Source organism: Scylla paramamosain, chromosome 16 (assembly GCF_035594125.1).
Source record: "Scylla paramamosain isolate STU-SP2022 chromosome 16, ASM3559412v1, whole genome shotgun sequence".
NCBI lineage: Eukaryota > Metazoa > Arthropoda > Malacostraca > Decapoda > Portunidae > Scylla > Scylla paramamosain.
The window spans coordinates 17,835,043-17,907,131 of NC_087166.1; the positions used below are offsets into that span (position 1 = coordinate 17,835,043).

Below are 72,089 nucleotides of genomic sequence, written 5' to 3' on the forward strand. Positions count from 1 at the left end.
TTCTTAAAATAGGACAGTTTTTATTTATTTCTTTCGTTCTCTCTTTCCTTCTTCCTACTTTTATTTCCTCACCACAGAAGGTAAACAAGAAATAGTAAGAGAAATGGAGATGTTGATGATTCTTTTCTTTGTTATAGATATCAACATGAAACACTAGAATATAAGAAAATAAGGAAAGTTGCATAAAGCTATCAGGCTACATGTGGCGATCCCTGTAACTTTACAAATAAAACTAAGCGCATCACATAATAATAATTAAACATGACTAATTAATATGACAGTGGATTAAAAGTAGTGCGAACAAAGAGGCACTTCACTCCTAACTGCACAGAAGAACCGAATGTTTTTTTTTTTTTTTTATGTAGGAAGTGCAATGATCTAGGGCAACAAAAATGAACGAAAGAAAAGGCTAAACGAGGTGCCAATCCATAAAGAAAGGTAAAAAAAAAAGGACCATCCAAAATTGGAGGATAAGTGTGATGAAACTTCCCTCTTTAAAGAGGTCAAGTTACAGGGAGGAAATACGGAGGCAGGCTTGAACCAAACTGTCTTTACTAAAATTAAATAAAATTATTTCCCAGACGTCTAGTTCAATAAATTCTTTCTCTTTCTGAAGAGAGAGAGAGAGAGAGAGAGAGAGAGAGAGAGAGAGAGAGAGAGAGAGAGAGAGAGAGAGAGAGAGAGAGAGAGATTCCTGCTTAATCCTTTATTTTCTCATCACAATCCACACACTTGTCTATCCAGTACAAAAGGAATTAAGCATTTCACACAGGGATGTCACAGAGTTCACAACTTCTCATCTTTCTTTAATCTATGAATGGGAAAGATCAACCTTGTGTCGTTCAGTACCTCAAAAAAAAAAAAATAAAATGAAATAAAATAAAATAATTCCTCCACTTTAGTGAAACTACAATAGTAGTAGCCATATTTATCAGAGGCAGAATTCAAATAGGAACTTACACATTTCATTTTAGGGAAGAAAGGAAACTGAAGCGGCTACTGAGTGCACGAAGCTCAAAGTGTTTCTACATCCGTGCAAGATAAGTACAGTATATACTTACCTAGTACGCTGCTTTGACTGGAAAGAGGTGTGATATTGCACATGGTAGTGACAGATTTAGGCTTCCTTCACACAAAGCTACAGTGGTAGCGCCACCAAGTGTTTTTTTTTTTTTTTTTTTTTTGGTGGCGCTAGCTATGCCTGATAATATTTCCTGGCAGCGCACAAAAGTTCCTTGCTTCGTCACCACAAATTTGGCCTCGCTGACAGAAGTGGTGGCGCGGCCTCATCTGTAGGCTATATTTGAGTCGGTGCAAACATAGATGAATAGATGAATAACTAAATAAACTGTAAAGGCAATCTCATGAATAGGGTGGCGACTTTAATGATAAGATCATGGAAGTGTGGATAAAAAATACCAATTAGTAACAAATAAACAATTGAGAAGCAAAAACAGCAAGAGTTATCATCATCAGTTATGTACTCATAATCAGAAAACTAAACTCTGATGGTTTGTTTATAAATGTAGAAAAAATATTAATTGCTATAACAAGTGTCGTGCAGAAAAAAAAAAAAAGTGTTATTTAGTTGACCATGCCATGAATGATTTAAAATCATGAAGGATGCCCCGCCGTGGGGAGTTAGTTACCTCGTCGCGGTGGCGGATTTGAAGCGTGGTTGGCTGTCATAATGTTGCAACATAATGACCACGATGATGCGGCGCCTCTCTCCCCCACCCGCTTTTCTTCTTCTATTATTATTATTATCAACCAGTCGATCAAACCTGAGGGATGTTGCAACAAGCATAAGAAATAACCCATAACATATTTTTATTATTTATTATTATTAAACATAACGGAGAAGGCAGAGTGGGACGAGCGCAAGCGCTATAAGTTGCCAGATGACAACCCCCACCCACCTTGACCGTAGAAAGAAGAAAGGAAAAGCAATTAGCACAATAGTAGGATGAAATCAGATCAGGAGGAGAAAATAGGTTAAACAATTATAAAGAACGCCTCAGCGAACTGAGAATTATTAAAACTCACAAAAAAAATCAACAAAAAAAATCAACAATTCTGACTTATTTAATATATGTCAGACAACACGAGTAAATGTAGTATAACTACTTAAAACTTGATGGTATAAAATCACAGGTATAGTTACATAATTTATCACCGGTATAGCTGCAAAAGCAACCAGAGTTTAATTGACTAGACTCTTCAAGATTTTGTTCGAAGCAGACTTGAATTTTTGCACATCACTCGCAGTGCATGTGCCCTCGTCAAGCATGTTCCAAAGTCTTACAGCACAAGGAACAAAGCTTCGCTGAAACTGACTGGTGTGCCACCTAACCTGCTGTAAGCAGGTCGAGTGTTTCTGGTGGGCACAAATACATTTGGGATGGAGGCATTCAGCGGGTGAAGCTGGTTGGCATGGATCTTATATAGCATGCAGACACTGCTGACATTGCGTCGGTGACCAAGATCCCAAGCTGCTTCGCCACCACAGAGGAACCTAGCAGAGGAGACAACTCTGTCAATGAGACGGAGGTGGGACACAGCTGCGGAAGACCACACAGGAGCACAATACTCCAGCAGTGGAAGAATAAAACACCGGAAGCAGCTGGCAGAGATAGACTGGTCACCAAAAATCCGGTAAGCCTTCCTCACAACGCCAAGCTTTTGCGAGGCAGAACTGACAAGACGCCTGATGTGCCGTTCAAAAGACAGTTTTGAGTCGAATCTGACACCCAAAATATCAAGCTCATCACATACTGTCAGAGGCGCGCCATCAACAAGCAGAGGGCCGTGAAGGGGATTTAGCGTGCGAGAGCGTGAAATACACAAGCATTTTGATTTTGATGCATTCAGTTTCATGTTCCAGGTGCGATACCAGTCAGATATACGTCTGAGATCCTCATTCAGGGATGTACTAACATCAAGACGTGAATTCGGTGACTCAACAGTAGCAACAAGTGTCACATCATCTGCATATCCGTAAATAGGATTGCTAGTGATTTGTAGTAGATCGGAAGTGTAGACATTGAACAGCAGAGGTCCCAGTACGCTACCCTGGGGAACACCTGAGTGGACGCTGTACCAGTCACTGTAGCAACTATCAACGCACACACGGTGGGTGCGGTGGGTCAAAAATTGAGTCAAGATGGACAGTACCGGGCCACCGACACCAAAAGATTGCAGCTTCCTGAGAAGACCGGCATGGTTGACTCGGTCAAAAGCTGCAGAGAAATCAAGTTGGACTACCCTGGCTTCATGCCCACAGTCAAGAGCTTGCTGAATCTTATGAGAGATAGTGAGTAGCGCATCCGTAGTCCCTAGTCTTCCGTAGTCTTCCGATAAGCAAACTGATTAGCTGGTATCAAATGAGAGTGTTCAAGGTAACGAGAGAGACGACCAGAAATAACATGTTCAAAGATCTTAGAAAGTAACGGCGTGATAGAGATTGGTCTATAGTTGCTGGCATCAGATGATGGAGAGCCTTTAGGGATCGCTGTGATGTTCGCATTTCTCCAGCACATGGGGAAACTACCGGTCAGGATTAGGCGTCTGAAGACTGCACTCAGTTGCACTCAGTTTGGGAGCAAGAACTGCAGCTGTTTCCTTCAGAAACATAGGAAACATCCCAAGCGGATCCGTGCCGCCATGGGAGTCGAGTGCTAAAAGTAGTCTCATGACTTCCTTAGACCTAAAAGCCAGTTTTGTCAAGACTGGCATGGCGGGAGGCAACTCGCTGGTGGGGTCTGGAGCTCGATAGAGCTTGGAGTCAAAGTGTTTCATCAGCAGATCAGCTTTGCCTTTTGGACTTGTGATCAGCTGTCCAGTATCAGAAAGCAGAGCAGGGAGAGATGGTCGCAAACCAAAGACAACTGACTTCAGCGTGGACCACCACTTGTGCGGGTCAGATGCAGTGGATAGTTTTTCTTTCGCAGAGGTAAAATATTCGCTCTCAGCAGTCCTGTAGACTGCCGCACAGGAAGCTCTGGCAACAGTGTACGCATCCCAAGTTTCACGTGTCCTTAAGTGTGACCACCTGCGATAAGCCACTTGCTTAGTGTCTCTAGCAGTACGACAATCAATGTTGAACCAGGCCTTGTCGTTGGAGCGCAAACAAACTTTCTTTACAGGAACCCTCCGAGAGATAATACGCTTCAGTTCCTCATTCAATGCTGAGACAGGATCAGGGTAGCTCAAGACCGGTCCTAGACGAATACGAGAAACGTCTTCTCTGCCAGAGCTCCAATTAACGCGCCCCTTCAAGAAGACCTCTTTGGTGACTGTGTATGCAGGAATATTTTGTCTCAAGTTAAGTTGAATACTAATCGCAGAGTGATCTGATGTGCCAAGAGGTGCCATAGTGGTTACCTTGACTGTCTCTGGTACGTCGGTAAAGACAAGATCAAGCCGATTGCCAGCCAGATGTGTTGGACCCACAACTAACTGAGAACATCCAGAGACATTCGCAAAATCAAGAGCAGCACGACCATGGGAGTCAGTTGGAGAAACTGATTCAAGCCATTCACGGTGATGGGCATTATAATCACCAGCAAAAACAAAGGCTGCCTTTCGGTCCTCATCTTGAATCATTGCCATTGCCATTAACAAGCAGTCAAAGATAGTATCGTCACTGTCAGGGTTTCGGTAAGAGCCAAGGATGTAAAAATTCTGGAGCTGCGCACATACACGAATGACGACAGTTTCATGACACGTATACTCGTATTTCGCTTTCCGATGAGCTGAGAAGCCTTCGCGAATGTGAACCGACATGCCACGTCTCCTTTTAGCTACACTGCGACGAATGAAAAGCGGCTTGCTGAACCCGGGAATCATGAGTTCGGAGTCATATCGGTAGTCAGAAACGAGAGTCTCTGCGCAGATGATCACGTCATGACATTGGCTGACAACAGAAACGTCCTTAAGGTTGGCAAAGAGACCTCTGATGTTGGAGTACAAGACCCTACATGTATGACGACGTGATCTAACAGGGCCTGGATTTAATTCAACATCTCCACAGCGGAGCAGCAAAAGATGTGAATAGGGGTCAAGAGATAAGAAAACTAACATAGTCAATGAGAACGCCAGGGTCAATAAAATCAGTAAGGCAGTCAGAGGATGAATAAAATAAAAACCCATAAAACTGAAAGTTAAAATAGCGGAACTACGAGGTCGAGCCTGGAGGTGCCGCCACACCAGGTAAGGCAATTATGTTCTGGAACCGCAAGTTCGCCATAATCAAGCGGACCCCGACAGTAGGGATGGCAAATAAAACTGCTGGCACCATACATCCCCTCATCCTGCCTGCACGACTTGAGATTGCAGAGAGGGGAAAACAGAGAAAGAGGATAGGAGTAAAACAGAAGATCAAAAGGTCACAAGCAAGAGAAAGAGAAAGACCTGATGTGTCACCCATCAGGGAAGGGAGGGTGGGAACTCCCTGGAAGACCGGGTGCACAGCTATGGCTGGGAGTCTGAATCCACCCTCAAAGATGGAAGGTAATAAGCAGGAGGAAAAGCAAGAAGCAGCTAGGGGAGAGTGAGGTTGCTGCATTCCTCATCCAGATAGAACTGTCCCCTACCCGGCGTGAAAATAGCTTGCAGATATACTACAAGCTATTTTAGGTAGTTACCTCTTGTCTGTCCTTTAAAGAAAACAACAGACATTTGGCAATGGATGATGGGTGCCACCCACCAACCCCATAACAATGCAGAATAGCAACCTATCATCAGCCAAACAATTTCGATTGAAATAGTGAATGATACATATGGAAAATATTTTTGGAAACCAATGTACCAGTGTTTTTTTTTTTTTTCTTTTTTCTTAAAGATACTAAACTTATTGGCTGTCAGAGGTGACGGTTAATTAGTGCCACGAACCACACATATTAAACTTATAATCATTACTTATGACAGTAGCCATGGTGTTTTAACATAGCGTTTGAAGAAAAAAAAGCTAGTAATTCAGCATGAATCTAGAAAAAAATATCACGTACAAGATTCTGAATCTTTTGGAGCGACGTGAGAAAAAAAAAAAAAATGTATGAAGAAACACGAATTAAAACAATGACTGATGTCGACATCGTGGATGCCTTGAGAGCACGTATGTTATCATTTTCACACACACACACACACACACACACACACACACACACACACACACACACACACACACACACACACACACACACACACACACACACACACACACACACACACACACACACACACACACGCACACAAATGCATCATGCAATTTCTTTTCCTCAGTGAGACTCTAAGCTTAGGTTACGCACCTTGAGACGCGACTAGCAATATGTGGTCGATGAATGCAATGTTACTGCTGTTCGTTCTGGTAGGGGTAGCAAGTGAGACTTTTATTGAACCTTTGGAAGTCAGAGCATTGAGGTGGATTCGCTGGGCTGCTGCAGTTGATAAATCTATGAGGTAAGAGCAATACGTTACTTCTTAGAATATGATACTAGGTTATCAACTGATAGGTATCAAAATATTTTTTAGAGTTGAGCTTTGGATGAATATAAACATGAAAAAAAAAAATAAATAAATAAAAAAAAATTATATATATATATATATATATATATATATATATATATATATATATATATATATATATATATATATATATATATATATATATATATATATATATATATATATATATATATATATATATATATATATATATATATATATATATATATATATATATATATATATATATATATATATATATATATATATATATATATATATACGAGTATATATATATATATATATATATATATACAATTTAGGTTCCAAATAAATAAGTGTTCTCTTTTCTGACCCAAAATGTAGCACAAACACTCTCAAAACACACACACACACACACACACACACACACACACACACACACACACACACACACACACACACACACACACACACATACCGATTGAGCCCCATATTAAGGGTAGCTAAATAGAAATACTTTGTAGATAAATTAGAATCAAACCAGTGAGATCCAAAATCTCAGTGGAAAACATGAAATTCCGTATTAAGAAGGATTTTAGTACAATGAAACAACAACAAATACATTTAAACTACAATGAACAGACCTATCTAATAAATTTAATGAATTTTTTTTTTTTTAAGAATGAGAGACATTGAATTTTAATTTTAATTTGAAAGAATATTTCCCTAACCTCCCTCCTACTACTTATTATTATTATTATTATTATTATTTTTTTTTTTTTCTACTGAATTGCACACAAATGCAATATTTCGTAAAAGCAGTAAATCCACAGGGCCAGGTCCTGAGGACAAGTTCTTGAAACATACTTCTTCACACCTACTACGTTGTCCTTATTGTGTCCTTAAAAGCAGATGTTATTTCCATCTAGAAATCGCGAGTTATTCTACTAGACAACTCTGGAAACAAAACGGACATCGACAATTAGCAACCTATTTAAAATTTACCTGTATTTAGCAATATATATATATATATATATATATATATATATATATATATATATATATATATATATATATATATATATATATATATATATATATATATATATATATATATATATATATATATATATATATATATATATATATATATATATATATATATATATATATATATATATATATATATATATATATATATATATATATATATATATATATATATATATATATATATATATATATATATATATATATATATATATATATATATATATATATATATATATATATATAATGATTGGCGACCTATTTCAAATTTACCAGCATTTAGCAATATATCTATATATATCTATATATATATATATATATATATATATATATATATATATATATATATATATATATATATATATATATATATATATATATATATATATATATATATATATATATATATACTCGTATATATATATATATATATATATATATATATATATATATATATATATATATATATATATATATATATATATATATATATATATATATATATATATATATATATATATATATATATATATATATATATATATATATATATATATATATTGTTAAATGCTGGTAAATTTTAAATAGGTCGCTAATTGTCGATGTCCGTGTGTGTGTGTAAATTGGTTTCAAGGAGTGTACAGTAATTCGAAATATTATGTAAAGAGGATTATAATGGTGTGTACCATAATGATCAGTATTAGGTACAATTTTATTTCATATTTACATTAATGACATTTTGTTCAAACCCTAAATTCAGATTCACCATGTGTGCTGATGATACAAGTCTATTGCTTATTGACATAAAAAAAAAAATACTAAATTCACATTCAAAGTTCCTCAGAAATACAGTCCTTATACCGGTGAATTATATCTAACAAGTTAAAGATTGATGCTACCTTATCCTACAGACGTTGCTGACCATGGAATGCCACACCTCTCTCACTCTCTTCTTATTTGTAGCAGTTGTTTCGCCATGGTTCCATTTCCCACAGCTCTTATTATTAAAAAAAAAAAAAAAAAAAAATATATATATATATATATATATATATATATATATATATATATATATATATATATATATATATATATATATATATATATATATATATATATATATATATATATATATATATATATATATATATATATATATATATATATATATATATATATATATATATATATATATATATATATACAGTAAAATCCCTCTCATCCGGCATCAACGGGACCGCCGACGTGCCGGATACTTGAATATTGCCGGATACTGGAATAGAACTGAAATTATGTCCACAATCACCACCCTACACTCACGCATCTTACCATAACAAAGATCAGCTGATCTTAATCAGCAGCTGATCTGATCAGCTGCTTAAGTGTAAGCACAACACGCTTCCTCTTTTCTACAACTTTAGGCATGATGAAGGCGTCAGGCGATAAACAGTGCACACGCAGGACTGAGTCACTGAGTAAACACAGTGCAGTGGGCCGCGGGTGGCGTGAAGCAGTGCGCTCTGGTGGCGAGGGGACAAAGTATGCCTCGCGCGGGAATTTTAATCGATTTTTTCAGTACACATTGATTTTTTATTGATTTTAAGGTTTGGGGAAAAATGTGCCGGATGCTTGAAGCTGCCGGATATTCGAATGCCGAATGAGATTGATTTTACTCTCTCTCTCTCTCTCTCTCTCTCTCTCTCTCTCTCTCTCTCTCTCTCTCTCTCTCTCTCTCTCTCTCTCTCTCTCTCTCTCTCTCTCTCTCTCTCTCTCTCTCTCTATATATATATATATATATATATATATATATATATAGATAGATAGATAGATAGATAGATAGATAGATAGATAGATAGATAGATAGATAGATACATAGATAGATAGATAGATAGATAAAACGCACCCATCTTAAATCTAGTCTTATTTCTGTCCAGTTATTCTGATCTGCTCCCACTCTTACTGTCAGTTTTTGGTTCCAGTACAGTTTGTATATAATTATTAATTGTTTTCCATATACTTATGTTTCGTTTAATATATTGAGTAAGTTTTTATGGCACTAAGACCAATTACATATTCTTCCAAAATATATCTTCTTTTTTATGCAGTTATTGGAGTAATGGCCAAGAACAACGGAATGTTATATATATATATATATATATATATATATATATATATATATATATATATATATATATATATATATATATATATATATATATATATATATATATATATATATATATATATATATATATATATATATATATATATATATAAACAAACAAAAAAAATTCAGTGTAGAAGAAGGTGATAATGAAGTGCCATTGAGGAAGAGGAGATAGTTATCTGGAAGATTTTGTAGAGTGGATAAATGAGGGAATTTAGTTTTGAGGCAATAAACAACACTATGTTGCTCTGTCATGGTCAGGAATCGTGGGAAGATAAGAAGTCAAGAGTTCTGTGGCTTTCTTGTGTGAGTTGGTTAATTTCTGAAGGGCTGAACGTCAAAGAAAAGACGTGGGAAGTGCACAATGGTATCATTAGCATAATGATACCATAATGATCATTGAAGAATAATGGGAATAGAGTAGGGGACAGGACAGAACCCTAAGGAACACTATTTATAGACTTTTGAAAAGATCGATGACGATATGCCACTGCAGCAATAGAACGGTCAAAAAGGAAATTTCACGTGAAGTTGCTGAGAGAAGTATGAAAGGCCATAGGAGGGCAATTTGGAAATCAGAGATTTGTGGTAGATTCTGTTAAATTCTTTTCATATATCTAAAGCGAAAAGTTTCACCAACATCACTAAAAGATGATGACCAAGACTCGGTAAGGAAAATCAGAAGATTAGCAATAAAGTGGCCTCGATAGAGCAGATGCTAGTGATCAGATTCAAGATTATGAAGTGACAGATATTTAAGAACCTTTCTGTTAAGGAATAAATAAAAAAAAAAAAAGGCAATAGGACGATAATTTGTTGGATTAGAGCAGTCACCATTTTTTATTTATTTATTTATTTTTCAAGCAGGTTAAAAGTAGGCAAACTGCCAGCAAAAAGGAAAGGTATATATGTTGACATAGTTGACAGAGGCATGGTGTAAACACACGCAAGGTCAAAGAACAATTGGAGGAACAGGGCAAAATACTGATCGGAGGAACTCATTGGAAAAGACAGAGCTATAGCATAAGCAGAGGGATTGAAGGTTAGGAAAAATCAAGAATGTTGGGCGTATCTCCAGTACATTAAAAAATATAATGTCAGGAATTATATCCTAACGAGTGCCATTGTGGCTGGTGGTTGTAGGGAAAGAGAGTTGAAATGACAATTGAGGCAGTGCACCTGATTTGTGCACACGGCTCCTTGCTAGATTCGACAGGACTTTTTTTTTTTATATAGGCGAGATACTGGCCAAGAACAACAAAAATCTAAAAAAATCAAAAAAAGAAAACAAGCCCACTGAGATGCCGGTCCCGAATAGGGTTCGAAGAGGTGGTAAAAAAAAACTGAAGGATGAGTGTCTTGAAACCTCCCTCTTGGAGTTCAAGTCATAGGAAGGTGGAAATACAGAAGCAGGAAGGGAGTTCCAGAGTTTACTTTGGCTGTATGAGATGGAGTGTTCTAGGATTGATTGTCACCTCTGTTCTAAGTTGATGATGCTTGGAGTGTTGGTAGTGTGGAGGGCTGGCAGTGAGAAACGATGATTTTGGTAGCTTGTAGTTCGTGGATAGTTGGTTGATATAGTTGATATGTGCGAATAAAAGACATGATGATGAGATTTCTTCTTGATTTAATAGATGATTGATTGTACACACTGGATTCGAGACGAAATTGTAACGTGATGATTGATTGTACTCCCTCTCTCTCTCTCTCTCTCTCTCTCTCTCTCTCTCTCTCTCTCTCTCTCTCTCTCTCTCTCTCTCTCTCTCTCTCTCTCTCTCTCTCTCTGTCTCAACGTGATGATTGATTGTACTCCCTCTCTCTCTCTCTCTCTCTCTCTCTCTCTCTCTCTCTCTCTGAAGTGATATGATTGATGACTGAGCAGCATCTCAAAACTGATTGTGACTCAGCAGAACTGAGTGAGAAACCAAGACTGATTGCTCATGACTGGGTGACTGACTGGGACTGAGAGCTCGCCTCTGACTGTCTGCGACTCTGACTCTCGAATGAACTGTGACTGAACTGAACTGAGAGGTTGCTACCATGTGGGCTGTATTTATTCAAGCTAAGTGGATCGCAGATAGTTATCCCTAAGGGCTGAAAGTGGGTGTCAAATTCCCTTGAGATAGAGAAGGAAGACGAACGCAGATGTTATCCCTAAGGATTGGAAGTGGGTGTGAAATTACCTTGAGAGGTAGAGAAAAGTGGCCAAACGTAGGTGTTATCCCTAAAGACTGGAGGTGGGTGTGAAATTCCCTTGAGACAGAGAAGGAACACATATACGCAGGTGTTATCCTTAAGGACTGGAAGTGGATGTGAATTTCCCTTGAGATAGGCAAGAAGGAGAAATGAACAGGAAGGAAGACGAACACATGTACGTAACTGGCCAAGGTACACATGGGATGAATATATGACTTATATATCATAATAGTAATTGTTGAGACTGATATAACAATAGAGCAATAAAATGTGAGCAATTAACATATAATACATGGCATAAGAGGGAGAGTACAGAACGATAACATTAATAATAATGTTCAGACATGATCAGATAATATAACACATGTACGACACATATAAGTAAAGAGAAATATACACATATATACATGGTATTAAAATAGGATGATTAAAAGCTTGGAATGGGAACAAAGTTTAAGTGTGTAAATAAAAAGGTGTGTGTGTGTGGTCAAGCTTGAGCTGCTTGAAGGATCAGTTAATTCAGAACTTAATGATAGCAGATGTACACACTCATCATCGAATCCCTTGTTCACACGCTTCAAATGATCGACATGGACGATCTGTTCCCCTAAGGTTTTGAGTTCTATAAGTTTTACTTTGTGGCCATGGAGAGATTCGATTACACGGTGTGACCCAAAGAACAATGGATCTAATTTAGAGTTACTATCGCGAATTCTGGCGAAGACTATATCGCCAATTTCAATGGAAGAATATGTCGGTCTACGATGTTGTTTCTGCAGCGTCACAGCTTGTGATACAGTAAGGCGATCGTGAATGAGCTTATGAGTGAACTGAAAATCGCGGAGACATTTGACGTAGTCATTCATGTACTAGACATGATGCGGCGCGCCGTGGATAAATTCATATGGAAGACGCTTGTCGGTACCAAATAGCACAAAATGGGGAGGCTCGTTGATGGTGGAGTGGATTGCTGACATGATAGAGCAGGCTGTCTGAGGGAGCCATTCGTCCCATGAGTGCTTTGCATCTGTTATGTAACGCAGAACATCAAGGATACGTTTATTGCAACGCTTTACTTTGCCGTTTGAACTTGGTGAGTGAGGAACAATGTTACATTTCTTGATGTGAATTTGTTTATAAATCTTCTGTAAGACAGAGTTATTGAATTCAGCGCCATTGTCAGATAAGGTGACATGAGGAGAGTTATAAGGACAAATCATGTCGATAATCGCGCTACCAACAGAAGTTGTAGTTTTGTCCTTGAGAACAACAAGAATGGTAAAATGAGTGAAACTATCCACACAAACAAGAAGATACTGATAACCGTTCTCTGTAAGTGGAAGTTTGAGCAGATCAACAGAGACCGAATCCCAAGGAGCGGAAGCGATGGGGTGTGGAAACAGGGAACTCTCGTGAGCCAGTGAGGTACGATGTGAAGCACACTGAGGATAGATCGCACAATATTGAAAGGTATCTTTCCTCATAGTCGGCCAGAAATATGATCGTTTTGCTTGCACGAGGCATCTGTCCCGACCTGGATGTCCTGATTGGGGTGAGCCATGAATGTGGTGAAGTATGATACTCAGTAGCGACTGAGGTATCACGAGCTGAGATAAACGTCTGCCAGAATCGTTAGTAGAGACATCACTCGACTTTTATAAGAGATCGTCTTACATGAAAAACGTATCAGCACTCACTTGCAACTTGGGAAGATTTGTTTCATCACTATATTCAAAGTAATACACTAGCAATACTACTACTACAATACGAAGTAACACTAGAACAGAAGGCGTCTGAACGTTGATGTTTCCTTATTTCATCCGTGGTTGGCATGGCAGGAATTTCTATCATGACGAAGATGGTAGCAACATTGCGTGATAGTGTATCTGCCACTGAGTTTGCCTTACCAGGAATATATATATATATATATATATATATATATATATATATATATATATATATATATATATATATATATATATATATATATATATATATATATATATATATATATATATATAAATATATATATATATATATATATATATATATATATATATATATATATATATATATATATATATATATATATATATATATATATATATATATATTTTTTTTTTTTTTTTTTTTTTTTTTTTTATGTAGGAAGGATACTGGCCAAGGGCAACAAAAATCTAATAAAAAAAATGTACACTGAAATGCCAGTCCCATAAAAGGGTCGAAGCAGTGGTCAAAAATTGGTGGATAAGTGTCTTGAAACCTCCCTCTTGAAGGAATTCAAGTCATAGGAAGGTGGAAATACAGAAGCAGGCAGGGAGTTCCAGAGTTTACCAGAGAAAGGGATGAATGATTGAGAATACTGGTTAACTCTTGCGTTAGAGAGGTGGACAGAATATGGGTGAGAGAAAGAGGAAAGTCTTGTGCAGCGAGGCCGCAGAAGGAGGGGAGGCATGCAGTTAGCAAGATCAGAAGAGCAGTTGGCATGAAAATAGCGGTAGAAGACAGCTAGATATGCAACATTGCGGCGGTGAGAGAGGGGCTGAAGACAGTCAGTTAGAGGAGAGGAGTTGATGAGACGAAAAGCTTTTGATTCCACCCTGTCTAGAAGAGCAGTATGAGTGGAACCCCCCCAGACATGTGAAGCATACTCCATACATGGAAGGATAAGGCCCTTGTACAGAGTTAGCAGCTGGGGGGGGGTGAGAAAAACTGGCGGAGACGTCTCAGAACACCTAACTTTATAGAGGCCGTTTTAGCTAGAGATGAGATGTGAAGTTTCCAGTTCAGATTCTAAGTAAAGGACAGACCGAGGATGTTCAGTGTAGAAGAGGGGGACAGATGAGTGTCATTGAATAAGAGGGGATAGTTGTCTGGAAGGTTGTGTCGAGTTGATAGATGGAGGAATTGAGTTTTTGAGGCATTGAACAATATCAAGTTTGCTCTGCCCCAATCAGAAAGTTTAGAAAGATCAGAAGTCGGGCGTTCTGTGGCTTCCCTGCGTGATATGTTTACCTCCTGAAGGGTTGGACGTCTATGAAAAGACGTGGAAAACTGCAGGGTGGTATCATCAGCATAGGAGTGGATAGGACAAGAAGTTTGGTTCAGAAGATCATTAATGAATAATAAGAAGAGAGTGGGTGACAGGAAAGAACCCTGAGGAACACCACTGGTAATAGATTTAGGAGAAGAAGAGTGACCGTCTACCACAGCAGCAATAGAACGGTCAGAAAGGAAACTTGAGATGAAGTTACAGAGAGAAGGATAGAACCCGTAGGAGGGTAGTTTGGAAATCAAAGCTTTGTGCCAGACTCTATCGAAGGCTTTTGATATGTCCAAGGCAACAGCAAAAGTTTCACCAAAGTCTCTAAAAGAGGATGACCAAGACTCAGTAAGGAAAGCCAGAAGATCACCAGTAGAGCGGCCCTGACGGAACCCATATTGGCGATCAGATAAAAGGTTGTGAAGTGATAGATGTTTAAGAATCTTCCTGTTGAGGATAGATTCAAAAACTTTAGATGAGCAGGAAATTAAAGCAATAGGACGGTAGTTTGAGGGATTAGAGCGGTCACCCTTTTTAGGAACAGGTTGAATGTAGGCAAACTTCCAGCAAGAAGGAAAGGTAGATGTTGACAGACAGAGATGAGAGTTTGACTAGGCAAGGTGCAAGCACGGAGGCACAGTTTCGGAGAACAATAGGAGGGACCCCATTAGGTCCATAAGCCTTCCGAGGGTTTAGGCCAGCGAGGGCATGGAAAACATCATTGCGAAGAATTTTAATAGGTGGCATGAAGTAGTCAGAGGGTGGAGGAGAGGAAGGTACAAGCCCAGAATCGTCCAAGGTAGAGTTTTTAGCAAAGGTCTGAGCAAAGAGTTAAGCTTTAGAAATAAATGTGATAGCAGTGGTGCCATCTGGTTGAAGTAGAGGAGGGAAAGAAGAAGCAAAATGATTGGAGATATTTTTGGCTAGATGCCAGAAATCACGAGGGGAGTTAGATCTTGAAAGGTTTTGACATTTTCTGTTAATGAAGGAGTTTTTGGCTAGTTGGAGAACAGACTTGGCATGGTTCCGGGCAGAAATATAAAGTGCCTAAGATTCTGGTGATGGAAGGCTTAAGTACCTTTTGTGGGCTACCTCTCTATCATGTATAGCACGAGAACAAGCTGTGTTAAACCAAGGTTTAGAAGGTTTAGGACGAGAAAAAGAGTGAGGAATGTACGCCTCCATGCCAGACACTATCACCTCTGTTATGCGCTCAGCACACAAAGACGGGTCTCTGACACGGAAGCAGTAGTCATTCCAAGGAAAATCAGCAAAATACCTCCTCAGGTCCCCGCAACTAGCAGAAGCAAAACGCCAGAGGCACCTTCGTTTAGGGGGATCCTTAGGAGGGATTGGAGTGATAGGACAAGATAAAGATATGAGATTGTGATCGGAGGAGCCCAACGGAGAAGAAAGGGTGACAGCATAAGCAGAAGGATTAGAGGTCAGGAAAAGGTCAAGAATGTTGGGCGTATCTCCAAGACGGTCAGGAATACGAGTAGGGTGTTGCACCCTACTTTACTATCCTTTGCTATCCTTTGCTATCCTCCATGACCTACGTCATGGAGGATAGCAAAGTTGTAGGCTAGTTCACCAGGATGGTCAGTGTAGGGAGAGGAAAGCCAAAGCTGGTGGTGAACATTGAAGTCTCCAAGAATGGAGATCTCTGCAAAAGGGAAGAGGGTCAGAATGTGCTCCTCTTTGGAAGTTAAGTAGTCAAAGAATTTCTTATAGTCAGAGGAGTTAGGAGAAAGGTATACAGCACAGATAAATTTAGTATGAGAATGACTCTGTAGTCGTAGCCAGATGGTGGAAAACTTGGAAGATTCAAGAGCGTGGGCACGAGAGCAGGTTAAGTCATTGCGCACATAAACGCAGCATACAGCTTTGGATCGAAAATGAGGATAGAGAAAGTAGGAGGGAACAGAAAATGGGCTACTGTCAGTTGCCTCAGACACCTGAGTTTCAGTGAGGAAAAGAAGATGAGGTTTAGAAGAGGAGAGGTGGTGTTCTACAGATTGAAAATTAGATCTTAGACCACGAATGTTGCAGAAGTTAATGAAGAAAAAGTTGAGGAGGATGTCAAGACACTTAGGATCGTCGACAGAAAGGCAGTCCGACCTGGGGACATTTATGGTCCCCTCCCCAGATGGGGACTCCGAGGCTGGTGTAGGAGTCGCCATGATTTTAAAATATTTGAGTGAAGGGTGCTTGTAGTTTTGTGTGAAGGAAGAGAGTTGTCTTTAGAGGGCAGGCTGTGACTGCCCCCTTGTGTTGTGAGACACAAAGGGAAACGTTCAGTGAGGTCACAGCTGGGTTTAATGATAAGTTCACAGCACCCCTTGAACAGTGCTTTAGACCTGACTGGGAGTAATTATCGTTTCGGCAGGTGTCTACTGCCTCCTCCTCCTATGAAATTGTAGAATTAAATTCTTGAATCAGGAGATGCTAGCGAACAAATTGACCTGTGAAGTTATTGCCTTTGAAGGTCTCTATGACAGCATAATGACCAGTGTGGACATGAATCATATAGCCTAAGATGACTTCACGAAATTATGTAACGCCCAGATCACGGCGAGACTTTCACGCTTTGTGACGTCATAATTTTGCTCTGCCTTGTTGAGAAGTCTGCAAGCATACGCTAATACGCGATGTTTACCGAGTGAATTTTTCTGCATGAGAGCAGCACCGATTCCAAAGCCAGAAGCGTCAGTGTATAAGATGATATCTTTCTCGAAATTTTGAAAAGCAAGAACCGGTGCTTAACACAAGACAGTTTTGAGATCAAAGACATCTTGTTCCTTTTCAGACCAGATGAATGCAACATTTTTCTTAAGGAAATGAGTAAGAGGTTGACCGATAAGGCTGAATTGTTTTTTTATCAACTGGCAATAAAATCCAGCAATTGCCAGATCTGATCGATATTAGTAGGGAAGAGATAAGACCTGATAAGACCTGAGATAATAGAATTCATCAATCTTTGGAACGTTAGTGGCGAATTACGTAGACCCTGGGCGATGCGTTTGGACATAAATTGGCCAAAGGAGGTAGTGAAAGCAATACCTGGCCGTGAAGTTTCCTCTAATTCAACTTGAAAGAATCCTGAGTGTAAGACTAGGGTAAAATATCACCTAATCTCGGCATTGGATAACAGTTAGGAATGGTAGATACGTTGAGTTTTCTGAAGTCGAAAACAACGTACCAACCCCCTTGTTTCTTTGGAACGAGTAAGGGAGCGTTATGAGGTGAACAGGCAGGTCCCACTACATCCTGAAGTAACATAGCTCCCACAGCTTCATTAAGTAGAACTCGACGACTGTGTGGCACCCTATAGCTGGGGATGTAAGATGGTCTGCACCCAGGTGTCATGTGGATAGAGTGAGTGATGACGTTTGTGTGGCCCAGAGGTTCACCAGGGAACGAGACAACTTTCCTGAAAGTATTTGGGAGAGCGAGTAATTCATGTTGAGATTCTGGGAAATCAAGTACAGATATGTGATCATCCATGATTGGCGGGAGAGAAGACATGTCATGGCTGTCAGATGCATATACATTATTGACAGAAAAAAGGAAATCACCCAAGATTACAACTTTCTCAGAGTAAGGCAAGGCTTCTTCGAGCAGCACACGTGCTTTGAGCTTGACAGGCGTAGATGTGACATTTTCCAGCCCGATTTTACAGAATACATTTTCATCGATTGTGGTAAGAACGGATTCTAATTCAACACCTTTGCATGGAGATTGTTTTGCATTGGAGATTGTTTTGCATGGAGATTGTTTTGTTGTAAAAGCTAACTTAACGTTAGCGTTTACAACATATACAGCACATTCAAATACCATAACCGGATCTGCTAGCAAAATGCGTTTACAAGGAGTTACACTGTGGTCTGACTGGGAAGTTGACTGAGAATGAGGCTGTGAGACAGGCAAATTAGATGACATAACACATGAATCCCGTGTAGATAACATCTGATCGCTAGCAGAAGGAAAAGTTGCGACAGATGTCACTACACCAGCAAGAGAGGAAATATCAGAGGGGAGAACATCGATTTTATTGATGGCAGGGAAAAGACTGATGTCATATTTGCACATGGTGTTGAAGCCTATGAGAAGATCAGCATTGAAAAATTCATCAGATACAATATAAAAATAATGACATATGTCTAGTTCCAGGGATGATAAAGACCGTGAAAAGAGTACTTTCCCGTGAGGTAATTTTCCCAGATATACCGTTGAGGTTGACATCAGCAGGTAATTTAGTGATATCCTGAGAAGAGGAAGAGAGTTTCCGAAATACATCCATTTTGATAAGGTTAACTGCAGTACCCGTGTCAAAGAAGGCTTTGTGTGATAGAAAGTGACACATAATATCTGTGATAATACCATTTAATAATCGAACATATCGAATGTTGATTGAAGGAAGTGCTGAGTTAGGAGAATGTGCGAAGCATACCTTGTGTTTCGTACCATGTTTAGGTACAAAGTAACAAGAAAACTTAAGGATAAGCGATATTATGGTGATTGGTCAGAAAAGGTGCCCAGGAACACAGGAAGGTAATTCACCTCCCACTGTACAAGAAATCGGCCCGTACCCACACGCAGCTGAGGAGTCACTTACCTGGGTATGGAGTGTGCTGTATTCAGCTACTCTTCCTGGCAAGCTACCATGGAGACTCCTATGCCATTTAAGTAGGCCGGGGCGTACGGCAGGTAATGATTCACTTATGCCCTTAAAGCAACTAACCGGACAAGCTGTATTCCCGCCTCAGTCTCTGCCAGATATTACTGCCTGCCTCAATACGTCCTTTCTGTAAAATCACTGGGTTGTGACTAAGCGTGGTAAAGTATGCCAAACATTCTTCCGCCTTGTTGCTATGGAGAGGAGGGTACAAGAAGGGATGGGTGGGGTGACGACATACTCGTACATACATACACCCACTCGGTTGCTATTCTGCATCCCGCGCTGGTTTATATGAATAAAACACTTTATTCTGAAAATATTAATGATGAAACTAGCTAGATGACTACTTATTACTTTATTGTGAAGAGCAACTAAATAGTGGGTGAAACTCAAACTGAATGGACAAGGGGAAGCAAAGAAATTTACCTGGGGAATATGAGTGACTGCACTCATAAATATTATCTTAGGAACTTCAGGCTGGGTAGATTATGTGTCAGAGACTCATCGAAGTCTTGTCCCCAGCCTCTCTCTCTCTCTCTCTCTCTCTCTCTCTCTCTCTCTCTCTCTCTCTCTCTCTCTCTCTCTCTCTCTCTCTCTCTCTCTCTCTCTCTCTCTCTCTCTCCTTCCTTCATTCTTCCTCTCATTCGTTCTTACTTCTTTCTTCGTTTTATATTTCGTTATCTCTCTGCATACAACGTGCACCCTCATAAACAATACAATTCGGAAGATATACAAAGCTTATGAAAATTTTTGGAACACACAAGAAATTGAAAATCAACACATAACTAATTGCGCACATCAACAGATTAAACAAGGGGCGTATACAGATTACAAAGTACCAAACACTACTACAACACTGTTATAAACATCTACTGCACTACTGAATACAACCGAGGTTCCCACTAGGCCCTCCAAACTCAGACTGCCACTTCCTTCTCCTCCTCCCACTCCTCTTTCCAGACCCATCTCTGGTTCTATACCATGACCTACGGTCTCCTCTACTACACTGGTGTGTAAGCTTTCTTCTACAGAATATCTTAGTCATCTCTTTTCTCCAGCAGCTACGTCTCCCCTATAACTCTGGTCACTTACTTCTACGTCTCCGTCGTCTTCTCGGTCCTCTGCCTTCTCTCCTTCTCCGCTTCTTCTCACCTCTCCTCCTCTTTTCACTACACGCTCTACTCTATCTGTATCTTCTCCACAATGTAGAAACTTCAGAGTCACCATACAACAATATCCCTATATCATTGCAACACACAATGCACGGCATTGGGCAGGGCCAGGTAAAATGTTTCCTGGCTATACACTACTCTCACTCGGGCCTGCACTGCCCACAGCACTCGCTCTCGTCCGCTCATGGCTCCGTGGAGTCTGTACTATACCCATAAAACTGATTAAAAAAAAATGCCACTCTCTTGGCAAAACTCTCTTAACAAAACAAATACTTCTTCCCGAGTGTGACACCACCAAGCTTGCGTCTCACTGTCAGATGCACTTCTCCCATCGGCCTCTTGATGACACAGATATCGCCACAGCAAGCTGACGGTTGCTCCTTTTCAGGACGCAGCACACACATCATCGCACGGACCCAAAGAAACACACGTGGCCGTCACAAAACTACAAACATCGACTCCAACATTAGCCTGGCCAACGTGTCCCTGGGCCAGCCCAACTGGTCCCAGCCAATGCTCCCAAGTGTAAACCCTTCTCATAATACCCGATACCTTGTCGCTCCGAGGAAGCCGATATCCATCATCACATACTACACTGCTCGGACTCAGCATCTGACAATCAACAAGAACTTGGTCGAAGGCACCCCTCAGCAACATTGAGGGTGCTTCCTGAGCGGCAAACAGCACATCACAGGTAGCCTCATTCAGAAATGGAAAGCTCGCGTCAATAACATCATTATAATTCGCCTCGGAAGGAGGAATCGAGTGACAAACATCATAAATCACCCCCAACCTGGGAGAAACAACACCGGACATAACACAACTGTGAGAGGCCCAGACAAGAGGTCATCAGGCTTGCCAGCCTAACCCATACGGTTACGCTCAACAAACGGGTACCGCGACAAATGCTCCCGAATCATCTGGATTCCAAAACGACCAAACACTCAGCCACTACGTGCTTTTAGTACTCGTACCTCCTTATCTGCGGATGGCACATCAAAATGGAGCTCCAAACCTCTGCCCTTCTTTCTCCGCTGGCTATTCATAACATAGCTGCTCTCAACAAACTCTCCCTGACTTCCTTGCCATCACTCCTGCCTTGGCAAGCAGTTGGGCAACACATACTCGAGGGACAAAACGCTGACAGCTGTTGCTGCAGCTGTCACCAAGGGTGACTAACCACGTGAGCAAACACCGAGGCGGGGAGCAGTCTGCTCCCCGCCTCATGTGCATCCCGCAGGGGAGGAAACTCTCGCATCCCCAGTAGAGTCAGCAGTCTTCCTACCATCGCCAGCGACCCTGATACACCAGACACAACTAGCTGCGTCCCAGATTGACAACCGGCGCCAACAGCCTCAACAACAGGTGACAACTCAGCCTCAGTATCACCTCCGAAAGGCTCCGCAGGGTGAACCAATCCATCAAACAAACAACCCAACCTCATCACTCCAACCTCACCCTTAGCAACACTCTCTACAAAGTCAGGTGCTTCCTGTGGTGGCTCTGTGTTTCTGCAGTCAGCCCCTGCACCCTGACTTAAAGACGAGTCCGACCCTGAATTGTCAAAACCGTGGCCAGCAACGGGAGAGGCCTCTGGGCATTCTGCCCTCACTGCAGCCTCATTACAAACACCGCGCTTTTTTTTTGTGGTGGCCCAGGAATACAGGAACAACTGAGTCACAAATCTCAGCAACCTCCTCATCTAGGATCAGGTCCGCGGATGGGAGCTGCACCCAAACCTTTCCCCTGACAGGTTATTCCCTAAAAGGAAATCGATCCTCGACACTGGCAGGTCCCTCCGTTAATGTTACCTGCGCCTCCGCTGTCACTAGCGGGCATGAAAGCTTAATCTTCGCCGTAGCGAAGCTCTCAGCGGCACCAATTCTCCGGCACCACCCAGGCTGATCGGTGGCAACTCGCCTTCCAGTCACATTCCTGCACAGCGACTGATGTGCAGCTGTCTCTCAAAACTGTAACGGTGTATGTAACCCCATGAATCTCAACTGTGCTTTTACATAAAAATGGATAGCACCAGTCCAACTCAGACCTCAAAAGGGGGGTGGCGACGACGGCCTTTCCAGGCTTGCGACCAAAGACAGCCCGGATTTCGTCACAGTGCTGGTCCCTGCCCTGGGACACAATCAAAGCCACCAGCTACTGGGACGTCTTGGAAGGAGTGGCTGTTATTAATTTGGGACAATTAAATTTTAAGTGTCCAGTAATTTTACAATAAAAACGCGTGGGCATACCTGGGAGTGCTGTGTTGCATGCTCCCCATCTGTCTCTGTCGAGAGCTGGGTGGAGACTCATTTCCAATAGGGCTAACTCACCCAGACTTATTACCGGAGCCGCTACTACAAGGTGAACTTCTAGAGAAACTGGCGCCGGCCCCACCACCAAACACAACATTACCAGCTCCACCAGACGTACCACCAATCCACAGTGGTACAGGCCGGTGCGCCAACGCGTAGTCATCTGGCCACGTTCCTTTTTCTTTTACACTTTCAAACTTTTTCTCACGGAGCAGCGGTGCCAATTCCTCGGCTACGTTAATAAACTGCTCCATTACCATGAGTCCCTTTAACTCACGGTAAGAGATGGTCTACTCGCTAACAATCCACTTTTCAAATGTCTTCTCTAGATAGCGAACACATTCAAAGTAGGAATCACTGGACCTTTTCTTACCTCCACGGAACTGCAGCCCATACGCCTCTGGCAGCAGCTCATAAGCTTTCAGGTTGTTAGTCCTCCTTGTAATCCTCCAAATCCGCAACTGACATTCTATCATACACTTCCAAAAGCCATTTAACGTATTTGCCACGAGGCCAACCCATCTCTCTTGAGGCCATTGAAATTCGGCTGTCTTCTCATATCTCCTAAACCACTCTGTCACCTTTTCATCAAACTCAGGAATCAACTTCAAACTTACCATCTGACTTTCTACTGTATCCTCCTTCACTCCTCTCCTGAAGCCATGAGGCGAACTTACTTCAATTCTAGTCTTTTCCAACTCAAACATCGTATTCTTCTTAGCTTCTTCCTTTTCTCTTTCTGTCCCTAGTATTTTCATCTCATACATCCTTCTTCTTCTCCTTCTCTGCCTCAAGAAGCCTCACCTTTTTCTCTTGCTCAAGTAATCTGGCCTTCTCCTCAGCTGCAAGTAGCCTTGCCTTCTCCTCAGGCTTAAATTTCCTTTCTTCTCTAGTATTCTCACTCTTTAGTCTCCTCTGCTCAGATTCAGCTTCCAACTAGAGCCTTTTGAACTCTCGCTCCTCCTTCTCTCTTTTCTCCTCCATTTCCATTCTTCTCATTTCCAGCTTGAATCTCATTTCCTCAGACATGCTTTTGGTCTGGAAAAATCACCAAGGCTGCGGGCATGGTTAACGCGTCTATGAACGTTATGGGTAGGACTATGTGTCGTCACACCAAACTTGGCTTCCACTCCCAGTAGAGGCAAGGGAATCAGGTCACGAGTTATCCCGGCTACCAGCGTTGCCCTCCATGGCTTAAACTGAATTTGGGCACACAAAAGTTAACTAAACAAACAAACAACTGTCTCCCCCACATGGCGACGAAGCATCCGGCTATCCTAGTAAGATCGCCAATTTCTGTTACGACCACAGTTCCCAGCCCCTTCACAAACCTGCTGCACCTGGACTAGCTTTCTCCTAGTCACCTCCTGGATGCCTGGGTGCAGGGCTTAATTTGGGTTGAAAGGTTCACTTTTGGATCATGCACGCTTCTTAACAACGGCCGTAACGCCAGATCACATTAATGAGATCGCCAGTCTGTTTTACCCACCCACAGACAAGGGAAATACTCTACCAATACTTGAAAGGATCGACAACCACACCTAGGGATAAGCAATTATAATGAGCAATAACACTTATATGGTCGAGGTATAAAACTCTGTTGGACAACCGCCCTCAGTAACAAAAATCCTCCCACTGTCCAACATGTTGTATCTCTCGCCGAGCATTGTCGTCTACTACCTCCTGGACAGCAGGCCTTGTCAGGGCCTGAAGAGGGAGTGAAGTTCACTACACAGCTATTCACTTAAGTCTTCTGCAGCTGAGCAGAATCAGCCAATAGTAGCATTTAACACAACAACCTCACTAACAAGGGAAACAACTGTAGACAAGTGCCCAGGAATACAGGAAGGTAATTCATCTCTCACTGTACAAGAAATGGCCCGCACCCACACGCAGCCTAAGAGTCACTTCCTTGGTTATGGAGTGTATTATACGCAACTACAATCCCTGGCAATCTACCATGGAGAGTCCTATGCTATGTAAGTAGGCCGGGGCGTACGGCCAGTAATGACTCACTTATCCCCTTAAAGCAACTGACCTGATTAGCTGCATTCCCATCTCAGGCTCCGCCAGATATTACTGCCTGTCTCAGTGTGTCCGTTCCGTAGCGACATACATACATACACCCACTCGCTTGCTGGTCTGCACCCCTCGCTGGTTTATGTGAATAAAACATTCTACTTCTGAAAATTCTAATGAAGAAAATAGGGGGATAGTAGATGACCACTGATTACTTTATTGTCAAGAGCAAGTCTTCCACTAAATAGAAGGTGAGACTCAAACGGAATGGATAAAGGGAAGTAAAGAAATTCATGGGGGATTATGAGTGACTGCGCCAATAAAAAAAAAAAAAATATATATATATATATATATATATATATATATATATATATATATATATATATATATATATATATATATATATATATATATATATATATATATATATATATATATATATATATATATATATATATATATATATATATATATATATATAGGAAACCTAGTGTGGAGAGGACGCTAGAAGGAGTGGGTTATTTACATATATATATATATATATATATATATATATATATATATATATATATATATATATATATATATATATATATATATATATATATATATATATATATATATATATATATATATATATATATATATATATATATATATATATATATATATATATATATATATATATATATATATATATATATATATATATATATATATATATATATATATATATATATATATATATATATATATATATATATATATATAGCCCGCTCCTTCTAGCGTCCTCTCCGTACTAGGTTTCCTATTTTTTTTTTGTCTCCCCTCTTCTGTGTGCCTCCCTAAAGCAAGAAATAACAATCATTCTTAGTAATTAATTCTGCTCACTGGTAAACTCTGGAACTTTCTGCCTTTCTGCCTACTCTGAAGAAACAATATACGACTGTATACTAAATAATGATATTGTCCTCGATAACTGCTGGGGTTTAATGGAGGACTATAGATTCAACAAAATCAGGAATGTACTTATCATCGAAAAGAACAAAAAAAAAAAAAAAAAACCCAACCCAGTAAAAATCATAAGAACAGACAGCGTCACTCTTCTAAGTAGTCCATTCTTAAAGTTAAAATTATGCAACATAACGTAGCTCACTGGAAGCCACACAAACACTTTTTCATTAACGCGTACAGATCTATAGATCCCAACATAATTCTGATGAACAGTCGCGGCCTCAACAATTTTGACATTAAAATACACGGATGCAATACTTACGAAGTCAACTCTTCTAAATGAACTCCACGATGGATCAGCAGTCCTGATTAAAACTAACATAGGACATCGTATGAATGACGATTTCATATCTGACTTCATTGTAATTACCATGGAAACCTCCACCGGCCCCATCAACATAGCTACATCCTACTTCCCTCCTAGAAGACCTTACCTACCTTACCCTGACATTCATTCAATAGCAGCCATTAACATCCCCACCTACATTTTAACGCTAAGCATACATGCCTCGGTGACACTTACAACAACAATGTCGGTATTGGTCTAAATAATATGATAAATATTAACGTACAGCAGCATTTCGGCCCAAACTTTCATACCTTCATTACACGTAACTCAAGAACCGCCCGTGACATCATCTTGGGCAATAAACAAATTTATCATAACATCGACATCGAACCAGGTAATCTTAACGGTAACCAATATAGCCATTTCTATCCCAACGCCACCAAGACCCTTCTATAGAATCCTGGGAAGGATTCAATACTACCATCCAGCAAAATATAAGCCAAGGTACTCCACCTATTCATGCTACGCCCACACAGTTAGATAACTCAATAGTTACATGATACAGCATTGTCACAGACGCTAAAGAAGTAAACATACCAAAAAACAATAGTATAAGAATTATCAAGCCCATTACTATCGCCACCATCAAAAGTCTTCAAACCTGCATAAGTAACTTGAAGTTGTCAGCAGATAACTATGGATGAAGTACGACCATGTATACAGCGTATAACATACTTAAGAAAGCACTTGTTTCAGAATGCAAAAAAAAAAAAAAAAAAAAAAAAAAAACTCAAATCAGCACATTGGGAAAATACAATAGAACAAACAATAACTAAATATCATTCACCGCAAGATTTCTGGAAGGTCATTCGACACCTGAGGGAAAGCAAGGAATCGAACTCATCTTACATTATTCATAATGGCACCAAACTTTACTCTCACGAGGAAAAAAAAAAAAAAAAGAAAAAAAAAGTCTTCAGGAACATATTCAGAAATATATTCAGAATCAGTGATGAAGAAAACCAACAGTTCGACGCACACAATGAAATAAGAGTAGATCATTTTTTCATTATTAATCAGGATAAATCGGCCTATTTCCGTTCGCAGAACTTATTAGAATTCAAGAAAACAATCACACAAAATCATCGAAACTGAAGTCAAAAATATTATCAGTAACTTTAAAAATAATACACCAGGCAACAGTCACATCTCCAAACTTATCTTAAGCCAACTATCAGAGGAAGCAATTACTGCTCTAACTACAATTTACAACACCGCATTATCTCTAGGCTATTTCCCTATTAAATTAAAACTAGCTAAAATCTTATTAATTCAGAAACCAAATAAGAGAGGCACCGATCCACTAGATTACCGTTCAATATCACTTTTAGAAGTACCCGAAAAAGTTTAGAAAAAAATCATCAATCTCAGGCTAAGCAATTACCTCGAACAAAATAACATTCTACCTAACAATCAACACGGATTCCGTCAAGCAAGAGGCGCCGAAACAGCACTGGCCATTACAACAAAAAACTATAGCTAAAACTTAAGCAGATAGGAAACAGTGCTACATAGTGCTATGTGACGTATCTAAGGCCTTTGACAAAGTTTGGCTCAATGGACTCAAATCCAAATGAATTAAATTGCAACTTCCTACAGTTATAACCAAAATTCTCAGCACTTTCCTAAAAAGAAAAGAAGAAGAAGAAAAAAAAACAGATCTGTAAGCATATCGATCAACAACTTTCTCGGCCCACCCTTTCAGCTAGGTAACGGAATTCCACAGGGGAGTTCTCTCTCTCTCTCTCTCTCTCTCTCTCTCTCTCTCTCTCTCTCTCTCTCTCTCTCTCTCTCTCTCTCTCTCTCTCTCTCTCACACCTACATTATATGCACTCTTTACCTCAGACTTACCAGCACCCACTCCAGGCTCAGCTAATATACTATACACCGACGACATCACCCCAATTGTAACCCATCCGAGCAAATCCAAGAATATTATGGCCAGAAGTGTCCAGACTGATATAAAGAAGATTAAAAACTTTGAGAAAAGTGGAAAATAAAAACCAACACAGGGAAATTTAAAGTCATACTACTTGCTGCAAAAACAACAGAACCCATCATTATAAATCAAAATAATATCCCCTATTCAAAAGACGGAGTCATACTCGGACTAAAAGTCAACACATACGGAATCCAAGGACATATCACTAACTACACTAAGAAGATTCTCAACTATGCCCGAAAAATTAAAGTTACATTTAATAAAAGCATTTATCACTTCAGTTCTCACATACCTATCCTACCCACTTAACACCCTCTTCAAAAATGCCTTGCTAAAACTCCAAAGAATACAAAATAAAGCACTTATATTCATCTTCAATGTACGGTACGGGAGAACTGCACAGAAAAGCTAACATACAGCCGCTAAACATAATCTTACACCAGAGGTAGAAAAACACAATAAGGTAATGACAGCCATCAGAGACGAAGACTATAATAGAATAAAAGTCACCAATGACATCCGAGAACACACATAGTTTCAAAGACCGTATCTAAAACTAACTGGACCCGAACCACCGCCTCTATACACCGGCTAAAGACACTCATACGTGCACTGATGCACTTCCACTTATACGCCTGCACTCCACACGGGTGGGACCTGTTGCTGGCTGCTCTCCGCCTTCCTGCCGCGTCCTGAGCCGTTGGAAGGTTGGAGTGGATTCTGTCGGTGTTGGCCGTTCTAGTCCTGCTATGGTTTGCCTTAATTCGTTGGGCTACGTTCACTGGTAGGGGCTGTAGTCCCTCCAGTTGCGGAGGGGTTGTACGGTTGCACCTCGCCCTGAGTCGCTGGCACCGGGCTTGCCACAGGGTTGTTGCTGCCAGCGAGGGGAAGAAGGGAATGGATACTTGTGTTACTCATCCCACAGTGCAACAGGGAACCTACCATCTGCTATCCGTGCCTTTGCATGGATAACAATACATCACACTAAACTACACAACACTTACAGCAATTGTGGAGTGTGGATGGGATTCATATGATAATTACTCGCAACTTAATTTGCATTACTTACTCAACGATTTGTGTGCTCACCTTCCGCTGTTCTTCTCTTCGCTCTTCTTCTCATCGCGTCGCCTTTTCTACTCACTTTTACCTTGTTAGTTTCATGTTTTACATAATAGCAAGTTTGAGAGTGTATATGTGCATGATTGTGGGTGTGGAGGTAATTCGTATGAAAAAAAAAAAAAATTCATATACTTAGCTCGTATATGACTAAAGTTGATTTATATTTACCCTAATACTTAACTTATATTCATCCTCTCCAGTGTCATATCGTTTGATTTGAAGTGGATAATAAAACTAATGAATGGATAATACTTTATTTAAACGAAATCAATATTAACTTCATCGTTCAGCAGATCAATCAGACACTGACTATTGGGAATCGACCTGAAAATAAAACAAGGAAGAACATTAATAAACTAGATTGGTAAAATTTACCTGTTGTTGTCCTCTGGCATGCTCCTGAAAAGGGAACAAGAAACTGATAAATAAAAATACCTGCAGTCCAGGTAGACCCATTGCTAGTCATCGGAACTATGGGATGAACCACATTAATAACATTAATAATAAAATTCTACAATTATATCCTCCTAGCCAGCTCCAAATAGGTGAACATATTCAGATGGTAATCTAAAATCTAGCAAATAAAGCAAGGCGGTTTGCCCGCCATCTTTTGTTCTTCTACTTTCTTTCATCTTTCTTATCTTTACTTTCATCTTCATTCCTCCATTTCACTCCTCTTTTTATCCCCGTCCCCTCTCTGTCCAGCCAGACTAAGCCCAGACACCGTGCCGTTCGCACTGCTGTTCTGTCGCACTGCTGTTCCAACCACCTTGTGTGGATTTTTTTGGCAACCCTTCAAGCTTAGGTTTAGATAAATAAAGTTAAGTGTCCACTATCTTCGATTCTATGCTTAGCGGCAACAGTAAGTGTTTGTTGCCACGTGTCAGATTGTCTTTCCTCTCCATTTACGGAGGATCCGCCTCAGTGAGCGTACTTTTTGGGGTGAATTGACACCGTCCGGCCTTCCTAGAGTGGTTTGGAAGGACAATCTGACAGCAGGAAAATTCCGTTACTTCCTCTCTCTTGTGTCTCGCTCCCCTCCTATAGGAGGGGGGGAGAGCCCCCTTCCATGTCTGACGGACCCTCCTCCCCTCCTTCATCAAGGGGGGAAAGGACACTGACCAACGACCCCAGACTGTCCGACTATCTATTGACCCTAATAAAGCGACGTTCGTGACTCTCCACGGTAAATTCTTTTTATAATAATAAAAAAAAAAAAATGTCATTGATTGTAACAATGGAAATGTTGTGAACGTAAAGAAATTTGCCACTGATGACTTGCTTGCTCAAGCGATTAACGTAAGTCAAGTCAATGTTAAAGCTCCGGTTCATCCATGACATCGAGATCAAGGCTTCGATTCCAGTGTCCATGAACTCTTGTCGAGGAGCTGCCTCCCACCTCGATTTTGTGGTCATGGAATCGGCTGAGATTGTCGATTGAATGGCTGACTATGGCTAAAATGGTTGACAGTACCAGAAGGAGCACGGCCTCGATAATTTTCACCTTCAGTGCTGCTAAGTTACCAGAGAGGGTTCATGTAGGATTCGAATCGGTTCCCGTTCGTCCCTTCATTCCGAATCCTGTCAGATGTTTCAAATGCCAGCTTTACGGTCACCATGGCAACACTTGTTGTTCTTCGCACTCTTCCAGCGGTAGATGTGCTGGAGAGGGTCATATGGTGGAGCACTGTACGTCTTTGGTAGAGAAGTGCCGTAACTGTTAAGGTGCTCCCTCCACTTTCTCTCGCGAATACCAAGCATGGAACAGTTAAGGCTACTGAGGGAATCTCTTACAATGAGGCAAGGATGGGAGTGAAGCAGACGCCCGCCGCACCAGCTTCAAACATCTCATACGCCTCAACAGTAAAAGGGTTCCGCCCAAGATGAGCACTGTAGCCATTTAGACTGATTCGCCGCCCACCGCATCTACCACCACAGCCTCACCCTCAAACTCTGCCTCTCCCACATTTAAATCTACATCTACTACTGCCAAAGTCTCTACTCCTATCACTTCCTCTGCTCCATATGTGTCTGCTATTTCTACTACTCCCAACAAGAATAAAAAGAACGACAAATCTAATAAACTGAATTTCACAAAACTTGAACAACAACGCCCTTCTCATATCGTCGCTGCTCCCGCGTCCTCGAGGAGGGATTCTCACGCTCGCTTCCTCTCGACCAGCTCCGGGGAGTTGATAATTGGTGAATCTAGGCAAGTCACCACTGGCAAAGGCCGAGAGAGGTCCCCCCGCTGCGCCACAGAGCGCAAAAGAACTAAGAAACACGGCCACCACCGCAACTTTTAAGCCATAATGATCAAGGTGTTACAGTGAAACTGTAGAAGTATTCGAAATAAAGATCCATATTTGTCACTTTTAGTGAACATACACAGGAGACGAGACTACAGGATGAGGCTAATCCTACAGTGCTAGGATACTACCATCCGTATGAAAGATATGAGGGACACGGCGTTACCATATACACACACAGAACACTGACACAGATAGGAGTGACGTTGAATACATCTCTGGAAGCTGTCGCGTGCAGGGCGAGATTCAACGACACATATATGGTTATCTGTTCTCTCTACTTGCCTTGTTGATAACGACATTACATCTTTAATTAGCCAGCTTCCGGGCAACAGGTTAGTTCTGGGCGACATCAACTCCCATCATCAGCAATGGGTAAGTGAGAGGTCAAGTGCACGTGGGGAGCAGACAGTAAACATATTATTACAGACAAACTTCTGAACAGTGGAAGTGCGACTCGTGTAGATGATCGGAATGGTAACGTGTCTGACATCGATCTGTTCTTGCTCTCGACAAATATACTCCTCGACTTCTCCTGGGAAGTCAACGATGATTCCCACGGATGTGACCTGCAAATCTGCACCTCTTATGCACACGACCTCCCGCTCTCCCAAGTTTAATTTCAAGAGAGCAGACAGGGCAGCCTTCAGTGGGGGTTTCCGATGTGGATATATCTGACGAGGAAATTGACACTATGATCAGCAACGCAACACAGTCCATCTTACACGTCGCCGAGGCATATATGTCGAAGACTTCTACAATTCACACAAAGCATGGAGTTTCATGGTGGACAACGGATTGCCGACAAGCACTTCGTGAGCGCAATAGACGATACAGGCATATCAGCCAGCAGCCCAGTCAAGCAAATTTCATAGCCTACAAAAAGGCAAGAGCTCAGACAAGGAAAGTCATTCGTGATGCTAAGAGGGACTCATTTCGATAGTTTACATCAATCGTGAACCGAACCACCCCCTTGTCACAAGTTTGGAAAACCATACATATATTAAACAATAAAGAACCATATACTCTAATCACAACCCTCAAAATAAATAATACGGCAATAGACAACCAAGCTGACATCGCCAACTCAATAGCCCAACACTTCCACCAGCCAAGCAGCACCAATTATTATGGCCATGCCTTCATTCCCCATAAGGAGGCAGCGGAACTCACTGTCCCAAACTTTGCCACAGGAAGCGTAAACTCATAGTTTACGTTGGGTGAACTCTTCCTTAACCTGAAATCCTGTAAAGGCTCCAGTCCCGGTCCAAATAATATCTAATATATTATGTTACAATATCTTGGCTATCATTCCCTTGCAAAATTATTACAACCTCACAATAGAATCTGGACCACCTACACCTTCCCTCACTCCTGGCATTTTTCACACATCATCCCAATCCCCAAAAAGACTGGACACCTTACGAACCCCAGTGCGTTTCATCCTGTTGCGCTCACGAACTGTGCATGTAAGGTCATGGAACGTATGATAAGGCGAAGGGTCTTTTTTTTGTTTCAGAAGCGAAGGGTTTGTTAGGTGATCAGCAGTCGGGTTTTTCGGAAGTACTGAGGCACGATGGATCATCTAACACACCTGGAACAGTGCATTTTGGCATTTGCCAAAAATGAGTTCATGACAGGAATATTTCTGGACACACAAAACCTTCAACATGACATGGCGACACGGTATCTTTATCCTCTATGCTCACGGCTTCAGAGGTGACTTTCCCATTTTTTGTTTATAACTTTTTTCACGACAGAACATTCTCTGTCAAGCTTCCTGGTAAAATAATCTCGGACGTTTTCGTCCAGGAAAACTGGGTGCCACTGGATAGTGTTCTTAGTCCCATATTATTTTGCATTATGATTAATGATATTCTGTCGACAACTGCCGTCCCAAGGAATCTTAAATACTCACTGTACGCTGACGACTGTGCGTTATGACACATCTAATGCATAGTTCTTGGCTGGGCGGATTCAAGCATTGGGCCTCTCTGTGGGGATTTTAAGTTTTCCGTTCCTAAGTGTATTGGTGTTGTTTTCACTAGACATAACGTACCAGTTTGGAATTAACTCATCAAGGCCAGCTGATACTGTTGAAAAATTCAGTAAAGTTCCTGGGTCTGCATTTTGACAGCAGACTCAGTTGGAAGACTTATGTTAATGAATTCCTTATCCGTTGTTGTAAAAAAAAGATAATAATAATAATAACAATAATAATGTCTTCAAGTATCTTTCCAGTACCTTTTCGAACTCTTAACTCACCCGTTCAGGCAATAGAGTCCGGTCACACGGATACAAATGAAATCCAAGGCAATATCATTAATAAACTAAATTCTGCTGCTGAGCTTGAGGGAGCGTGGAACCTCCGTCGAGATCCCCAGTCATGTCTCTCAGTTGTTAAATCATCAGTAAAACTCCTGTGGCAGGGTCATTGGGACAAGCTCCATCTACATACACCCAGAACGAGTGGACCTCCTCCAATCGCCCCACACGGCGAGAGGAGATGGCCCTCCCACGCCTTAGAATAATGGGCTGCACCCTCTCTACACATATGCTCCCCTACATAGCCAATGCCTTTCCACCACAGTGCACTACCTGTAACGTCACCCTTTCTATAGAGCACATCCTGCTTCACTGTGTGCGTTATCAGGAGGAGAGGCGGCTTATTGCCGCCTTGGCAGCTTACTGCCTGGGCCGCGGCCTTCCGCTAACGCAGACGACCCTTTTGAATGATGAGCACCCGGATGTGGTCGATAGACTGATGATTTTTCTGACTGAGACCAATTTAATCAGAGAGCTGTGATTTACATGTATATATTATGTAACATATCTATTTTATGCACTATGTATATACTTTATTACATGTATATAAAATTATGAAACCGTGTATTAATTGTGTACTGCGTGATCTCAATATGACCATGTTCCCCATTTATGTACGTTTATGTACATGTACGTAGCGATGCTACGTAGCCTTCCTACCAGTGTGCTTGTGAGTTACTCCTCCCTCTTCCCTGCCCTGACAAAGGACAATAGCTTTGTGATAGCATCAGGAATTCCGTATTAATGAAGCGTGTGCGAAGGAATGATTGTTTATATATTGGTCTGTATAATTTGTGAAAAAAAAAAAAAAAACAATGAAAAAATAAATAAAATATTTTTAACTACTACAAATAAACAAAGATAAAAATGGCCTAATACCCACGTTAAGGTGATGGCAAAAAAAAAAAAAGAATAAATAACATAAAAGTGTCCAGCTATTCCAAAGCTCCTGAAGAAGGGTTAACGAACCCAAAATTGCGATATAGCAAGCATGTCTAGCTACGGCGAATCATCGACCAAATTTCAAAAGGGAATAATAAGACATTTATAAGATATAAAGAACATATCTTTAATAATAATAGATGTTGACCTAGCGATCACATTTAATGAAATATGGGTAAGTGAGAATCTCCTGCCCGCATACAGACATACACACTCTCTCTCTCTCTCTCTCTCTCTCTCTCTCTCTCTCTCTCTCTCTCTCTCTCTCTCTCTCTCTCTCTCTCTCTCTCTCTCTCTCTCTCTCTCTCTCTCTATATATATATATATATATATATATATATATATATATATATATATATATATATATATCATTAAAAGTGATGACAAGCTCTATACCTTCTCTATACCTTAGCAGTGTCTTATATTTTTTTTTCAAGACAGCTTATGGTTTAGCCGTAGCTAACCACCTTCTTCAGTAGCTGGTGGTTGTTCTCTCTGCGGTGTTGGTGGTGGGAATAAGGTTGTCTGCTCTCTGCGCGCCTTATATGTAGCCCGCTCGGGATCAGAACGAGCTACGCACTATGGGCGGAGCCGCTGATTGGCTGCTTTGTCGCGTGGCTCGGTAAGCTTGCCGCTTCCTTTTTCTTTCTTGATTTCTTCATGCTTGGTAGGGCTTGGAGGTCTTCTGACTGAGTGTTTAACTTCGGATTATTTTCTTTTATGTGGAGAGCTTCTAAGATGCTTAGGAGTCGTCCATCGTTGAATCTATCGATTATTTCTGTGCTTTCTTCTCGGGTTTTTCTTGTAATAGCGATGCCATGTTCTTCCATTAGATGTTTTTTAGGGGCGCCTGCTGCTAAGTGCATTGTTAACCGTCGAGAGAGTTTTGTAGTAGTCATGCCGATGTAAGATGATGGTAGGACTTCGCAGTTTCCTTGTTTGCAAGTAAATCTATATACGACATGCGACTTCTGCGTATCTTCTCTCTTGGTTTCGGGGCTGTTCTTGAGGAGGCTTGCCATCACTTTTAATGAAATATGCTTGAGAGAAAATCTCCTGCTCATTTATGCCCTTAATATATATATATATATATATATATATATATATATATATATATATATATATATATATATATATATATATATATATATATATATATATATATATATATATCAAACCACCAAAATTTTTCTTTTTCTTCCTACAGACTGATGCAACAGAATTTAGTGCCTATCCTGAATAAAACCTGCGTTTTACACTGCAGCGACAAAATGTTGGTTGCTGGAGTTAAAGTCGAGCGAACAGCGAAGATAAAATGTCCAGGTGACAGTTGGAGTGGAATCGGTGAGTTCATTCCTTCACTTGTAAATAAGAGAGAGAGAGAGAGAGAGAGAGAGAGAGAGAGAGAGAGAGAGAGAGAGAGAGAGAGAGAGAGAGAGAGAGAGAGAGAGAGAGATTTTGTGTTCTAGGGAGGCAGGCCATAAAGAAAACACTTTTCGATAAAAACTACTCCCTTTACAGTTACTCCCTTGTATATTATCTCTTCCCTTCATTTTTGTCTTAAACAATGCCATCCACTTCATTCATTTTCATTCCCTTCTTTCTCTTCCACTCATCATGTTTTACCATCTTGACATGACCGAAGTTGTTAACGTGATGGAACAACAGATGCAGGTAAATAAGTTAATCCACAGGGAACGCATACTACTTTATCCAAAGTTAAGAGCCTATTAATGACATCTTGAAGAAGGCTGATAGTTATCCTTGACTACAACATGGAAAATTTTTGCCTTGCAACACTTATTGCCTTTTCTACATGAATAAGTATTGTGGTTAGTTTCCTAGTTGTTTCTATTTCAGTCATGCTGAGTTGCTTTTTGCCTCTGGTGAGAGCTGGACTAAATAAAATTACGCTACAACTTAATATCAAATCCCCTATCTGCTAGTATCATAACTCCAAGGAGGAACTTTAGAAAGCATTATACCATAATGTTTTTTTTTTTTATGTAGGAGGGACATCGGCCAAGAAAAAAAAAAAAAAAACTGAGATGCCGGTCCCCGAATAGGGTCCGAAGCAATAGTAAAAAATTGAAGGATAAGTGTCTTCAAACCTCACTCTAGAAGGAGTTCAAGTTATAGGAATGTGGAAATACAGAATCAGATAGGGAGTTCCAGAGTTTACCAGAGAGGGGATGAATGAGTGAGAATACTGGTTAACTCTTGCACTAAAAAGGTGGACAGAGTAGAGATGAGAGAAGGAAGAAAGTCTCGTGCAGCGAGGCCACGGGAGGAGGGGAGGTATACTTTTATTAAGATAAAAAAAAAAAAAAAAACAGTTAACATGAAGATAACAAGCGATGCAACACTACAGCGATGAGAGAGAGGCTGAAGACAGTCAGTTAGAGCAGAGGAGTTGATAAGACGAAAAGCTTTTGATTCCACCCTGTCTAAAAGAGCAGTATGAGTGGAACTCCCCCAAACATGTGAAGCATACTCCATACATGGTCAGATAAGGCACTTACTTGTACAGAGTAAGCAGATGAATAAGGAGGGATGAGAAAAACTGCCGGAGACGTCTCAGAACACCTAACTTCATAGAAAATGTCTTACCTAGAGATGAGATGTGAAGTTTCCAGTTTAGATTATAAGAAAAGGACAAATCGAGGATGTTCAGTATAGAAGAGGGGAACAGTTGAGTGTCACTGAAGGAGAGGGGATAGTTGTCTGGAAGGTTGTGTTGAGTTGATAGATGGAGTAATTGAGTTTTTGAGGCATTGAACAATACCAAGTTTGCTTTGCACCGATCATAAATTTTTTGAGAGATCACGTCATGCGTTATATGACTTCCATGCATGAACTGTTTAGTGCAGGGTGATATCATCAGCGTAGGCGTGGATATATTTGCCAAGAACCCTATCCCCCTAACCTTTCGTTATATATATATATATATATATATATATATATATATATATATATATATATATATATATATATATATATATATATATATATATATATATATATATATATATATATATATATATATATATATATATATATATATATATATATATATATATATATATATATATATATATATATATATATATATATATATATATATATATATATATATATATATATATATATATATATATATATATATATATAGACAGCTACCCTCTCTGGCAGACTACTATCCTCTTAAGGCAGCTGACCCGACTAATTGTTATCCTCCCTCAGTCTCTGTCAAATATTAGAGCTCGCCTCAGTAAGTCTGCTCCATCTAAATGCTGCGCCCAACACTCTCCCTCTGCTGTTGTGGGGAAGAGGAACAAGGAAGGGAGCGGGGTGGGGGCGTCTCACATACATGCATACATACATACATATATACATACCCGCCCACACTTTGCTTCTTGTGCGCGAACTGAACAGTTTACTTCTGAAAATTCTAATGATCAAACTAGGGGGGCTAGATGAATACTGATCACTTTATTGTGGAGAACAACTCTTCTACTAAATACTGGGTGAGACTTAGATTGGATGGACAAAAGGAAGTAAGGAAATTTACGTAGGGAACATGAGTGACTGCACGGATATTATCTGAAGAGCTTCAGGTTATGCATCTAGGACGCGTCAAAGTCTCGTCCCTGGCCTGTCTCTCTGCTCATCTCCCGTTCATTATTTTTTTTTCTTATTCGTTCTTACTACGTCCTTCATTTTATATCGAATTATCTCGCTGTACATAACACGCTCCCTTATAAACAACAATTTTCGTAAGATATACAAAAGCTAACGAAAATTTTAGGAATACCCAAGTCAAAATCAACACAAAACTAATTGGGCACATCATCAGACTCAAACAAGGGGTGCATACTCATCACAAAACATCAAAGGCTACTATAGCACTGACATGAATAATTATTACACTACTAGAAATAATAGTGCTCCCACTAGGCCCTTCAACTCAGACTGCTGCTTCTTCTTTCTCCTCCTCCTACTTCTCCTCCCAGACCTGTCTCTGGTTCTATACCAAGACCTGTGATCTGCACTGCTCCATCGGCGTGCAATTTTACTTCTGCAGGGTATTTTGATCATCTCTTTTTTCCAGCCGCTATGACTGTTCCAATGTCTCTCGTGACTCGGCCACTCCTACTCCATCTCCGTCGTCTCCTCGGTCCTCTGCCTTCACTACTTATCCGACAACTCTCCCTTCTCTTCCACTCTTCAGTACACACCCTGCACCTTCTGCATCTTCTTCCCAACACCATCCAAACTTCAGAGTCACCGTGCAAAGACATCCCCGCATCCTTGCACCACACAATGTAACCAACAGGGACCGTAGTCTCCTGGTCTAACATCACACCAGGGCTAAGCAAAATACTTCCTGGTCAAACAAAAACACTCTTTTGGGCCTATACTGCCCAAATTGTCACTCCTGCTTGCTTGCTCACAACCAAAAAACTGATAAAACAAAAACACCACTTTCTTTGCAAAAATAACAGGCGCCCTTGGGCCGCTCTCAACTAAACAATATACTCCTTCCCAGGTGTGACACAACCAAGCCTGCGTCTCACTGTCAGATGCAACACTTACTAATACTCTGCACTTCTCCCACCAGGCCCTTGATGACACAGTTATTGCCACAGCGAGCTGGCGGCTGCACCACACACATCCCTGCTCAAGAAGCCAAACCCACACACGTGGCCATCACAAAACAAACCCCGGCTCCAACATGAGCCCGGCCAACGTGCCACTGGGCCAGCCCCACTAGTCCTAGCAAGTGCTCCCATGTGCAAACACCTCTCATTATACCCGATACCTTCTCGCTTCGAGGAAGCCGACATCCATCAACACATACTACACATCCCAGGCCCACCATCTGATAATCATGAACAACAACTTGGTCACAGACAGCCCCCAGCTACATTGAAGGTTTCTCCTGAGCGGCAAGTAACAAAGCATCACAGGCAGCGTCACTCAGCGCTGCCTCCCGACGGAGCGCCGTCACGCTCACGTCAAACACGTTATAACAACCTACCCCGGAAGGAGGAAACGGGCGAGCAACATCACAAACAATCCCCACACCAGGAAAAATAACACCGTCCGTAACACAACTGAGAGAAGCCCCAGACGAGAGGTCATCAGGCTTGTCAGCCTGACCCACGCGGTTACCCCCAACAAATGTGGCCACACCCGACCACTAAAACCACGCCAAACGCCCCCGAATCATCATGACTCGAAAACAGCCAAGCACCAGGTCGCTATGTGCTTCTAGCACTCGTGCCTCCTTAACTGCGGATGGCACATCAAAATAGAGCTCCAAAACTCTACCCCCTCTCTATTTGCCGGCTATCCACAACAGCGTTGCTCTCAACACACGCTGCCCGACCCTCGGCTTCTTTGCCATCCACTCCTGCTTTAGCAAGTAGTGGGGCAGCACACACACACGAGGGAAAGAACCCTCCTTAACTACACTGACAACTGCTTTTTTTTTTTTTTATGTAGGAAGGACACTGGCCAAGGGCAACAAAAATCCAATAAAAAAATGCCCACTGAAATGCCAGTCCCACAAAAGGGTCAAAGCAGTGGTCAAAAATTGATGGATAAGTGTCTTGAAACCTCCCTCTTGAAGGAATTCAAGTCATAGGAAGGTGGAAATATAGAAGCAGGCAGGGAGTCCCAGAGTTTACCAGAGAAAGGGATGAATGACTGAGAATACTGGTTAACTCTTGCGTTAGAGAGGTGGACAGAATAGGGGTGAGAGAAAGAAGAAAGTCTTGTGCAGCGAGGCCGCGGAAGGAGGGGAGGCATGCAGTTAAGAAGATCAGAAGAGCAGTTAGCATGAAAATAGCGGTAGAAGACAGCTAGATATGCAACATTGCGGCGGTGAGAGAGAGGCTGAAGACAGTCAGTTAGAGGAGAGGAGTTGATGAGGCGAAAAGCCTTCGATTCAAACCTGTCTAGAAGAGCATTATGAGTGGAACCCCCCCAGACATGTGAAGCATACTCCATACATGGACGGATAAGGCCCTTGTACAGAGTTAGCAGCTGGGGGGGGTTAGAAAAACTGACGGAGACGTCTCAGAACACCTAACTTCATAGAAGCTGTTTTAGCTAAAGAAGAGATGTGAAGTTTCCAGTTCAGATTATAAGTAAAGGACAGACCGAGGATGTTCAGTGTAGAAGAGGGGGACAGTTGAGTGTCATTGAAGAAGAGGGGATAGTTGTCTGGAACGTTGTGTCGAGTTGATAGATGGAGGAATTGAGTTTTTGAGGCATTGAACAATACCAAGTTTGCTCTGCCCCAATCAGAAATTTTAGAAAGATCAGAAGTCAAGCGTTCTGTGGCTTCCCTGCGTGATATGTTTACCTCCTGAAGGGTTGGACGTCTATGAAAAGACTTGGAAAAGTACAGGGTGGTATCATCAGCATAGGAGTGGATAGGACAAGAAGTTTGGTTTAGAAGATCATTAAAGAATAATAAGAAGAAAGTGGGTGACACGACAGAACCCTGAGGAACACCACTGTTAATAGATTTAGGAGAAGAACAGTGACCGTTTACCACAGCAGCAATAGAATGGTCAGAAAGGAAACTTGAGATGAAGTGACAGAGAGAAGGATAGAAACCGTAGGAGGGTAGTTTGGAAATCAAAGCTTTGTGCCAGACTCTATCAAAAGCTTTTGATATGTCCAAGGCAACAGGAAAAGTTTCACCAAAATCTGTAAAAGAGGATGACCAAGACTCAGTAAAGAAACCCAGAAGATCACCAGTAGAGCGGCCTTGACGGAACCCATACTGGCGATCAGATAGAAGGTTGTGAAGTGATAGATGTTTAACAATCATCCTGTTGAGGATAGATTCAAAAACTTTATTTTTTTCTGTTAATGAAGGAGTTTTTGGCTAGTTGGAGAACAGACTTGGCATGGTTCCGGGCAGAAATATAAAGTGCATGAGATTCTGGTGATGGAAGGCTTAAGTACCTTTTGTGGGCCACCTCTCTATCATGTATAGCACGAGAACAAGCTGTGTTAAACCAAGGTTTAGAATTAGAAGGTTTAGGACGAGAAAAAGAGTGAGGAATGTACGCCTCCATGCCAGACACTATCACCTCTGTTATGAGTTCAGCACACAAAGACGAGTCTCTGACACGGAAGCAGTAGTCATTCCAAGGAAAATCAGCAAAATACCTCCTCAGGTCCCCCCAACTAGCAGAGGCAAAACGCCAGAGGCACCTTCGCTTAGGGGGATCCTGAGGAGGGATTGGAGCGATAGGACAAGATACAGATATGAGATTGTGCCCAACGGAGAAGAAAGGAGCCAAATGGAGAAGAAAGGGTAACAGCATAAGCAGAAGGATTAGAGGTCAGGAAAAGATCAAGAATGTTGGGCGTATCTCCAAGACGGTCAGGAATACGAGTAGGGTGTTGCACCAATTGCTCTAGGTCATGGAGGATAGCAAAGTTGTAGGCTAGTTCACCAGGATGGTCAGTGAAGGGAGAGGAAAGCCAAAGCTGGTAGTGAACATTGAAGTCTCCAAGAATGGAGATCTCTGCAAAAGGGAAGAAGGTCAGAATGTGCTCCACTTTGGAAGTTAAGTAGTCAAAGAATTTCTTATAATCAGAGGAGTTAGGTGAGTGGTATACAGCACAGATAAATTTAGTATGAGAGTGACTCTGTAGTCGTAGCCAGATGGTGGAAAACTCGGAAGATTCAAGAGCGTGGGCACGAGAGCAGGTTAAGTCATTGCGCACATAAACGCAGCATCCAGCTTTGAATCGAAAATGAGGATAGAGAAAGTAGGAGGGAACAGAAAAGGGGCTACTGTCAGTTGCCTCAGACACCTGAGTTTCAGTGAGGAAAAGAAGATGAGGTTTAGAAGAGGAGAGGTGGTTTTCTACAGATTGAAAATTAGATCTTAGACCGCGAATGTTGCAGAAGTTAATGAAGAAAAAGTTGAGGGGGGTGTCAAGACACTTAGGGTCGTCGACAGAAAGGCAGTCCGACCTGGGGACATTTATGGTCCCCTCCCTAGATGGGGACTCCGAGGCTGGTGTAGGAGTCGCCATGATGATTTTAAAATTTTTGAGTGAAGGGTGTGTGTGTTATTAGGTGCTTGTAGTTTTGTGTGGAGGAAGAGAGGGCAGGCTGTGACTGTCCCCTTGTGTTGTGAGACAGAAAGGGAAACGTTCAGTGAGGTCACAGTTGGGTTTAATGGTAAGTTCACAGCACCCCCTGAACAGTGCTTTAGACCTCACTGGGAGTAATTATCGTTTCGGCAGGTGTCTACTGTCTCCTCTTGGTTGCAGCAGCTGCCAGCACGGGTGGCTCACCACGTGAGCAAACACCCACCGTGTCTGGTCCTGGAAGGGGAGTGGTTTGCTCCCTGGCTCCAGTGCACCTCGCAGGCTGAGGAAACTCCCGCCTCCCCAGCAGGATCAGGAGTCTTCCTGGCCTCGACAACGACTCCTGACACACCAGACAGATCTAGCTGGGACCCAGACATAATACTGGCGCCCACAGCCTCAACATGAAGTGATAACTCAACCTGAATATCACCTCCGAGAGACTCCACAGGGTGAGACTAGCCATCAGACAAGCAACCCAAATCCAACACTCTAGCCTCATCCTCGGCAACTCTCTCACCAAAGGCAGGTGCTTCATGTGATGGCTCTGCGAATCTGCAGTCAGTCCCCGCATAGTGACTCAAAGACATGTCTAACTGTTGCTTGTCAAACCCTTGCCAGCAGCAGTGAGTGCACTCTGCCCTCACTGCGGCCTCATTACAAACACTGCGCTCCTTTTGTGGTGGCCCTACCTTTTTGCAGTCGACCCTTGGAGTCAGCATCCCCCCTTGCAGGGGGTTGCTCGCCTCCCCTTAGGGCGATTAACAACACAAACAATTGAGTCAGCACTCTCAGCAGCCTCCACATCCCGGTCGGCGTCCGGGGATGAGAGCTGCAACCAGGCTCTTCGACCTGCCAGGTCATTCCCTAGAAAGAAAACGACACTAGACACTGGCAGGTCATCCGCTAGTGCCACCCACGCCTCCACGGTCACTAGCGGTCATGACAGCCTAATCCCGGCCGTGGCGAAGTTATCCACGGCGCCAATTACTTGGCACCACACAGGCTGACCGGAGGCTACTCACCTCTCAGTCACATTCCAGCACAGCGACTGCTGTGCCGCTCAAAACAGAAACGGGATATGTAACCCCATCAATCTCAACAGTGCCCTCACATAAAAATGGACGGCAGCAGTCTAACCCAGACCTCACAGGGGACGGTGAGGTAACAACAGATGAGGGGACAGCCACACCAGCCTGTCCACCCTCGCGACCAAACACATCCCGTATCTCATCACCCTCCAAGTCCTGACCCTGGGACGCAATCAAGGCCACCGGGTTCTGGGGCGTCTAGGAAGCTGTGGCTGTTATTAATGTGACAATTGAATTTGAAGTGTCCCATACGTCTACAATAATAACACGTGGGCGTGCACAATATACCTAGGAGTGCTGTGTTGCATGCTCCCAGATTGTCTCCGTCGTGGGCTGGGTGGAAACATTACCAACAGGGCTAACTCGCCCAGACTTATTTCCGAAGCCACTATTGTAAAGCGGTCTTCCAGACAGACTGGCACCGGCCGCGCCACCAGCCACATCACTAGCCCTACCAGACATACCACCAATCCACCGTGGCACAGGCCAGGTGCGCCAACACATGGTCATCTGCCCATGTAGTCGCCTCCTTCAAGGTTTAAATTATTTTTTTCACGGAGCAGCGATATTAACTCCTTCTCAGCCACGTTAGTAAACTGCTCCATTACCATGAATTCCTTTAATTCACTGTAATAGGTGGCCTGCTCGCTAGCAATCCATTTCTCGAACGTCTCCTCCAAGAAGCGAACACACTCTAAATAGGAGTCACTAGGCCTCTTCTTTCCTCTACAGAATAACACCCTGTACGTCTCAGGCTACAGCTCATACGCTCTCAGGACTCTTCGTATTCCTCCATATCTTCTACTGACATCCTATCATAAACTTCAAAGGCCTTACGCTTCAACATTTTAGCCACCAGGTCAACCCATCTCTACTGAGGCCAATCAGATTCTGAGGCTTTCTTCTCAAATCTCCTAAACCACTCCGTCACTTTTTTTTTCATCGAACTCAGGAATCAACTTCAAGCTCTTCACAATCTGGCTTTCTACTGTATCCTCCTTAACTCCTTCTCTCCTGAAGCCATGAAGTGAATTGACTTCACTCTGAGTCTTCTCCAGCTCAGGTATCCTATTCTTCTCATCCTCCTCTCTCTCATAAATCTTCGCCTCCTTCTCGGCTTCAAGTAGCCTCATCTCTTTCTCTTGCTCAAGTAATTTCATTTCCTTCTACTTTTTGGCCTCAAGCCTCTTTGCTTCCCTCTTGGCTTCAAGCCTCCTGGCTTCTATAGCCTCCTCAGTCTTCAACCTCCTTTCCTCGGCTTCAGCTTCGAACTGGAGCCTCCTCCAGACATACCTCCTCAGACATACCTTTGGTCTGGGAGAAGCCACCAACTCTGCAAGCAGGCGTCCCACACATAGCGTCCGTGGACGCTATGTGTGGGACTAAGTGTTCTCACACCAAACTAGGCCAAATCTGCACTGCCGCTCCCAGCAGAGACTTGGAACTAAGGTCGCAAGTCAAGCTGGCTACCACCCTTGCCCTCCATGGCTTACGCTCAATGTGGGCACACAAAAAGCAACAAAACAATGAACAAACTCTCTCTCCCCCACGTGGCGACGAGTCTTCCAGCAATCCTTGCGAAGTTGCCAATTTCTGTTACGACCACAATTCCCAGCCCCTTCACAAACCTGCCACACCTGGACTAGCTTCCTTGAACCACATCCTGCGTGGACTCAATGCAGAGCTCAAAGACGGATGTACAGGGTCCCATGTGACTCCTGCACCCTTTTTACAACGATCATAACACCATGTGACACTAATTGAGGTTGCCAGTCTGTTTTATCGACCTGCAGATAAGCAAAATACTCTAACATCACTTAACACCCACAGCTGTGAAAGAATCGACAACCACATATAGGAAAAACAGTTATAACATCCAATAATATGTAAATGGTCGTTGTACTCGTATAACACCTCGCTGGACATCCGAGATAATGTGATATAAATTCATTTTATATCGCATTATCTCGCTGCATATATATATATATATATATATATATATATATATATATATATATATATATATATATATATATATATATATATATATATATATATATATATATATATATATATATATATATATATATATATATATATATATATATATATATATACGAGTATATATATATATATATATATATATAGTTATGTGCAGCGAGATAATGTGATATAAAATGACGGAAGTAGTAACAATGAATGATAAAAGAATAATGAGTGGGAGATGAGAAGAGAGACAGGCTAGGGATGACACTTAGACACGTCCTGAACATGTAGCCTGAACCTCCTAGAATAATATCCGCGCTATATATATATATATATATATATATATATATATATATATATATATATATATATATATATATATATATATATATATATATATATATATATATATATATATATATATATATATATATATATATATATATATATATATATATATATATATATATATATATATATATATATATATATATATATATATATATATATATATATATATATATATATATATATATATATATATATATATATATATATATATATATATATATATATATATATATATATATATATATATATATATATATATATATATATATATATATATATATATATATATATATATATATATATATATATATATATATATATATATATATATATATATATATATATATATATATATATATATATATATATATATATATATATATATATATATTAGAGAAGAACAGGGACAGCATCCAGAGTGTTCTTTCTTCCTTTATAGCAAGAAAAAAAGGAAGAAAGAAAACTGGATGCTTTCCATGTTCATCGCTACTATGGCTCGGAATTTTATCTTCTGTCACTGTATATATATATATATATATATATATATATATATATATATATATATATATATATATATATATATATATATATATATATATATATATATATATATATATATATATATTTATATATTGTTACACCAGGGGTATGGGTGTGGGTGGCAGCACTGCTGGAGATGGCAGCACTGGTAGAGGCGGGAAAAGAGAGAGAGCGGAGATGCATGGCCCGTGGTCGGAGAGGTAGCGAGCCTGTGCCTGCCTGCTTTGGAAGTGTTTCCCTGCCTGTTGAGTGCCCTGTTGAGTGCCTGTCGTGCCCTGGGAGACTTGTGGTGTCCCTGTGAACTTGTAAAGCAGTGTACTTGCGGAGGATTTGTCAATAAACCTAGGAAATAGTGCCTGTGTTTTCCCTTGTGCCCCGGCCTGGCCTCGTGTGTGTGTGCCCTGTTCTGGCGTTCAGAGTATGACTTATTTGAGGCCCCGCTACTCCAGTTTCTTGACCCGTGCCCGTGTGGATAACGCGTCCTCCCGGAGTGAGGGATGGACGCAACAAGTGGTGTCATAGAGTGAGATCCAGGGAACAGTGAGCAGTGAGAGACGGTGAGTTATCTTGGAGTCAGAAGATGGCCGCCATGATGGGGCCGAGGGCGGCTCGAGTGAAGTTAAACCGGGACAGATGGACTTGATTGCTACCATGCTGGCCGGTATGAGGCAGGAAATGGCAGTGGACCGTGAAGCACAGGCTCAGACGGCACGTGAGCAGGCTCAACGGGTGGACGACCAGGTCCGCCATCTTGAGGATATGCTACAGAGCAGCGTGGCGTCCTTGAAGGCGGAAACACAACAGTACACAGACCAGGCTTGCAACAGCGTTAGGAATGAACTGCTGGACAAGGTGCAGACTCTGGAAGGTGAGGACCAGGGCCTGAAGGAAGAGGTGAGGACGGAAAAGCAGCGGCGCGAGCTGGCAACAGCGCGCGCGGAGGAACAGGCGGCCCTACGTGTTCTGGCGGGAACCGCCGGGGTGGTGGACCTGCTGGGGCCTGCCTTGGGCCCTTGGCAAGAACCCTCGGCTCGGGGGCCTCGCAGCGTCGTGTCAGAGCCGGTAGCTCCTTCAGGGGGCTGGGGAGCCATCGGAACCCCTCCCTTGAGCCCGGCTGGTGGCAGGCTGGGGCTCAGTCAACCGGCCCTTCTGCCCTCATCACCCATTCTGTCTCCCTTCCCCGGCCGCCCCGCCAGCTGCCCGCACGAGTCGCGTTCTCCACTCCTTAGTCCTTCGGTTTCCCGGCGTTTGGTGAAATGCAAGCTGGCGGAGTACGACGGGAAGGTGGCCTGGGAGTCTTACGTCGCCCAGTTCGAGATGCTAGCCTCTGCCCAGGGCTGGAGCGAGGCTGAGAAGGCGCTTCAGTTGACAACAGCGCTGCGAGGCCCCGTTGTAGAGGTCGTGGGGCACCTGCCGCCGGCCCAACGTGCCTATTATGGAAGTGTGGCAGAGGCCCTTCGGCATCGCCTTGGGCACCACCACCAGGCCGAGGTGTACCGGGCTCGCCTGAAGAAGAGGACTCGGGAGCAGGGCGAGACGCTGTCCCAGTTGGCGCAGGACGTGGAGTCGTATCCCGCGGCCCCGGAAGAAATAATTGTGGTGGTGGCCCGAGATTCCTTTATTGACGCCCTAGATGACCAGCAGCTGCAAATCTACGTCAAGCAGGCGCACCCTGGGGACCTGCAGGTAGCGCTGGTGAGGGCCTTGGAATTCGAGGCCTTCCTGAAGACGACCAGCGGCCAAGGGGCGGCTGCCCAACCCCGCCGTGACCTCCGAGGCCGGAAGGAGAAGGTGAAGAAGCCACCGTCGAGGAAGGCAAGCCGAGACGGTTTTCGTGGCTCATGTTGGGGCTGTGGCGAGAAGGGCCACGGACGCAGTCGGTGTACGAGGGAACAAAGGACGCGTTCTCTCGTCCGGCTGGGTTCTGATGCCATTCAGCCTTGCTGCAAGGACTGCAACAAGTCTGGCCACCGCTCCAGTGCCTGCCCCAAGCCAAAAGAAGTGGTGCAGGCGGGAAACTCGGACAGGCTGGAGAAGGGGGCCGAACCCTAGCCATCCTAAGTCCCCGTGCCCCGCCTTGTGTAAGCTGCCGCCAGACAACCAGCGTGATGCAGGTGGAGGGCTTAGTGGACGGGAACCCATGCCGCCTGACAGTGAACACCGGGGCTGAGAAGACTTTGGTGCTGCCTGACATGCTGGCCGCTACTCGAGTCCCAGACGCTCCAAAGAGGCTGTGTGGTGTGATGGGGCACTGTGTGCAGCTCAAGGGCCCAGTGGATGTTCGTATCGGCGTGGGCAGCGCTGTGGAGCGGCTGCCGGTGTACGTCGCCGACTTGGACGAACCATGTCTGCTGGGACTCTACTACCTGACGCAGAGCAAGGCTTGTGTCGACCTTCGACGGAAGCTGGTTAGGTTGCGTGGCCAAGAAGTGCCCTTGCTTCCGGAGGTCGGCTGTGCGGAGGTAGTTGTGGCTGAGAGAGTGCACCTTGCCCCTAGGACAGAGGCCAGATTCCAGTGTCGACCGTCCAGAGCGATGCGTGGATCGGAAGGCATGTTGAACCCCTCAGAAAACTTGCGATTGGCTGACGGCGTGGCAATTGGGCGGAGCTTCGTTCAAGCGGGAGAAGAGTTAGTTACGGTGCTGGTAGCTAACCTCTCCGATGAGGCTCGGAAGGTGCCCGCTGGAGCTAAGCTGGGCACTTGTGAGGAAGTGGAACGCCCTGAGGAGGTGTCGGGGAGCGCAGAGGTGGTTGCTGTGAGGCCGCTGCCCGACTTTCTGGAGTATTTGGCTCACCGGAGTGCCGCTAACCTGCCGGAGGCGCAGACGGAGAAGGTGCGCCACACCCTGGCTCAGTACGCGGATGTCTTTAGCAGGGGTGACATGTACCTGGGCCGCACTGGGTTGGTGAAGCACAGCATCAACACGGGAAGCAGTTCGCCCATCAAGAGCCCGCCCCGACGTATCGCACCAGCCAGGCGAGAGGAGATGCAGCGCACCGTCAACGAGCTGGCAGCGCAAGGGGTGATTGAGCGGTCGGACAGTCCGTGGTCATCAGCTGTATTCCTGGTTAAGAAGAAGGACAGCACGCAGCGCTTCTGTGTGGACTACCGGGCGCTGAATGACCTGACTGCCAAGGACTCTTACTCCCTGCCGAGGATTGATGACACGCTCGACGCGCTGGTGGGGCCCAGGTGGTTCTCCACACTCGACCTGAAGTCGGGTTACCACCAGGTGGAGATGGCAGAGGCGTAGACCAGGATGGCCATGGCGGCCAGACTCGGCCCCTTCACCAGTGAACCAGGAGGCAGTGTGTGTGTGTGTGTGTGTGTGAATTGTTAAAAAAAAAAATGAAATATGATTTAAGACATCACTGACTTTTAAATAAGAAATATCATTGTGAGTTGTTGCTTTTCACAACAGTTGATAAAAAATAAAAAAAAACAGACCATTGAATTTTAATAAACAAAGATATCTGTTGGCACTCATTACCACAGCATCCATCACCATAACCACCATCACAAAGTAATAGGTAAATTTATATATATATATATATATATATATATATATATATATATATATATATATATATATATATATATATATATATATATATATATATATATATATATGTATATATATATGTATATATCGTAGATAAATTGCATACAGGACAATTAGCAAACATCCCGTACAGAACAATAAGATCACAGAAAAATTTTCCTAAGTGGATGATTGTTAGGTTAAAACAATGTTTAGCGCGGAATAGAAGTATATATAAGAGATTAAAAGCAGGGGAAATAATTTTAAGGCCACAATAAAATGAATTAGTTAGAACTGTCAGGAGGTTAACGAGGAAAGCTAAAAGCAATTATGAATTAAAGGTAGCCAGCCAGGCGAAGACGAACCCCAAGGGATTTTTATCAGATATACAGGACAAAGAACAAGGAAACTAGAGGTCCATTAAAGGCAGCATATGGAGAGTTGGTTAGTTCTGGGGTGGAAATCAGCAAAATTCTGAATGAGTATTTTTATTAACTGTCTTCACCCAGGAAAATATGCAAGATATGCCAAATAGTGAACAGATGTTTAGAGTAGATGAGAATGAGAAACTGACAGGCATTACCATAACTAAGGAGATAGTGGAATAGGAGATAGATAGGCTAAAAAAAATTCAAGACACCAGGACCAGATGAAATATATCCCAAAGTACTTAAGGAATGCAAAGAGGTTATTAGTAAGCCGTTACTTTCTTCTTCTTTCGATTGCTCCCATTTAGGGGTTGCCACAGCGGATCACTCTTATCCATTGCGCTGGATCTTTTGCGCCTCTGTCACGCCCGCCACTTGCATGTCTCCCTTCACAGCATCCATAAACCTTTCTTCGGTCTCGCTCTCTTCTTCCTGCCAGGTAGATCCATGTCCAGCATCCTCCTCCAAACATACCCCTCGTCACTCCTCCTGACATATCCAAACCACCTCAGCCTAGCCTCCTTTGCTTTGCCCCCAAACCGACGTACGTGTGTTGTTCCTCTGATGTAATAATTTCAGATTTTATCCATCCTCGTCACTCCAAGAGCAAAATCGCAACATCTTCAATTCCGCTACTTCCAACTCCTCCGCTTCCTGCTTTTTTCGTTAGCGGTACTGTTTCCATACCGTACAGCATGGCGGGTCTCACCATTGTTTTATAAATCTTTCCCTTTGTTCGAGTGAGCCGCTAGTTTCTGTCTTTAGGAAACAACTTGAGTCAGGTGAGGTACCAATAATGAGGAGGCAGGCTAATGTAGTACCTATCTTTAAGAAAGGAGATAAAACTTTAGCCTCTAATTATAGAGCTGTCAGGTTAACTTCTGTTGTAGGTTAAATAATGGAGTCAATAATAGCGAAGAACATTAGGGAGCATTTAGACAAACATAACTTGATAAATCAGTCACAGCATGACTTCACGAAGGGGAAGTCTTGCCTGACGAACTTGTTAATATTTTTTTTATAGTAAAGTGTACGAGGCAGTAGATAATAGTGATAGTTATGTCATCTTATATCTGGACTTCAGTAAAGCGTTTGACAACAGGCTCCTGAGAAAGGTTAGGGCACACGGGATGGATGGGAAGGTGTTACGCAGGATAAAATCACGGCTAAGTGACAGGCGACAAAGAGTTGTAATAAACGGCTCTAAATCCGAGTAGGGTAATATAATTAGTGATTTATCACAGGGATCAGTATTAAGTCCATTGTTATTTTTAAAATATATCAATGACTTGGATAGTGGAATTAGTAGTGATGCTAGTAAGTTTGCGGATGACACAAAGATAGGTAGATTAATTAGATCAGAATCGGATGCAATTGCCTTGCAGGCGAATGTATCGATAGATGGCAATTGCAGTTTAATATCAACAAGTGCAAAGTACTTAGCGTAGTTAGAGGAAACCCACACAGTAGGTACACAATAAACAACGAAACTCTGGTAGGAGGAGGCAGTAGACACCTGCCGAAACGATAATTACTCCCAGTGAGGTCTAAAGCACTGTTCAGGGGGTGCTGTGAACTTACCATTAAACCCAGCTGTGACCTCACTGAACGTTTCCCTTTGTGTCTCACAACACAAGGGGGTAGTCACAGCATGCCCTCTAAAGACAACTCTCTTCCTCCACACAAAACTACAAGCACCTAATAACACACACACCCTTCACTCAAAAATTTTAAAATCATGGCGACTCCTACACCAGCCTCGGAGTCCCCATCTGGGGAGGGGACCATAAATGTCCCCAGGTCGGACTGCCTTTCCGTCGACGACCCTAAGTGTCTTGACACCCCCCTCAACTTTTTCTTCATTAACTTCTGCAACATTCGCGGTCTAAGATCTAATTTTCAATCTGTAGAACACCACCTCTCCTCTTCTAAACCTCATCTTCTTTTCCTCACTGAAACTCAGGTGTCTGAGGCAACTGACAGTAGCCCCTTTTCTGTTCCCTCCTACTTTCTCTATCCTCATTTTCGATCCAAAGCTGGATGCTGCGTTTATGTGCGCAATGACTTAACCTGCTCTCGTGCCCACGCTCTTGAATCTTCCGAGTTTTCCACCATCTGGCTACAACTACAGAGTCATTCTCATACTAAATTTATCTGTGCTGTATACCTCTCTCCTAACTCCTCTGACTATAAGAAATTCTTTGACTACTTAACTTCCAAAGTGGAGCACATTCTGACCCTCTTCCCTTTTGCAGAGATCTCCATTCTTGGAGACTTCAATGTTCACCACCAGCTTTGGCTTTCCTCTCCCTTCACTGACCATCCTGGTGAACTAGCCTACAACTCTGCTATCCTCCATGACCTAGAGCAGTTGGTGCAACACCCTACTCGTATTCCTGACCGTCTTGGAGATACGCCCAACATTCTTGACCTTTTCCTGACCTCTAATCCTTCTGCTTATGCTGTCACCCTTTCTTCTCCGTTGGGCTCCTCCGATCACAATCTCATATCTTTATCTTGTCCTATCACTCCAATCCCTCCTCAGGATCCCCCTAAGCGAAGGTGCCTCTGGCGTTTTGCCTCTGCTAGTTGGGAGGACCTGAGGAGGTATTTTGCTGATTTTCCTTGGAATGACTACTGCTTCCGTGTCAGAGACCCGTCTTTGTGTGCTGAGCGCATAAAAGAGGTGATAGTGTCTGGCATGGAGGCGTACATTCCTCACTCTTTTTCTCGTCCTAAACCTTCTAAACCTTGGTTTAACACAGCTTGTTCTCGTGCTATACATGATAGAGAGATGGCCCACAAAAGGTACTTAAGCCTTCCATCACCAGAATCTCATGCACTTTATATTTCTGCCCGGAACCATGCCAAGTCTGTTCTCCAACTAGCCAAAAACTCCTTCATTAACAGAAAATGTCAAAACCTTTCAAGATCTAACTCCCCTCGTGATTTCTGGCATCTAGCTAAAAATATCTCCAATAACTTTGCTTCTTCTTCTTTCCCTCCTCTACTTCAACCAGATGGCACCACTGCTATCACATCTATTTCTAAAGCTGAACTCTTTGCTCAAACCTTTGCTAAAAACTTTACCTTGAACGATTCTGGGCTTGTTCCTCCCTCTCCTCCACCCTCTGACTACTTCATGCCACGTATTAAAATTCTTCGTAATGATGTTTTCCATGCCCTCTCTGGTCTAAACCCTCGGAAGGCTTATGGACCTGATGGGGTCCCTCCTATTGTTCTCCGAAACTGTGCCTCCGTGCTTGCACCTTGCCTAGTCAAACTCTTTCAGCTCTGTCTGTCAACATCTACCTTTCCTTCTTGCTGGAAGTTTGCCTACATTCAACCTGTTCCTAAAAAGGGTGACCGCTCTAATCCCTCAAACTACCGTCCTATTGCTTTAATTTCCTGCTTATCTAAAGTTTTTGAATCTATCCTCAACAGGAAGATTCTTAAACATCTATCACTTCACAACCTTCTATCTGATCGCCAGTATGGGTTCCGTCAAGGCCGCTCTACTGGTGATCTTCTGGCTTTCCTTACTGAGTCTTGGTCATCCTCTTTTAGAGATTTTGGTGAAACTTTTGCAGTTGCCTTGGACATATCAAAAGCTTTTGATAGAGTCTGGCACAAAGCTTTGATTTCCAAACTACCCTCCTACGGTTTCTATCCTTCTCTCTGTAACTTCATCTCAAGTTTCCTTTCTGACCGTTATATTGCTGCTGTGGTAGACGGTCACTGTTCTTCTCCTAAATCTATTAACAGTGGTGTTCCTCAGGGTTCTGTCCTGTCACCCACTCTCTTCTTATTATTCATTAATGATCTTCTAAACCAAACTTCTTGCCCTATCCACTCCTATGCTGATGATACCACCCTACACTTTTCCACGTCTTTTCATAGACGTCCAACCCTTCAGGAGGTAAACATATCACGCAGGGAAGCTACAGAATGCCTGATTTCTGATCTAAAATTTTTGATTGGGGCAGAGCAAACTTGGTATTGTTCAATGCCTCAAAAACTCAATTCCTTCATCTATCAACTCGACACAACGTTCCAGACAACTATCCCCTCTTCTTCAATGACACTCAACTGTCCCCCTCTTCTACACTGAACATCCTCGGTCTGTCCTTTACTTATAATCTGAACTGGAAACTTCACATCTCATCTCTAGCTAAAACAGCTTCTATGAAGTTAGATGTTCTGAGACGTCTCCGCCATTTTTTCTCACCTCCCCAGCTGCTAACTCTGTACAAGGGCCTTATCCGTCCATGTATGGAGTATGCTTCACATGTCTGGGGGGGTTCCACTCATACTGCTCTTCTAGACAGTGTGGAATGAAAAGCTTTTCGTCTCATCAACTCCTCTCCTCTAACTGACTGTCTTCAGCCTCTCTCTCACCGCCGCAATGTTGCATATCTAGCTGTCTTCTACCGCTATTTTCGTGTTAACTGCTCTTCCGATCTTGCTAACTGCATGCCTCCCCTCCTTCCGCGGCCTCGCTGCACAAGACTTTCATCTTTCTCTCACCCCTATTCTGTCCACCTCTCTAACGCAAGAGTTAACCAGTATTCTCAATCATTCATCCCTTTCTCTGGTAAACTCTGGAACTCCCTGCCTGCTTCTGTATTTTCACCTTCCTATGACTTGAATTCCTTCAAGAGGAAGGTTTCAAGACACTTATCCATCAATTTTTGACCACTGCTTTGACCCTTTTATGGGACTGGCATTTCAGTGGGCATTTTTTTTTTTATTAGATTTTTGTTGCCCTTGGCCAGTGTCCTTCCTACATAAGGAAAAAAAATAAAAAATAAAAAATAAAAAAAAAAAAAAAAAAAAATATATATATATATATATATATATATATATATATATATATATATATATATATATATATATATATATATATACACACACACAAACACATACGAGTATGTCTTCGAGCGCGTGTGTGTGTGTGTGTGTGTGTGTGTGTGTGTGTGTGTGTGTGTGTGTGTGTGTGTGTGTGTGTGGGTGTGTGTGTGTGTGTGTGTGTTACGAAATAATCAATTAATGTTCTCTCCCAACAGCTGTATGGGCTGATCCAATATTTGCAATTCATCTCGCCATCTACGACTATGTGGCAAAAGGCTGGCGAAAGAATCGCATTGTGATGGAGGAAATAATTAATTGGCTGGACAAACCTATACATCCTACTCCCTCATCAGTTACTTGGAGTCAGCTTCAACCTTCCTGTAGTTTGAATTCTTAAAGTTCTGCAGGAGTTCCATGAGATTAGTTTGAATCATGCTATGGTTAAATCAATGTTTTCATAAAATTTGTGAATTAGGGATAAAATCTTGTAAAGAAAAAATACTAAAAAGATGAATGTATACACTTCTACAATAAATAAGGAAGTATATATATATATATATATATATATATATATATATATATATATATATATATATATATATATATATATATATATATATATATATATATATATATATATATATATATATATATATATATATATATATATATATATATATATATATATATATATATATATATATATATATATATATATATATATATATATATATATATATTAATCGACTGATTTCCAGCATATATTGAGACTGTTGTCCAGCATCAGACACACATCTGGATAGCTCCCGTATCCAAGTGAATAAATAGGATACTTGTGAAAATAGTAACAAACTTTATAAATAGTCTGTAAAGTCTTAGTAACGTGTGAGAAAGATAAAAATGACACGCCATTAATACTTAATTAAATGCAGTCACAATTACAATACGTAATTAATTTGAGCTAATACTCCCTTTGTAATGATATGTAATTACTTTCAGTAGTTACGTCATGTACCTAATTTATCAGCAAAATTTATTAATAATTAACAAAAGAATATGATTTACATACGTATTTACTTTTAAATTATCTATTTTTTATTTCACTAAGTTTATTTTCTCCCTACTACTTAGTTCCATAACTTAAAGAAAGGCAAAATTATTTTCCTTTCATAAAAAAAAAAAAAAAACTCTACAGTTCGGCTCACATGAGAAACAGAAAATGCACAAATAACAACAGTCAAGACTCGGTCACTGGATGGAATCTTTGCAGGTGATAACTGCTAGAATGAGGATGCTGTCTCATACTTGTCAGTGAGGAGTATATAATTTATACATATTTCTGATTATTCTTATGAAATAAATTCCATTGTTTGAGTTATTACATTGTTTGTGTTATTATTTTCAGGTGGGTTTAAGAGTTTCTCCTCACGATGTCGAGCCGTTGTTGCCGCGCCCCTACAGCTTTGGATGAAAAGTTCCTTACATCCCTTTCTTTCCTCCTTGTTTAACAAATCTGATAAAAAACTTTTTTTTTTTTTTATCATGACAATTTAAATTGCAGTGTTGGAAGCTCAGCTTATGAGTACAGTTGACCAGTCAGCACGAGGTTACAAGAGCCACTGCCCAGTAAGTAACGATGTTACAAAATTAGTTCATGGACATTTGCAAGCTAGGAATACATGGACTACAGAGCATATACATGGCAGCCGATCCCTGCGGAAGATGATCATTGAATTCCTTGTTATGATGTCAGATACTGGTGTTTTATTTTTCTTAACGGCTTTGCAGCAAGCCTGAGTTTCTAGCTACTCAACAAGCAAACTATGTCTGTGGCTTTAATAATGGCCAGTTCTAGTCGTCCTTTTTCGTTTGTAAGCTAACCAACAAAGCTACTTGAGCTCTAAACCAAGACACGTTTTCGTTTGTAAGCTAACCAACAAAGCTACTTGAGCTCTAAACCAAGAGCAGCACGCCTCGCCCCCAAAACAGTAGAACAATCGCTGTTTCAGCATGGGAGCGGACGTTTGCGAAAAGAGTCAGACTTCCTAGGGACGGATTGTAGAGTAGCAGATTGTAATATATCACTAAAATGTGTTTCAGCCTCGTCAGAACTATCAAGGTGAACAAGGTGAAATGAGTTATGTATAAAGTCAGCTCTATCTAGACACCACCGGGCAGTATGAGAATATTGCAATATTATAGGAGAGTGATCGCTGTCATAAATCTGGTAAAAGCTATCAAATAAAATATAAATGAGCATTAGGAGAACTGAAAAAAAATATGAGTTGCTGTAGAAGTACCAGTTTGACCATGGAAATGCACTGAATTTAAACACGAAGTAACTATTCATCCTCTATGAAAGAAGCAAGTAAAACATTTCTAGGGTTGATTGTGGTGTCACCCGACAGCTGATGACAACAATTAAAATCTCTTAGCTAAAGAAAAGGAGAGGGAAGGTCTTGCTGAAGGTGATCAAGATCTCCCCTCTCGACTTCAATACAAAGTACATTATTATACATATTATACATATTATAATATACATATCATACATATTATAAAAAGCCGGTCTAAAAAGATTTTGACTGCAACAGCCAGTTGTGGAGTTTGTAGTTCGAGACAAACATAAGGTATGTCGTTGCGAACCAGGCTATTGCAGTGCCACCCTGGCGGCCTTGAAGACCACTTAGCAGAGTGCATAAAGTTATCTCGGCCTTCCCTATAATGTGTCACAAACCAGTAAGGTGCAGGTGCGTGGCGAAGTTTGGGAGCATCATCGAAGAGGTTAGGACAATAAGCATTCTTACTGTCGGCTACATTGCTTGATGGAATGATCTCAGCATAAGTTGGCGTCTCAAAGACGCATATATTATATTCCCTCAGGAGCACCTTTGGCAATAATATCAGATATAAATGTCACATAGCACATATTAAAAATACAGTCACCGTCATATTTGAGACGGATACAGGTAAATGTCCTGAAAGGCCTGAAAGCAGAGTGAATAGCACGGTATGACAAGAATGTATAGATATTGATTATCATCCCAGTGTCAAGACAAAACTCAACAGCTAACCCGTGGAGTCTTCCAGCATGAGAATCAGCGGCAAGGGGAGTGCGAGCTTCACCCTGCATGTTCGTAGCATCGAAGACCAGAGGAATTTTCATGCTTACTTATAAGAATATATATATATATATATATATATATATATATATATATATATATATATATATATATATATATATATATATATATATATATATATATATATATATATATATATATATATATATATATATAAAGTGGCTCATCATCATTCGAAAGTTTGTCCACGGTGGAACTAAGACCTCCTCCCACAACGCATCCCACCCATGACATCCAAACACCCAACACAGGAGGACCACTAAAGGTTGCTCCTTTGGCGGGCGACACCTTTCCTTGTTTTGACAGCCTAACTTAGAGAATAATTTTGTTTTGTCTCACATTGGCGACCTTGCTAGCATGGACAGCCCTCTCCCCCTAAGTAGGGATGATCAGGGACCGAAGCCCCGTCTAACCTCTGTCAATAGGTCATAGGAACACCCAAGTTTTCCAAGCCCTAGATGGCATAACCATCGGAAGGCTTATTGATCTGATGGGGTCCCTCCTATTATTCTCCGAAACTAAGCCTCCGTGTTAGCACCTTGCCTAGTCAAACTCTTTCAACACTGTCTGTAAACATTTAGCTTTCCTTCTTTCTGGAAGTTCATTCTGCCTGTTCCTAAAAAGGGTGCCCGTTCTAGTCCCTGAAACTACCGTCTTATTAATTCAATTGCCTGCCTATTTAAAGTTGTGAATCTATCCTGAACAGGACGATTCTTAAACATCTATCATTTTACAATTTTTCATCTCATCGCCAGTATGGGTTCCATCAAGGCCACTTTACTGGTGATCTTCTGGCTTTATTTACTGACTCTTAGTCATCCTCTTTTATAGATTCTGGTGAAACTTTTGGTGTTGCCTTAGACATATCAAAAGCTTTTCATAGAGTCTGGCATAAAGCTTTGATTTTCAAACTACTTTCTTACGGCTTCTATTCTTCTCTCTTTAGTTTTATCTCAAGTTTCCTTTCTGACCTTTATGGTGCTGTTGTGGTAGACGGTCACTGTTTTTTCTAAATCTATTATCAGTGGTGTTCCTCAGGGGTCTTTCTTGTTACCCACTCTCTTCCTATTATTAATTAATGATCTTCTAAACAAAACTTGTTCTTGTTCTTCTGCACTGATGATACCACCCTGCACTTTTCCGTGTCTTTTTATAGACGTTCCATTAGGAAGTGAGCAGTTCACACAAGGAAGCCATAGAACGCCCAACTTCTGATCTCTAAAAATTCTGAATGTAGTAGAGCAAACGTAGTATTGTTCAGTGGCTCAAAAACTCAAATCCTTTATATATCAATTCGACATAACCTTCCAGACAAATATCCCCTCCTCTTCAGTGAAACTCAACTGTCCCCGTTTCCTACACTTGGTCATTCTCGGTCTGTCTGTCAAAACTGGAACTTCACATTTCATCTCTAACTAAACCATTTTTATGAAGTTAGGGGTACTGAGTCGTCTCTGCCAGTTTTTTTCTCACCCACCAGCTGCTAACTCTGTACAGGTGCCTTATCCATTCATGTATGGAGTATACTTCACATGTACAGGGAGGGGGGGAGTGGGGTTGACTCCATTCATACCGCTCTTTTAGACAGGATGGAATCAAAAGTTTTTCGTCTTATCAACACCTCTTTTCTAAGTGGCTGTCTTCAGCCTCTTTCACATCACCGCACTGTTGTATCTCTTGTTATATTTTACCGCTATTTTCATGCCAACTGCGCTTCTGATCATGTTAACTGCATACCATATGCATAAACCCAGTTATGACTTCACTGAACATTTCGCTTTGAGTCTCACAACACAAGGGGGCAGTCACAGCATGCCCTCTAAAGACAACTCTCTTCCTTCACACAAAACTACAAACACCTAATTACACACACACCCTTCATTCAATATTCAAAATTATCATAGCGACTCCTACACCAGCCTCGGAGTCTTCTGCTATTGACATTGTCTTAACATCCACCCCCATACTATTTCTTCAATAACTTATGCAACATTCGCGGACTTAGATATAATTTTCAATCTGTAGAACACCACCTCTGCTCTACTAAACCTCATCTTCTTTTCATCAATGAAACATAAGTGTCTGAGGCAATTGACAGAAGCCCCATTTCTGTTCCCTCCTACTTTCTCTATCCTCATTTTCAATCCAAAGCTGGATGTTGCATTTATGTGTGCAACGACTTAACCTGCTCTCGTGCCCACCTTCTTGAATCTTGCGAGTTTTCACCATCTGGCTATAACTACAGAGTCACTCTCAAACTAAATTTATCTGTGTTGTATACCTCTCACCTAACTCCTCTGACTATAAGAAATTTTTTGACTACTTAACTTCCAAAGTGGAGAACATTCTGACTCTCTTCCCTTTTGAAGAGATCTCCATTCTTGGAGACTTCACTGTTCACCACCAGCTTTGGCTTTTATCTCCCTTCACTGACCATCCTTCAACTTTGCTATCTCCGCGACCTAGAGCAATTGGTGCAGCACCCTAGTCTTATTTCTGACCATCTTGGAAATACGCCCAACATTCTTGACCTTTTCCTAACCTTTAATCCTGCATATGCTGTTACCATCTCTTCTCCGTTGGCCTCCTCCGATCAAAATCTCATTTCTGTATATCGATCCAATCCCTCCTCAGGATCCCCGTAAGTGGAAGAGCATCTGGAGTTTTGCTTCTTCTAGTTGGGGGGACCTGAGGATGTTTTTTTTTCCTTGGAATGACTACTGCTTCAGTGTCAGAGACTCGTCTCTGTGTGCCAAGTGCATTATAGAGGTGATAGTGTCTGGCATGGAGGTGTACATTCCCCTCTCTTTTTCTTCACATAAAATTTCCAAACCATAGCTTAACACAGCCTGTTCTCGTGCTAAACATGCTAGAGAGGTGGAATGCAAAAGATACTTGAGCCTTCCATCACCAGAATCTCATGCACTTTATATTTCTACCCGGAATCATGCCAAGTCTGTTTTCCAACTAGGCCTTATTAGAAAATGTTAAAAATCTTTCAAGATCTAACTCCCCTAGTGACTTTTGGCATCTAGCCCCCCACCCAATAAAAAAAAAAAAAACTGCAATAACTTTGCTTCTTCTTTCCTTCATTTATTTCAGCCGGATGGCACCACTGCTATCACATCTATCTCTAAAGCTGAGCATTTCGTTCAAACCTTTTGGTAAAAACTCCACCCTCCATCTACTTCATTAAAATTCTTCGGAATGACGTTTTCCATGCCCTCGCTAGCCTAAATCATCGGAAGGCTTATGAGCCTGATGGGGGCCCTCTTATTGTTCTCCGAATCTGCGTCTCCGCTATTGCATTTTGCCCAGTGAAACACTTTCTTCAAGTCTGCCTGTCAACATCTATCTTTCTTGTTGGAAGTTTGCCTATAATCAGCCTCTGTTTCTAAAAAGGGTGACGTTGTAATCTCTAAAAATACCGTCCTACTGCTCTAATTTCTTGCCTATCTAAAGTTTTTCAATTTATCCTATACAGAAAAATTATTAAACACCTATCACTTGACAACCTCCTATCTGATCGACAATATGGGTTCCCTCAAGGCAGCTCTACTGGTGTTCTTCGGGCTTCCGTTACTGAGTCTTGGTCATCCTCTTTTAGAGATTTTGGTAAAACTTTTGGTGTTGCCTTAGACATATCAAAAGACTTTGATAGAGTCTGGCACAAAGCTTTGATTTTCAAACTACCCTCCAACAGCGTCTATCCTTCTCTCTGTAACTTCATCTCAAGTTTCCTTTCTGACCGTTCTATTGCTATTGTGGTAGATAGTCACTGTTCTTTTTCTAGGTCTATTGACAGTGGTGTTTTGTCCTGTCACCCACTCTTCATATTATTCATCAATGTTCTTCTAAACCGGGCTTCTTGTCCTATCCACTACTTCGCTGATGATACCAGCCTGCACTTTTGCACGTCTTTTCATAGACGTCCAACAGTTCGCGACGTAAACTGTTCATGTCAGGCGTTCTGGAAGCCAAACAAACACCTGAATTCTGATCTCTTTAAAATTTATGATTAGGGCAGAGCAAACTTGGTATTCTTCAATGCCTCAAAACACAATTGCTCCTTCTATCAACTCGACACAGACTTCCAGACAACTATCCCCTTTCCTTCAGTGACACTCAACTGTCTCCGTCTACTACATTGAGCATCCTCGGTCAGTCCTTTTTTTTTTTTTTATAATCTAAACTTGAGACTTCACATGTCAACTCTAGCTAAAACACCTTCTATGAAGTTAGGCGTTCTTAGATGTCTCCGCCATTTTTTTTTATTTTTTTTACCCACCCTCCAGCTGCTAACTCTGTACAAGTGCCTTATCCGTCCATATATTGAGGATGTTTAGCATGTCCTGGAGGGTTCTACTCATACGGCTCCTTTAGACAAGGTGGAATCAAAAGCTTCTCGTTTCATCAACTCCTCTCTTCTAACTGACTGTTTTCAACCTCTCTCTCATCGCCCTAATGTTGCATCACTTGCTATCTTCTACCGCTATTTTCATGTTAACTGCTCTTCTGATCTTCCTAACTGTATGCCTACTCCTCTCTCGGCTGCACAATACTTTCTTTTTTCTCTCACCCCTATTTTGTCCACCTCTCTTATGCAAGAGTCAACCAGTATTCTTAATCCCTTTCTCTGATAAATTCTGGAAGTCCCTGCCTGCTTCTGTATTTGCACCGTCCTATGACTTCTGTTCCTTCAAGAGGGAAGTTTCAAGACACTTCTCCTTCAATTTTTGACTACCGCTTCGGACCCTATTCGGGGACAGTTATCTCAGTGGAATTTTTCTTTTTTTTTAATTGGATTTTTATTGCCTTTGGCCTGTGACCCTCCTACATAAAAAAAAAAAAAAAAAAACCCTCCCTCTCTCCCTTTATCCCTCACTGCACAGGACTTTCTTCTTTCTCTCATCCCTATTCCGTTCATCTCCCTAATGCAAGAGTTAACCAGTGGTCTCAATTATTCATCCCCTTTTCTGGTAAACTCTGGAACTTCCTACCTGCTTTTATACTTCCTCCTTCCTATGACTTGAACTCTTTCAAGATGGAGGTTTCAAGACACTTATCCTGCATTTTTTATTAACGCCTTCTATACTGCTCGGGGACCGGCACCTCGGTGCTATACATGATATAGAGGTAGGCCAAGAAAGTTACTTAAGCCTTCTATCACCTGAATCTCATGCATTTTATATATATATATATATATATATATATATATATATATATATATATATATATATATATATATATATATATATATATATATATATATATAAATATATCCTTGGAATCATGCCAAACCTGTTCTCCAATTACCCTAAAACTTCTTCACTAATAGGAAGTGTGATAATCTTTCTAGATCTAACTCCACGCGTGATTTCTGGGATATATCCAAAAAACTTCTTCAGAAACTTTGCTTCTTCATCTTTTCCTCTTTTATTTCTACCTGATAACAAAATTTTGTGCTAGACTCCATCAAAAGCTTTCGGTATGTCTTCGAGAACAGCGAAAGTTTCACCAAAATCTCTAAAAGAGGATGAAAAGATTTAGTATGGAAAGCCAGATCACCAGTAGAGCGGCCTCGACGGAACCAATACAGGCAACCAGATATAAGGTTGTGCAGTGAAATATGTTTTGAGAATCTTCCTGTTGAGGATATATTTAAAAAAAAAAAAAAAAACTTTAGATAGGCAGGAGATAAAAGCAATAGGATGGTAGTTTGAAGGATTAAAGCGGACACCCTTTTTAGGGACAGGCTGAATGTAGGCATACTGAGGGAGAGAGAGAGAGAGAGAGAGAGAGAGAGAGAGAGAGAGAGAGAGAGAGAGAGAGAGAGAGAGAGAGAGAGAGAGAGAGAGAGAGAGAATAGGAAATATCCTCACCTCACTCGAGAAAGGCAAAAACAGGGTTATTTTTTTGCGAAACTCTTGTGGTACTACATGTAACTGTTGTCGTGTGGATCAGTATCTTTAAAGGTAATAAAGTACTTACCCATTTTCCAGCTAAATAGGAAACAACTTGGTGACTGTTCAGATTTATCTCAGGAAACTTACCTCAGGTGTATGTGTGTGTGTGTGGTGAGGGGGTGGTAAGAGAGAGAGAGAGAGAGAGAGAGAGAGAGAGAGAGAGAGAGAGAGAGAGAGAGAGAGAGAGAGAGAGAGAGAGAGAGAGAGAGAGAGAGAGAGAGAGAGAGAGAGAGAGAGAGTTTTGTTAGATAATGTAGATAAGGGTTTGGGAAACGAGTAATCATCACAAGAGTATCAGAATACTGTTAACCATGATGCGAGTTGCACAGGTCTTTAGTCTTCTCTTCCTCCTCGGTATGTGAATTATTTTTTTCGTTACATTTTGCCTCACGTTACTTATTAGATACGCATGCATTTATATTATACAATGAATTTGATATCGGTATCAGGTGGCGTAAAGACACACATGATTGTTTTTATTTAAAAAAAAATCTTTCTTTAGCCTGTGTGAGCTGTAAATATAGAGGATTATATATATATATATATATATATATATATATATATATATATATATATATATATATATATATATATATATATATATATATATATATATATATATATATATATATATATATATATATATATATATATATATATATATATATATATATATATATATATATATATATATATATATATATATATATATATATATATATATATATATATATATAAGGTGAACAGAGATACAGCAGGGCATCTTCATCATTTATTACCTGTAACGTTTCACCTTACGCACAAGGCATGATCAAAATAAAAATTGAAAACATCATTGAGTATATCATAAAAGAGAGTATAAAACATTAAGAAAAAAAAAATAATAATAATAAAATAAAATATCCCATAGAGGGCACGGCAAAGTGAGACAGGACACGAACATGAGAGCAGGTAAAAATAAGAAAAAAGTAAAAATATAAAAAAATACAGGTAAGTAAATAGCCAAAAAAAGACAGGACACAACCAGCAGTAGTATATGTTTGTGTCCTGCCTATTTACTTACCAGTGTTTTTTATTTTTTTTTTTTTGTCTAATTTCTCCAATGTTTACCTGTTCGTGTTCTGTCTCACTTTGCTGTGCCCGCTCTAGGTTATTTTAGTGATTTTATTTAGTTTATTATTATTTTCTTTGTGTTCACCAAAATATACAAAAAAATACAAAATACAAAAGAAACACAGTTATACAGACCAGTACAGCAAATCCCCAATTGCATATAAATCATATCAAAAATATTAAAACAAATGGCCAATTGTAATGCAATAGTTAGCAAAGTTATTATAGTTTGATATACAATAAATATGCCCTGCACTGTAAATCTAATTCATCCGCAGCACTTCACATAACACATCATAAATACATAAATAGCCGCTAAAGACATAATTAATAACTATCAAATATGTCAGTATAAGCACATAATAAACAACACTTTAATCACTCACAACATTGGCCTCCTGTATGTCCCATCAATGTCCAGACCACACAATTAATGTCCTGGCCACACCAGCACTGGCTAGACCACACCAACAACGTCCAGAACACTGCAGTTAATTACAAAAAATAACACGTGTTTCTCCATCAACACCCTTGCCAATATTCAAAATCACTTCAACACCTATTGCTATCATTTAGATTTATATAGATTTTCTTAACCCACTCCTACATGCATATACACACCTTTCACATATGGCGGAGGAAAACCTGCCGGCGGAACAGCACAAAGCCGGCCAACGATGAGGAAGGAACAACCTCCTGATTCTAGGACACGGTTTACACGTGTTACCAGCTGGCTTGAAGTCGACGGCACGAGCGGCCAATAACAAAACACAAGCGCCAATTGCAAATCCCCACCATATTGCAAATACAACAAATATATTACATATTACAGATTATAGGCTACATTTTGCGAATATTCGCGAAACACTACCGCCACCACTAGCTTTGTTCTTCCACAGGAAGAATAACTACAATGTTATGCAGTTATCAATAACTGTACCCCGTTGACCATTATATTTAACACCTGATTTGATTGCCTTATACCTCAGCATTACATTGCGCACTTTTTTTTTGTCAGAACCTGGCACTGCAGTCATTAACTGGGCTAATTTCCATTTTTCTCTGACAGCATTACTCTCTTTTTACTAATACTACATCGCCAGGCTGCATATTTCTTTTTCCTACATGCCATTTGGCCCGAACAATCAGTGTGGAGAAAAAAAAAAAAAATCCATGGTCCATTAAAAAAAAAAAAAAAAAAAAGATAACTTCATCAACATACTTGAAACACTTCAAAAGGCTGGTGTCAGTATTACACATGTCTGGTGGAGCTTTATTAGATGTCCTGCCTAACAACAAGTCATTTGGCAAAAGACATGTTCCTAGGTTTTTCCCCAATGGGCCTTTCATTAATCAAATTTGCCACTTCAAATAAAAAAAAAAAAAGCAGTTTGCAGCTCCCCAAACTGAAGAACCCTATCACCTATGGAATAAGTAAGTGCTCTTTTAACTGATTTTATAAGAGATTCTGAGCACCCATTTTGCCAGGGAGCATCTGCACCCTTGGTAAACTTCCAGCTCATCCTCTCTTTTCCAATTTCGTCAAAATCCAAATCCACTATACCGCCAGTCAATCCTTTTTTTGCCTTGACTAGCTGAGTACCTCGATCAGAATACACTACTTTTTGGAAAGGCTCTCACACTGACAAATCTCCTGAATGTCTTCAAAAAAATGTTAGTGTTATATCCTTCTGCAATATTTAGGTATACAGCCCTACGCACCATACATGTAAAAATTACACCATATACTTTTAACTCAGTTCTCCTTTTAACAGGGGCTTTGAAACAGAATGGTCCAAACAAATCCAATGATGTATTGTAAAATGGAGTAGCAGGTTTAAGTCTTTCTTCTGGCAATGATCCCATACATTGTGCTTCATACACCTTTTGAATTCGTCTACATACGACACACTGAGACTTTTTCATTCTTAATCAATTTCCTGACCCCTGTAACCCAGTATTTACTTGGCAATGTGGCTTCTTTTCGTGAATGATCATGGTTATGCAAGTGCAGGATCAATAACTTAGTGAATGGATGTTCAGGCACTAGCAATACATATTCTCCTTGACTCCAGTTAGTTTTAAGCCATTTGCTTATCCTTGCTCCTACAATTATTATCTCTTCTTTATTCATACTAGGACCTACCCTTTCATACCTTGATTGCCAGCTTTCATCTTTCTTCCTTTGCACTTGTTTGATCCAAAACATCTCTGCCTTCAACAATTCTTGTGCACTCGGTTCCCTGGATAACTCTAACAATGATCTCGATTGTGATACATTCACAGCTCTTGCAGTTACATTGATAAGTTTATCATAATCACTGAACCTGTCAATATTTAGAACTATATTCACTTCAGCTACAGCACATGAACTCTTTCCCTCTCTGACGTAGAGTATATCTGGTATTTCAACACCACAATGCTGACTGATGGGCCAGTCCCCTTTTGGACAACCTTAAAAATTCAGGTCCTATTTGCCAGGTAGAGTTCTTGTGGAGAAGACTGAGTCTGCAGCCACGAGTACACAAATCTGCAACATTGTTATCAGTGCTGACCCAGTACCACTCGCTAGGTTGACTCTTCTCTTGTATTTGTGCTATTCTGTTTCCCACATAAGCGTCAAATCTAAAAGATTCCTTTTGAATCTGGCCTCTCACTATCTCTGAATCAGTTATATGAACAACGGTATCAAATGAACATTCCATTTCTTCCCCCTATGAATTGTCTTAATCTGCACCCCAACACTGTCCCCACACAACTCTAATCGTGGTACAGTAACCTGACGAAGAGGAGCCAATTTACTCTTTGATGCAACCAATGCACATTCAATAGATCCATCCATCAAATGCCATCTCACATATGCCACTGCCCCAAATGCTTTCATGCTTCCATCAGAAAAAAAAAAAATACTACATCAGGATTACCCACAGCATCCCTAGGCTTTAAACACCTTTTAAAAGAAATATATTCCATTTCGAACATTTCCTTAAATAACAATTTCCATTTCCGATGGAATTCTTCATCAATGGTTTCATCCCAACCAGATTTTCTGCCATCGGCATTCATATCCACCACCAACTCCTTCATGAATAGTTTCATTTTCAGTGTAAATGGAGTCACCATTCCCAATGGATCGTATATACTCGCTACTTGTCTCAAAATGATCTTTCGTGACAGTACTTTGGGCACTACCTTTTTTAAGTCTTCAACAGTCAAATAAGGCCCTAGAAAACAGTTTTTCATTTTCTTAGAGAAGTTCAGGTGAACTTTAAACATGAACATATTCTTTTGAGGATCCCAACTCAAACCTGAAAACTTCTCCTTCGAGTCTACAATTTTTGGGTGCATTAATGACACATTCCTGTCACCTGACACTGTCCATTCATTGATTTCAAATCCTCCCATGTTAAGCACAAGCTCAACTTCCTCCATTAGACGGTGGGCTTCACCGTGATCAACAACACTTGTCAGAAAATCATCCACGTAAGAGTTACATTCTATCAATTTTTTGGCATTTGGGCACTGATTGGATATTGAAGTTTTCCTGAGAGCTATCATGGCAATTGCTCCTCCTGGTCTATCCCCAAAGGTAACTGTAGTCAAAGCATAATGATCAGGTATACGGTCTACATCCATCTCTCTCCAAAGGAATCTATGACAGTTTTGATCAAAAAGAGAAATATCTACAGAGTTATACATCTTTTTGATGTCCCCAGTTAAACCCACAAAATCTTGTTGAAACCTCAATAGTACTCCTAAAATATTGTTAAGACAGTCTGGCCCTTTCGCCAAAAAATCATTTACTGAACTCCCCATGTAGGATGCAGAGGAATTGAATACGATACGGAGAGGGGTGGATCTAGACTCAGGTTTATGGACTTCATGGTGAGGTAAGTATAATACAGGTCCTTCATAGTTTAGCATTTCCTCCTTTGTTAGTTTACGAGCAACACCGCTATCTATCATATCCTGAATTTGTTCACAGTATTTTTGTGCGTGAGTAAAACCCATTTTGTTTAGCTTCCTGTTTGTTGACTTCAACCTTGCATATGCCATCGAGCAATTATTCTGTAGATCGTTAGGATCCCTTATCCACGGATACTCAGCAATCCACCTTTTATGTTTTCCGTCATATATTAAGCCATTCTCTATTAAATTGACTTCCCTTTCTTCCTTTATTGTCAAGTGATCATTTCCCTCCCACATTTAGGTGAACATGACACTCCCAAGTCTTCCGTCACAAAAAAAAAAAAAAATGTTCAATACGCCTTTTGCATTTCTAATCTAGGCTTAATTATTAAAAAGTCATCTGTCATTGTCCCTTGCACTTGATGCACAAAAATATTTGAGCCCTTTCCATCATCAATAAGCCCTTGATCTCCCCTTACGCAGAATCCAAACCGGCCTTTCATCAGCTGAAGACTTCCTACTATTTTTGCAACTATGGGAAGAAGAGCATAATAATCCGTGCCAATCAGCAAATCAGTCTTTCCATTAGGTCCAACAATTTCTTGTGGATTTACTCCTAGCTTAGATGCAATATCCGCTATGTTTACCTCACCAATTTCTGAAGTTATTTTCTCAAAACCCACTGCTTCAACAGTGCAATGTGTGCCTTCAGTGTCAATTAATGGAACTGTATATACCCAGGTATCTATCCTTTCTGTTTCAGATTGATGCTCTATTGATGCTTTGATTGTTTGAAACTCCTTGAAGAAACATGAATGTAATACTGGATGATGCAATTTCCAACATGTATCAGTGTTATTAATCTTAACATTACAATATATCTTCTTGTTACAATTTCTGCTCATGTAATAGGGCTCCAAACACGCGAAACATGCCCCTGCTCTCTTCAAACTTTCCATCTTTGATGCGTCATGTAATTTGCTGAAGGCTTCACATTGACTTATATCATGTGATGGATTATTGTGATACCAACACCCTCTTACATTAAATTTATGACCGGGACCCATTCCATAATGCTTGCCTCTAGCTTGATTATTATGTGATGCTCCTCATTGTGTGTACCATGTTCTTGAAACAGTCAAACGATTGTTTCTGGCAGTTTTCCTGGATCTGAGCTAACTTACAAATAGCCATTGACAAACTTGACATCTCATCTACATTCTCCTGAGTAGAGGCTGCATTAACTGGGACCTTCATGTCAGCCTTTGATGCCCTTATATCATACTCCATGTACTCTGTTACCTTTCGTTCTTCTACCAAAAATCTAACCAACTCTTCAAATTTTTCATCATCACCGAAAATCCTTGCCTTATGAGTTCACCCCTTCAAATATATTGGAAGCAATCTTTCCACTTTAAGCAAACAATGGGAATTATCTATTTCATTTAACTTGTCAATCTTGCCCAAATCTAGCTAAGCTTGCTCCACTGCACTGATCATATGCAAGAGTTTGGATTTATTGCTCTCTGGTACAGGTTTTAATGCATAAACATCACCCAAAGCAGCATCCAGTATCTTGGCTGATAAGCCAAACCTGTCATATAATCTTTTCCACATTTCGTCAAATTCATCTAGTCTTCCCACTACCTCCCTTGCCTTTCCTGACAATGGCTGCCTAAGAATAAAAGGATCTTTACCATGATGGGATACCACCAGTCATGTATAGTCCTTCACAAATGTAGGAAAATCACGCACATCACTACTAAATATGGGAGGTTCCACTTTCTTAATTTGAATATTGCATTTGTCATCATTTGAAACTTTTTGTTGTCTTTTCTGTTTATGCTTAAGTTTAACAATTTTACTCTGACACTCATATTTCAGCTTTTAGTGAATCCCACATATACTCTAAATGTTGG

The 72,089-nt window shown here is 41.1% G+C and overlaps 2 protein-coding genes and 1 long non-coding RNA gene across 4 annotated transcripts in view; 2 read left to right on the forward strand and 1 right to left on the reverse strand.

Annotated features, from left to right (window-relative positions):
- Window positions 1-3,546: 3,546 nt before the first annotated feature.
- On the reverse strand, window positions 3,547-5,082 carry LOC135108201 (uncharacterized). The gene has a single exon (XM_064018975.1). The coding sequence runs from the start codon at window positions 5,080-5,082 to the stop codon at window positions 3,547-3,549; it is 1,536 nt and encodes a 511-aa protein (XP_063875045.1).
- Window positions 5,083-6,217: 1,135 nt separating this feature from the next.
- On the forward strand, window positions 6,218-56,579 carry LOC135107817 (uncharacterized). The gene is made up of 3 exons (XR_010272008.1): window positions 6,218-6,459; window positions 36,334-36,470; window positions 56,258-56,579. It is a non-coding gene; the product is annotated as an uncharacterized LOC135107817 (long non-coding RNA).
- An 8,844-nt stretch (window positions 56,580-65,423) lies between these two features.
- The window catches only part of LOC135108118 (alpha-L-fucosidase-like), a 114,744-nt gene continuing 108,078 nt past the window's right edge, over window positions 65,424-72,089 (forward strand). Inside the window, exon 1 of one of the 2 annotated variants that reach the window (XM_064018815.1) lies at window positions 65,424-65,502. In XM_064018815.1, coding sequence (XP_063874885.1) covers window positions 65,460-65,502 — 43 coding nt within the window. In that variant the 5' untranslated portion in view covers window positions 65,424-65,459. The remainder of the gene's footprint in view (window positions 65,503-72,089) is intronic. The other variant, XM_064018814.1, reaches the window with a different exon arrangement.

Excerpts from the sequence above, each read along its gene's own strand:
- LOC135108201 (XM_064018975.1), bottom strand. The coding sequence starts at position 5,082 with ATGTTAGTTTTCTTATCTCTTGACCCCTATTCACATCTTTTGCTGCTC.